Raw genomic sequence first — 72,089 nt, 5'->3', positions numbered from 1 at the left:
CAATAGGTAGATGGGTATAAGAGCCACATTCCTAATCCTTGACCACTAAAAATTGGTGGAAATGCACGGCAGATTCAAAGAATGGACAAGGTATTCCAACTGTTTGAAATAATGCTTCTATGAAATAGACCTGCAACGAATGCCATTATCACACAATGAATGCGTATGTTTAACAGTTTGTGATGATATACAGATATCTCAGAGGCCAAATGATTGACAAAGGCGATTGTAGATAAAATAATTTTTGGCAAACCCCTCCTTGTCCACGGGTTTCTATGAAAATAATAACAACACACCTCAAGTTCTATGGGAATGCCCGATGGGGTTGAAACTTTTGTGTGATTAAATGGAATTGTGTGACAGAATGCTACATTGAACCACCAAAATGGCGAAGGTAGACATAAAATACATTCAAAGTATGGAAACATAGAATTGACATGAAACTAATTCAGGACAATATGTATAGAAGAGACATCACTTTACAAAGCACTCATAGACAACACATTCAACCTTCATCTCACAGGTGGCACCTGAATTAAACAATGCATGGAATCATAAAAGGTATGCAATAATTGCATGAAGCGTGAAGTCTTTGTAAACTTCCATCAAATATTTGTGTAGGTGTGTATGCAAGCACAGATCAAGTACGTGAATTGTTTGACAGAATGCCTGTGAGGTTTCATCTCAAGGGATTAAAAGAAAATTTCATTAGGATCAGGAAGACTCATTGGTTGCTTCATCAACATGAATTATCTAGCTTTTGACTCAGAAGATGCAAGTTTCAAGTCATATGTTGTAAATCATGACTTTGGTCATATTTGGTTAATTATGCAAAGGTTAATTAACCAATTCTTTTTGTGCAAAATCCTGAGGTTAATGAACCTATCTCAAAATGTGTAAAGGGAATTAGTTATTATCAGGGAGAAGTAGTTATTTTGAAAAGTCTACATATACGAGACTATTTGTAAAGTAAATGTGGGAAAGAAATTTTGCAAAGAGGAAACTCTACTGAAATATAGAGGAACTTTCAAAAAACTTCACTTTCATGTTATGTGTAATAGTTTTTGAGTTTGTATATTCTCAAAAAATAATGAAGACTGCATTTTGGTTTGTATGTTGAAAATGTACTTCTAAGTTATGATCATGAATTTATCGTATGTTAAACTAGTGATTTTTTCACGCATTAATGTGGATCATTCAGTTTGGTGTAAAGAAACACGTTCATTTCATGGTATCTTGATTTGGATGTATTTCTATGGCTTATCACTTCACAAATTGGTATTTGTCATACTTCTTGCACCATCATTATATTTGTATGCTAAAACCCCTTTGTGAATTGTCACATTTTGTGAATCTCATTTAGTAGTCAGATGTCTATTATTGGAGTTCATATTCATACCTTCTTTTAGTTTCATGTTCTATCCTTTCATGATAGTGATTACAAGTTGATAGTGATTGATTGCAGCCTATCCAAAGGCACAACAGGGTGAACAGGGACATTTTAAAGAAAATCTTCGTAGTCACAAATCTTTTTACCAACAAGTATATAATATCTCAAATATTAAAGCATTGATTAACTATGATTAGTAATTCTTATTATTCTTTCTGAATTTTTTTCAATATACTATCTCAATTAAAACATTGATTCACTACCATTAGTCATTTTTCTTAAATTGAAGATTTTTTATAATGAAAACTTGTAAATTGGAGAAATGGGCTCATAAGGTTTTACTTTCCATTTCTTATTGTACATTTTATATTTATGTATGATTTATTAGACTATTCCTACACTCATATCCATACATATAGTCATTTTCTTGGAGTTAAAAGTTCTTTATCATGAGTCAATCTAAAATGTCTTGGTATCTATTTTAAGAGGTTCAAGATTTATACTACAATTTAATATTTAATTCAAATTATTTGTCTCATTTGCTAAAAGTCATAAATATAAACCAACAATGGGCTTACTTTAGAGAACATCATTGTAATGATTAACAATCTTCCCCCACCTATTTTTATAAATCACTTTCAACAATATCAAATATAATTATGAAAAAAAATGAAGTCATTAATGCTAGAATGTCCTATGCATCCAAACTTTCTTGCAATGCTTGTGTTCAATCTTGATGGACTTGGATTCAACTCTATAATACATCGAAGAATTTATGGAATCCAAGATATTTATTAGATCATATGCCATAACTTTTATAATACTTGAATGAATAAATTTTATTCAAGATCAATTAATTTTTCATAATATTTTAAAATCAAAAAATATATATTGATATTTAATTATAATATTTTTATTCCGCTTATTAAATCACAAACACAAAATAAATTTTCAAAAATAATTATTTAACTTTAGTTGAACAATTGGGGAGGGTGTAAAGGTAAGTCTCAAAGTTGAATTTAGGAGGTTCCAACTCTTAAAGGCATCTCTCCAAAACATACAATCTTAGTATTATCTTTATTTAAAATTGATATATTTGTGGTGGAAAGTATAGACAAAATAAGGAAGAAAAATAAAAATTTCTTTACTTAAATGAGATACTATTTAAAATTAAAGGAGTATGGGAGAGTTATAAAATTATATTATGTCAATAGTGGCCTTTAAGCTAATACTGATTGGAAATTCTTGCAATGGAAAATGGATGGACTAAGACTTATTAAGCCAAATATTTGGATTGAGAAGACATATTCTCTCACTCTATCCTTAAGGGGTACATGATTTGGAATAACATAAAAATAAATTCAAGAAAGCCCTAAACAAAGGAAACAAATGACATGTATAAAATAGGAGAAGGATTAGTTTCTAGAATGATAATGAATCTATAATGAAGTTTTAGACTTCAAAGAATAAACAAAGAAAGATATATTCTATGAGAGAATGTTACAACATGAGCTTGCATGAATAGTGAGATTGATATTATTCAATGACATACAATTAATATGAATGTGATATGTCTCAATGAACATGAAATGTATGATGATGTAAGGAAATTTTTTTTCCTAATCTAAATAATAAATGCTCAATGCGATGTAATAAATGGCTAAATAAAATATTATTTAACCTAAGTGTCTAAAAGTAAATAATGAGACATGGACTATATGGCAGTGTAGGATAACTAACATGATCATATGAACCATATGAAATAAAAATTTGCATGAAGCAACTTTATAAAAGATAACTTGTGCTAGATTACATTCTCTCCTGGCCATGAGAGGAAACTCCCAAGCACAACACTATCAAAATGGCTATGATAGGAGTGCAAGTGAATGTTAGCCTAGACCTAAAAGAAATACTATTGATGCTACTAGAGATTATGTAGTATCAAGCTTGCTAGACGAGGGAAACACATTCTTTGGCCGTTACAATAACCTTCTCATGTCTAGACTAGGATCAACATGTTGATAAGGTTCTTAAGCTCCTTATTTATCTTTAATTCTACTTGTCCTAAATTCCCCAATCGATATCTTATGAAAAGTTCAATGTTGTTACTACCTCCATAGATCAAAAGACAACATTACTTTCTTGTCCCCGTAGATCACAAGATATCATAACTTGCTTTAAGTTTCACTTAATGTGGTTGGCTCAATGTACAAAAGTTGTCAGCACAAAAAAGGTAAAGCGACCACAACACCTCTAGGCCATAATGGAGGGATGATAGCACATTGAACAAAACTACAATCTTGACACTCAGAGTGGCAGTCACAAATCAATGATAATGCAATATAATTAGCTATGAATAGCATTGTGATACAATACTGATAAGTTTACTAATCAACCACGATCTTGGTACTTAGGCGGAGGCCACAATCTTGTAAGGAAGCAGAGGTGTGCAAAATCACTTCCTACACTAATCTTGAGAGGATGATCATGCAAATTCAACTAACTATTGTAGAGATCTCAAGAAATGCATAATAAAATAACCAAAATAATGATGAATGCACATGTGACAAAGTGATTGTCATGGGGAAACTCTTCCAGAAGAAAAACCCCACCATCCAAAACTTGCATAATGTATTCTTAAATCAAAAAGATTAAAATACACTTGCAATGCAAGTTCTTATAAGAGCACGTCACCATAGCTCAAACTTGGACTTGGACTTAGACAAACTCCTTCTAGCATCTAGTCTTGCAAAAAAAACTCAATGATATAAACACCTCCCCAAGCACTCCTTTTATAGTGATTTACAACTTGGAAACTATTTGTGTTTTTACAAAATCATGGGATAAACAACCATGCCATAGGTTGCCCACTTATCATTGGTAACTCCAAGAATAACATTTTCGTCCATAATTTTGCCCTCTAGTTTACATCCTCATAAAAGTCATATAATAAGTTGTTTATACTCTAAAAATAGCCCTCCTATAATGTACTAGGGACAAGACACATTTTTAACAACTCATACACCTTTTTCCAACTCAAAAACATGTGAAAAACTACCATAAACAAATTCTAGAATTTTTTAGAAAAAGCTTGCAAGGTTGAGAAACAATTACCAACATTCTCCCATTTGTCAAGCACCTTGCAAGAGTCAGGGGATCCAAAGTGTCATGGACTTAATTTCTATGGGATGAGAGGCCCATAGAATTTGAACACCATCTAAATTTTTTTGTATTCACGAACTTAGTTAATGCATCAGCAACATTCACCAAAGTCTCTATTAGTTTGTGGTGACTAATTAGGGAAGTACTTTACACACTTCATAAATTCTTTGGGGTTTGGGAAGTACTTTACATACTTAAAAACTATTGGGCTAATATTCACCAATGGCTAATATTTTGCCAATTTATGGCCAAATGTTGTAACTAATTTTAACCCAAAAGTGGCAAAAATACTTGTATAAAAGGTCTTAGGGTTAGACATTGTTTCATAAGGTGTGATGTGAAAATTAGTTCATGTAGTGATATTAAACTATAAGGGGTTGTAATCACTAGATCGTAATAATATTAGACTTGTTGTTTGGTGGGCATAGCCTAGGTATTGAGTCAACAACATTAAATCCTACTGTCTTGTGTTATTTTTTGTGTGATATATTATTTTTGGATTTTTTTTGTATTTGCATGTAATTGTTATTTCTATCTGAGGTTTAATCCTAACAAGTGGTATTAAAGCGAGGTTGTTTTTCAGTTATCCTTTGCAGGAAAGTCTCACAGTTGAGCAGGAGTCTCATGGTTGAGTGGGAGTGATGGCAGATGAGGGTAAGCCAAGGGTTGACAAGTTTAATGGGTAGAACTTTCAATTATGGAAAATGAAAATGAAGGACTATCTCTATCAATAGGATTTATTGAAGTTGTTGGAAGGAAAAACTAAGAGCCAGGGAACTGTGACAAATGAGGACTAAGAGATTTTAGGCAGAAAGGCACTTGGAAGAATTTATGGAATCCAAGATATTTATTAGATCATATGCAATAACTTTTATAATACTTGAATGAATAAATTTTATTCAAGATCAATTAATTTTTCATAATATTTTAAAATTATATATATATATATATATATATATATATATATATATATATATATATATATATATATATATATATATATATATATATATATATATATATATATATATAGATATTTAATTAAAATACTTTTATTCCACTTATTAAATCACAAACACAAAATAAATTTTCAAAAATAATTATTTAACTTTAGTTGAACACTTGGGGAGGGCGTAAATGTAAGTCTCAAAGTTGAACTCAAGAGGTTCCAACTCTTAAAGGCTTATCTCCAAAACATACAATCTTAGTATTTATCTTTATTTAAAATTGATATATTTGTGGTGGAAAGTATAGACACAATAATGGAGAAAAAAAAATTCTTTATTTAAATGATATACTATTTAAAATTAAAGGAGTATGGGAGAGTTATAAAATTATATTATGTCAACAGTGGCCTTTAAGCTAATACTAGTTGGAAATTCTTGCGATGGAAAATGGATGGACTGAGATTTATTAAGCCAAATATTTGGATTGAGAAGACAAATTCTCTCATTCTATCCTTAAGGGGTACATGATTTGGAATAACATAAAAATAAATTCAAGAAAGCCCTAAACAAAGGAAACAAATGACATGTATAAATTGGAGAAGGATTAGTTACTAGAATGATAATGAATCTATAATGAAGTTTTATACTCCAAAGAATAAACAAAGAAAGATATCTTCTACGAGAGAATGTTACAACATGAGCTTGCATGAACAGGGAGATTGATATTATTTAATGACATACAATTAATATGAATGTGATATGTCTCGATGAACATGAAATGTATGATGATATAAGGAATTTTTCCCCCTAATCTAAATAATAAATGCTCAATGCAATGTAATAAATAGCTAAATAAAATATTATTTAACCTAAGTGTCTAGAGTAAATAATGAGACATGAACTACATGGCAGTGTAGGATAACTAACATGATCATATGAACCATATTAAATAAAAATTTGCATGAAGCAACTTTATAAAAGATAATTTGTGCTAGATTATATTCTCCCTTGGCCATGAGAGGAAACTCCTAAGGACAACAACACTGTCAAAATGGATACGATAGGAGTGCAAGTGAATGTAAGCCCAGATTTGAAAAAAACACTACTGATGCTACTAGATATTATGTAGTATCAAGCTTGCTAGATGAGAGTAACACATTTTCTGGCCAGTACAATAACCTTTTCATCTCCAAACTAGGATCAACATGTTGACAAGTTTCTTAAGCTCCTTATTTATCTTTAATTCTACTTGCCCTAAATTCCCTAATCAATATCTTATGAAAAGTTCAATGTTGTTACTAGCTCTATAGATTGAAAGAAAACATTACTTTCTTGCTCCCATAGATTGCAAGACATCATAACTTGCTTTAAGTTTCACTAAATGTGGTTGGCTGAATGTACAAAAGGTGTGACCATAACAAAGGTAAAGTGTCCACATCACCTCTAAGCCATAATAGATGGATGATAGCACATTAAATGTGTTGTGATGCAATGCCTAATCAGACTTAGAGGTTTATTCAATGCGGTTTAACTCTCGATTATTTCTATGGGGGTTTGGGGGTAGTGCTCCCAAGATACACCCCAGGTGCCACCCGAAGCCAAAAATGACCTTATATTATAAAAGGTGGCGGCTACTATTTTTCTATTATTCTAGCCCTAATTTTGTAAGTGGAAAAAACCTTGTATAAAAGGGCTTAGGGTTAGGGATTTTGATAATGTGTGATGCAAAAATTGGTTTTTGTGGCAATATTGAGCTATAAGGGATTATGGATTATAATTAGGCTATAATCACTAGATCATAATAATATTAGAATTTCTATTGGTGGACATAGCCCAAAGATTGTGTGAACCACGTTAAATCTTGTTGTCTTGTATTCTCTTATGTGCGATCTACTATTTTCTAATAGTGGTTATATTTGCATGTAACTATTATTTCTATCTGGGGTTAATCCTAACAAGCAGTATAAAAGCTAGATGATCCTCATTTTTTTGTTTTTTTTTTTTTAGTGATCGTCTATAGGAAGGTCTCATGATTGAGTGGGAGCTATGGTAGATGAGGGGAAGCTAAAGCTGGAGAAGTTTAATGGGCAGAACTTTTAGTTATGGAAGATGCAAATGGAAGACTATCTTTATTAGAAAGATTTATGGAAGCCATTGGAAGGAAAATCCAAGAAATAAGGAACTATGTTAAATGAGAACTATGAGATCTTAGATAGAAAGGCATTTGGAAGCATTCAATTATGCTTGGTAGCATCAATGACATTTAACATTACAAAAGAAAAGATGATAGAAGAGTTGATGGAAACCCTAGAGAAATTGTATGAAAAGCACTCCACTTCAAATAAGGTATTTCTCATGAAGCGTTTACTTAATATGAAAATGATAGAAGATAGATTTGTTGTAGATCATTTAAATGAGTTTAATGCTATTAGTAGTCAATTATTTCATATGGATATTAATTTTGATGAAGAAATTAGGTCTCTCTTGATTTTGTGTTCTTTGCTTGAAAGTTGGAATGGCTTGGTAATGGTTGTGAGTAATTATGTTTATGGATCTAATACCCTAAAATTTGATGATGTGATTAGTATTATTTTGAGTGAGGAAACTTGTAGGAAATCCTTAGGTGGATCTACATCAGGAATTGCTTTGAATGCACAAAGTAGAGGCAGAATGACTTAGAGAGGAAATAATTTTGGAAATCATGGGAAATCAAGAGGAAAGTCAAAGGGGAAGAGGTCTCAATCCAAAGGACCAAGAGATTGCTGGTACTATGGTAAAATAGCCCAGCATACAAACAAATATTGTTGGACTCAAAAGAACAATGAAGAAGATAAACTAGAAGGGAACAAGAAGGAAAATGTGGTAAGTAACAAATCTGAAGAGGATGCTTTGCTTCTATTTTTAGAAAGTGTTGATGATTCATTGGTTTTAGATTTTGGTGCTTCAATTCATGCTACACTTCATAGAGTTTATTTTATTGATTATGTCCAAGGGGATTTTGGGTTTGTTTATTTGAGGGATAATGAAACCTTGCAGATTGTTGGAAAAGGAAAAGTTAAGATTAAGTTGAAGAATGGGAATCATTGGCTATTACATGAGGTAAGACATGTTCCAAGGCTAAGAAAAAATTTAATTTTAGCAGGACAACATGGTGATGAGGATTGTGTAGTTACTTTTAATGATAAAAATTGGAAGGTTTCAAAAGGTTCCCTTGTAGTAGCAAAAGGTGTTCAAGTAGGCAGCTTATATCTTTATCTAGGTTATATTGTTCCTTCTACTTTAATAGTTTCAAAGATAAATGAATATTTAGCAATAGTTGTTGCAGTTTAGCAGGGAGAACAAATAGCTGCTATAGATTTTGATACAATGTTGTAGCACGATAGACTTGGACACATGAGTGAGAAAGGTATAAAAGTACTTTATTCAAAGGAAGTTTTACTAGGTCTAAAATGTGGCAATATGAATTTCTATGAAAGTTGTGTGTATGGAAAATAAAAGAGAGTGAGATTTGTGAAGACTAAGAAGGAAAAGGGAAGTGAAAGACTAGAGCTCGTGTATATAGATATATGGGCACTGGCTTAGGTATCTTCACTTGGTGGCTCTTATTATTATGTTACATTCATTGATGATGCAACTAGAAAATTATGTGTTTATTTCCTTAGAAATATGATGTATTTAAAACTTTTAAGAAATAGAAATAATTGGATGACAATGAGACTAGAAAGAAATTAAAATGTTTCAAATTCGATAATGGTTGTGAGTATTGCAGTCATGAATTTGAAGATTATTGTTCTGCTAATTGTATTTGTAGACAAAAAATTATTCCAAGGACTCCACAAGAAAATGGAGTGGCTAAACACATGAACATGACTATAATGGAGCATTTAAGAAGAATGAGGTTGCATGTAGGGTTGCCCTTAAACATGTGGGTAGAGGCTATCAGTACTACTATATATTTGATTAATAGAGGTCCCTCTACTCCTTTGGATTCTGGTATTCCAGAGGAAGCATGGATTGGTAAGAAGGTGAGTTATTCTTTTATCAAAATATTTAATTGTGAAGCATTTGCTCATATAGTTTTTGAAAATAGAATCGAGCTAGAAGCTAAGTCAAAAAAATGTGTATTTGTTGGATATGACATTAATGAATTTGGTTATAGGCTTTGCAATTTTGAAAATCATAAAATTGTAAGAAGCAGGGATGTCATATTCAATGAGAAAGTGTTGTACAAAGATTTGTTGCAGCAACATGAGAAGAAATAAAATGATTATGTGGTGCTAGATGATACTCCAAAAGCCAATGTTCCAACAATTCCTCACAATGTGCAAAAACTACAACAACAAATACCACACACCCCAGTGAATGTTAGATGGTCAACAAGGCCAAGTAGACCTCTAGAAAGTTTTTCTCCTTCCATGTATTTTATTTTACTTACTAATGGTAGTGAACTTGAATGTTATGATGAAGTTGTGCAAGTGGATACCAAGATTCAGTGGGAGTCTAGAACGAAAGATGAAATGGACTCTTTGCAAAAAATTAAGACATGGGATTTATGCAAGTTGCATGCAGGTAAACAGTCTTTGTAGAATAAATGGGTTTACTAGTTAAAAGAAGAGGATGGAGGTAAGAAATGATTTAAAGCTAGGTTAGTTGTAAAAGGATTTGCATAGAAAAAAGGAATTGATTTTGATGAGATATTCTCTCCTATTTTTAAAATGACTTCTATTCACACTATTTTAAGTATTGTGGGTATTGAAGATTTGCATTTAGAGTAGCTTGATGTTAAAAAAGCCTTTCTTCATGGTGATTTGGACAAAGAGATATATATGGCTCAACCACAAGCATTTGAGGTCAAAGGTAAGGAAACTTAGTGTTCATATTAAAGAAAAGTTTATATGGCATGAGACAAGTACCTCAACAATAGTATCTAAAATTTGACAGGTTTATGCACAAGCATGGATACAGTATGTGTCATTCAGATCATTGTGTTTATTTTAAAAGGTTGGATGATGCTAGCTACAATATTTTATGTTTATATTTTAATGATATGCTTGTAGCTGGGTCTAACATGGATCATATTATGGGATTGAAATGCCGGTTAGCATATGCATTTATTATGAAGGATTTGGGGACTATAAAACAAATCATTGGTATGAATATTTGAAGAGATAGGAAGAACAAGAAATTAACATTATCTTAGGTTGATTATATTGAGAGGGTGTTGCAACGTTTCTCTATGGAGAATGCTAGAGTTATCAGCACACCTTTACCTGATCATTAGAAGTTGACTAAGGAGATGTGTCCCAAGACACAAGAAGATGAGGACAAGTTTTCTAAGGTACCCTATGTAGGAAGCTTGATGTATGCTATGGTATGTGCAAGACCAAATTTTGCACATGTAGGGGGAGTTGTTAGCAAGTATATGAGTCATCTAGGGCTTGAGAATTGGAGTGCAATTAAATGGATTCTTAGATATTTGAGAGGAACAACTCATAAGTGTTTACATTTTGGGGGCTCTACTACTGATTTATAGGGCTATGTTGACTCTTATTTGGCAAGGGATATTGATACTAGGAGGGTTATGTATTTATCATTCGTGGGGCAACAATGAGTTGGGTTTCTCAATTATAGCAGGTTAATTCTTTATCCACTACAGAGGCAAATTATGTTGCTGCTACTGAGGTAGCCAAGGAGATGATATGGCTTTAGAATTCATGAAAGAATTAGGACACCCATAGAGGGATAATTATTTGTTCATAGATAGCCAAATTACCATTCATCTTGCAAAGAATTCAGCTCTACATTCAAAGACAAAACACATATAGTTGTAGTACCATTTCATTCAGTTAATTTTGTATGGTGGACAATTAAAGTTGGAGAAGATACATACAAATGACAATCCAAAAGATATGTTTACAAAGGTAGTGACAAGGGAGAAGCTGAAGTCCTCTTTAGCATTAGTTGGTCTTCTAGATTGAATAGACTAAAAGAACAATAAAGTCTAGAATGGTTTTATATTCTAGTGGGAGCTACAAGTTTAGTAGTTCTATGATCAGTCTCCAAATGGGAAGTTATTATTGTGGAGTCTGATCACTCTCCAAGTGGGAGATTTTTGTGATGTGGAGTGTAACCAGACTTAAAGGTTTATTCAGTGTGGTTTACCTCCATATTATTCCTATTGGGGTTTGGGGTCAGCACCCCAGGTGCGCTCCCTATCGTAGTATAGGGTGGGGTCAAGGGGCAATACCCCTATAAGGGTTTCTGGGGGTAGCACCCCTTAAGCCAAAAATGACCTTATATTGTAAAAGGCATCAGCTACTATTTTTCTATTATTCTAGCCCTAATTTTGTAAGCACCAAAAAGCTTCAATAAAAGGGCTTAGGGTTAGGGATTTTCATAATGTGTGATGTGAAAATTGGTTCTTGCAGAAATATTGAACTATAAGGGATCACATATTGTAATTAGGTTGTAATCACTGGATAATAATAATATTAGACTTGCTATTGGTGGATGTTCTTAGAATTTACAAATGGGAAGATTTACTTCTGAGGAGGGGGGGGGGGGGGGCGTGAATCAGAAGTAACTAGCTTTAACCTTTAAAAATTTTGACTGAGATCATTCACATGCATCTAACACATATACTTAACATGAAAGATAAATACATGCATGAAAATAGATAACACAAGATTTGGTCACCCATAAACCCTCCAAAATGAGAAGGTAAAACTAGGGTGGGGATGACAGCCACAAATTATCATTGCAACAATGTGTAACTGATTAAGGTTATAAAGTTTGACCACTTCCAATGGTCTACCCTGTTAAAGGCTTTACACCCTATTAAAAGTGACTTGGTTAAAGGATTTACAATCACTCACTTGGAATATTACCCCGCCAAAGGATTTATCACCTTGTTAAAGGTTTACAACATGGCTATTAAACCAACCTATCATCATAGGATTTTTATTCCTAATACAATGGCTAGAAAGTATTAGAATGTGTTGACTTAATGACTTACAATCTTTAATTATTGATTCCAGATCCTTGTTCTACTCGATCTAATCTGATCCTTCCTAATCTGATAATTCTCTACTTGTATTATTGATACTCTGTTCTAAGAAACTTGATTTTGTAGTGTTGTTCTTTCTATAAGTCTTTACACCCTTCTGAACTTCACTAGCATTCTCCCATATAACACCCACTCATCATCGAATTATGAGGTATCGACCTCCTTATAAAGGTTTTGAAGACTTAGGGTTAGGTATGAATCTATGAATGATATTCATCCATCCTATTATCCTCATCTCAAAAATGTATTTCTCCCCCTTTTTGACACTTATGTCAAAGGGTCCTAAGAATGAATTGAATACTTAGCCAAAAATGCTTTATTTTCCTCCATTATTATCTTAAGAGCAACATCCCAATTGTCTAATGCAATTTCCAGTGCTTTAAGTTGGATGGTTGTCTCTTTTGCAAGGTGTACCAGACCTTCTAATGTAGAAAGATTAGGATATTTCTTCAAAACATTCTCTACATAGGCCATTTCTTTATGCAATACTTCCATAGGTGGGGTGACTGTAGACTAGATCTGTATTAATTTGGCCTTAACGTTAACCTCATCTACTATGAGTACAACTAATTCTTTTTGGGTGTGAAGAATTGTGGCAAAATGCTTCTCACTTTGAGTTGGATCCTTTGGTAGTTGTGTGCTTGATACCTTAAGGTTCCTCTCCAAGCTCAATATCCTCTGGCTAGTCTCTTGTGCAAAAAAGAGGAATCACACAATTTGGAGTACAATGAGAATATATTCTCAATTACTTCTTTCACTTTCTCTACCTTCTTAGCTAGTTCAACTTAAGACAATGCTATTTCACCAGATATTTCCTCATTGACCTTCATCTAGAATTTCTTCTCAAACCATTCAATTAATTTGACATTGGTATCAAGGTCTTCATTTTGTACCCGGTCCACTATGTTGGATAGTTGCTCCATGATGGTCTTTGTTTCATCAGGTACTAGCAGGCTAAAAGCATCAAGAAAGATGTCTTTGATTTCTATCAATGCTTTCTTTTGTCTATGCTCATTCCTAAGTATCTCTTTCTTTCTCTTCTTCTCCAATGCCTCTTGCACTTCATTGATCTATGATAGATTCATTGTTTTATAGTCATAACTTGGTATGACTATTTCCTCATCAAGTGAAGGGTCTCCATAGTGAAGTACCCTTTCTACCTTGGTAAAGCTTGAGCCTGGTGCTGATATTTGCAATGGTACTACATCAATGCTCAACTGCTTAGTAGGAGTCCCTGTAGTAGGAAAATTTAGTAATATTTGTATTGCCTCTTGTTCTCTCCTTAGGGGTCTTCTCCTCTTCCTTTTCTTGTTTAGTTCCACCTTGATCAATTATAGTGATCCTAAGAGGTGCACTTGGATTCTGTGTTGTAGGATCAGAGGCATCCTTCTATCCTATTTTCTCTTTAGTTGTCTCCTTAGCAATTGCTGTGACTATAGTGTCAACCTTAGTAGATGTGTCTTGTGTTGTCTGCTCTTGTGATTGACCACTTATACTTGTAGGATTTTGTGAGGGTGGTTCTTGTGTATTCACCTTCTCCTTGGTAATTTCAACTGCAACCTTTTGAAGTTCCTCTACACTCACCGGAGCTAGATTAGTGCACAATTATGCTTGCAAAGTAGTATGGTGAAGGATCCTTTTGAGATCCTTTGCAATCAATGGATTAATGTTCTAACTAGAGGTGTTAGTAACATCCTTCACAATAATTATTTCTGTAGATGTAGGTGTGGCATGTGGAGGACTAGGTGGTGGCAATTGTGTGTCTTGGACACTCTGTTCCTATTATTGTTCCTCGGCTATTGCCTCATCACCTTCCTGTGTCTCCTTCTCCACTATGACTTCTTCTTTTTCTTTCTCTCCTTCTTACTCCCTTTCATTTTCTTCTTCTTCCTCATCATTATTTCTTCCCTCAAAGGGATCTTCTTGACCTTCTTTTACTGTAGTCAACTCATAAATCAATTTCCACATTTGTGTGGACTTTTTCACAACATCCACAATCTTATTTTGTAGAATGTTGAAGGCTCTATATTTGGGTACAAATTTTCTTTCATGTTTCTTGCTAGCCTTGCTTATTTGACCTTTAGTGAGGTTAGGTATTACACAAGCCAATGTTGACTCTCTTATTTCTTTCTCCATGTTTAGGCAATAGTGCCATTTATTTTCAACAATGGAATATAGCTCCTTAGGCATAGTATGATCAAGTTTAAGTGGAGTAGTCTTGAAGTTGGCCATCATAGTGTAGATTGATTCTTCCACTATGTTCTACTCCTCTCTTGTTAGCTTATTAAAATCAATATCTTTTAGCCCTATCAAATCTGCATTATCCCTAATATTATCACAAATGTTTTCTAAGTTAGATTTAGTGGTGTGTCTTACCACTCTGAATTGTTCATTGTCAAATTTTGTCCTCTCCTCATGTGACTCTAGAGGTGCCACATATTTTCTTCTCTTCTTCTTTGCTAGCCCTCCCTATTCTATAGCTATCTTTTTCTCTTGTTCCTTGGCTACCTTTTTTGTAGCCCTTGTATCTACCCTGGTGGTAGGTTTGGCTGGCCTTGGCTTAGCCATTTTTTTCTTGCCATTAGGCTATGTACTGGCTACCTTTGTGCTTTCCTCTTTTTGGGCTCTACCTTTGGTGCTTCTTTCTTGGCACCTTCTTCTTCTTCAGCATCCTCACCCATGCCTTGGGTTAATTCTAGTGGCCCTTGCCCTTGTTCATCTTCATCATCATTCACCTCTTCATCTTCTTCTACGTCCTCTGCCTCTGTTGTGCCTTCTCCAAATTTGGCCTTGAGCTTCTTTACTAGTTTGTCATTTTTCTTTAATGTAGAAGCTATTTTCAACTCCATATCTACCTTTGATATCATGACATCATAAGTACCAAAATGTGGTGCACTCTTATCCACTTCCTCTGCTAGTAAAGCTATTATGGCTGCAGATGCCCCATCTATGTAATTTCATAACCAAGAGGTCTAAGCCATCTAGCCCTTGGTATGGTTGATTGAATGTAAGTATAATCAATATCTGCAAGAAGAAAAACATCATTTACGTGCTACTCAACTAATGAAATAGGTATCCTCGGTCTTTGTTTCATGGATTCCTTGCAATCTTCAAAATAACTTGTCATAAGTGTCTCAAATTTGCCCCCATTTGTTCAATGTACTCATTCACTTGGGCTACAATGGACTTTTTTTTCTTCTAGCTAACTTTACCAAAAGATGGAAATTCATTCTATACATAGAAAAATATACAAATCAAAATTGCACCAAATTTGCATTGGGCTCTCTTGGTTCTCCTTGTAGCTCCTAAGTTCTTATTAATTTTTTGTAGTTACAATTCTACTAGGTCATAGCTATGATCCTTTTTAACAAGTATGTAGCCGACATCTACTACAATGCATGGAACACTGTTGAGTCTGTTAGATTGATAAAACTTGTGGTTAATGACTCTAACAACAAAATCAACAAGAGGATCCTGGATGGTATCTATGGTCATGCCTCTCTTGTTCTATTTGGCTCCTATATTCTCCTCAATAGCTTCCTTAGAGTCACTTATGAGGGTTTTGGGCTGATCTAGGGTTGGATACCCTGTTACTCTATGAACAGTCCTCTTTGATATTTTAATTGGGCCATCTTCTAACCATAAACTTCCATCATGATTCCTACTCAAAAATATTCTGGAAGGAAAAACTAAGAACTAGGGAACTATGAAAAATGAGGAATGGAAGATTTTAGATAGAAAGGTACTTGGAAGCATTCAGTTATGCCTAGAACCATCAGTGACATTTAACATTACAAAAACAAAGATGATACAATAGTTGATAGAAACCCTAGCAAAATTGTATAAAAGCCCTTTGCTTTAAATAAGGTATTTCGCACAAAGAATTTATTTAATATGAAAATGGAAAAAGGTGCATCTATTCAATATCATTTAAATAAGTTTAACATTGTTACTAGTCAGTTATCTTCTATGGTTATTAATTTTGATGAAGAAATTAGGGCTCTCTTGATTTTGTGTACTTTTCCTGAAAGCTAGAATGGCTTGGTAGTGGTTGTGAATAATTCTATTTCTAGATCTAATACCCTAAAATTTGATAATGTGATCAGTGTTATTTTGAATGAGGAAACTCGTAGGAAATCCTCAAGTGTATCTAAATCAGAAAGTGCTTTGAACACATAAAGCAGAGGTAGAATGACTAAGAGAGGAAATAATTTTGGAAATCATGGGAAATAGAGGAAAGTCAAAGGGGAAGAGGCCTCAATCCAGAGGACCAAAAGATAGCTAGTACTATGGTAATATAGGGCATAAGAAGAAAGATTGTTGGACTCCAGAGAAAAATGAAGGAGTTAAACTAGAAGGAAACAAGGAGACAAATGTGGTAAGTAACAAATATGAAGAGGCTACTTTGCTTCAGTCTTTAGAAAGTATTGATGATTCATTGGTTTTAGATTCTAATGCTTCATTTCATTCAAAGAGAGATCCCTTCACCTCTCTTTGTTTTTTAATTATAGTTTAGATTCATATTAACCTAGCTCTAACTTAGCTCTGTACTAGTTATTACTCAGTTAAGCTTTGTGAATTCATAAGATGTGTGGATTCATAAACTTGTTTAGAAATTTAGAAATTTAAAATTTCCCGAGTCAGATTCTATTTAGGTCTAGTTTGGTTCTACCTCTTCTGTTCTTAGGTCAAGAACATACCCCAAGTTAGTTTAGGAGAAAAACATCATTCATTTCAAATCAATTCTAGGGAGTTGTACCTACCAATTCAAAGAAAAGGCAATTCATCCATAAGTGGCTTTCCAACTATTCATAACCAGATATTGTTCCAAGTTTGGGTTTTAAGAGTTATAATTAAAAAGAAAAAAATTGTTTACCAACAGATTTTTGGTGACTTTGTTGGGGATACAAATAGTCGCTTGAGTAAAAAGCCTATGCCATGAGGAAAAATGGTACTACCTCATGAAAGCATTATTCCAATGATCCAACCTAATTTTGGTTTTCAAGATGATCAAGAAGACATAATTTCATCCCTAAATACATTTTTTTGGAGACATAGGAGGAATGCCTAACATTACAGGAACACTATTCAAATATTGGAAGAGGAGGAAAGAAGAGTTGAAGCTTTGGAAAGAGTCATTCAAAGGAGAGACATCTGAAGAACAGAAAGACAATTAAGACAAGCAGCCCAGAGATAAAATTAACTTAGCATCCTAGAACAAGCAAGGTTCCTCCGAAGTACCAAGGAACAGGGTGGGCAAGACCCTATTTTTGATAAAATTACAGAGCTTGGTTTTCCCATCTTAGATGTTCCAAAGTGGAAAGGTGAAAAGAAAAGTTGAACTAGACCACCTTCTCCTATTAGGAATCAAGACACTAGCACTTCACATTCTACCTATTAGGTATTGGTCCTGCATGAAATTGTTGCTCCCCCAGTTGTTAATTTCCCACGATATACTACTTGAACAATCATGGTTGCTCCATGGGCTCCAACAATAGGACCATTAGCACTAATAGCTTACCATCCCCTCTTAGCTGGTTCAAGGAACAATTTCCCAAAATTATCAAGAGATGGGAAGGTTACTACAAATGAACATATTAAAGCTTTCTTCTTAGCTACTCAATCTTAGGTGTCAGGCATGAGGATGTTGCCATAAGTTTATTTATGGAAACCTTGGTAGATGGTGTGAGAGGCTAGTTCTATCATCTAGATGATGGCTTAGTAACTAATTGGGATAAAATGAGAATAAATTTTGAGACAAGGTTCAAAATTGTGAAAGATGAACACACCTTGTTAACATAGCTAACTTCAATTAGAAAGCAATCAAACATGAGTATGAGAGATTGTGTTGCCAAGTTCAATAAAATTAATAGTAGAATTCCAATTTCTAATAGACCTATAGCCAAAATTTGAAAACCTTCTTTATCAATGCAATGCCTCTAGATGTCAATTATGATTTGAGAAGAGCACATCCCATGGATTTAGTAGGCACACAAAAGAAGGATATTTTATTTCAAGATGATTTGATTTCTATAGGAAAATGGAAGCAAGAACTTCAAACTAAAGGAAGTTCTAGTAATACTACATCTTTTGATGAGATGATTCAAAAAATTTCTAATGAATTGATAGCAATAAAAAGACAATTACCTAGGTTCAGTAATTCTTATCAACAAAATTTTCGGTTCAGTAATTCTTATCAACAAAATTTTTGAGATTTTCCAGGAAAGAACAATGATGGAAAATATTTGTAGCTCACAGGCTCACAACCTAGGTTATAGATTGAAGTAGCACCAAAGAAAGGAAACATGTGCATCTTTCACTTGACCACAGATCATGATAGTGAGAGTTGTCCAGAGACTGCTCATATGATGCAGTTATTATCTACCAATGAATTGAACACTACAACTCCCTATTCAAAGTCTAATTTGTATTCAAATGGCAACTCTAGAAATTTATTTTTAGAATACGAATTAGATTTCAAACCAAAAGGAAAATATTATGCAACCATTGATGGAACTTTATATTTAGTGCATACTCGGGGTCAAAGGCTAAAGAATCAATCCTCTAGTCATGTTCACAAGAATGATTCTAGTCCTTCGGCAAGTAATGTGCATACTGATCAAGGAATATACACTTCACAAATGGGTAAGGAAAAAGTGTTAGAAATATTCAAGATATGACAAGTTATTGAGAGGGGAGGGGTGAATCAGTAACTTTAAAACTTCAATACTATAGCATAAAGTTGGCTTGTTAAGGCTTACATTGACCACTTCTAGTGATCTTCCCTGTTAGGAGCACAAAGGACTACTAGGTCCACCTTGTTAGAGGATTTACAAACATACAATGAAGTATGCACTTGGTTTGGAGATTTATACAAAGATTGTTAAGTCTACCTTGTTAGAGGATTTAGAAAATTGATTCACCTGTTAAGATGAAGTAGTGGATCTACTTATGAATAATTGCTGATAAGATCCTTTATGCACTGATCACCTTATGTGATGAATATAATGTTTTTGCCTCTGTATTGACCTTGTTATATTCCTTGAACTACTATTGAAAATCCTTCACAGATACTTTTCAAAATTACTTCACATTACTTTGCTTTTCCTTGATATATTTGATATCTTACAATACATCTTACATATATACCTTTCAAATTTACAAAATTGCAAGGTCGGCCAAAATACAAGTGAACAAATACATTACAAAGTTGGCCCTACAGTAAATAACTTAGGTTCATTGAACTAGCTCGATGACCTTCTGATACACGACATCCACTACATTACTCAACATCATCATGCACTTGGTAGAAGTGAAGGCTCGGTCCATACTAATCACTTGATGTAGTTCTAAACTCGGTAACCAATGGTGACTTGGTAGATACTGCATACTGAGTTTACCTTGCTTCACTCAGTAAACATGCTTCTTTCAACGCTTGGTTTACACTGAATCTCCATGACACAAAATTACTACTTGGTAGACACTGTGAAGCATGGTAGACATTGAGAAAACTTGGTAGACACTACTGGTCTTTTCATTGCCTATATTTACTTGATAGCTTCAGGAATGCTCAGTGTAAACTGCATAACTACTAAGCTTACAAAGTAACCACTAAATTCTTAGTAAGCATTCCAAATTGAGTAAGTGTTGTCACTAATGGAAAATATAACATAATGCAAAAAATCTCCCCCTTTGGCATTAGTGACAAAAGCACTTATGAACCAAAACTTATGTTAACTGACATTCTAATTTTGATTTACCAAAATTGCTCTTTGTAAATCTACTATATATACATATCTTACATGTCTCCCCCATACACATGGCATACATAGATTTTATCTTTACATATGTCAATTTATTTTTATTTCTTCACAAGTCTCTTTTACTCCCCTTGCTCTCTTTTCTTGTTCATCTCATACTCCCCTTTTTTGACAATAATGCCAAAGAATAAATTCAAATTGAGACACTAAAATGTGAGAGAAATTTGGAGTGTACCTTGATAATAAGAGACAATGTCTTATCCCAATTATCTTGCAAAATTTTGTAGGTGGAGAGAGACACTTGAAATTTTGTAGAAAGTTCAATCATATGATCTGCTATAGAAAAATTGTTGTCATGAATCAATGTTTTTGAATAGGCAATATGTTTTTGCATTTGGTCCATGACTAGAAGGATCATATTCTGGATGTCAATCAGTGTAGATCTGATCTTGGCTTCTTCTCTAAGTAACTCTGCCTACATTTCTCACAAAAATTTCACCTTCATGTGATGTGAAGAGCTTGAACTATGGTCAAGCTATAACTTTTGAGCACTAACCTTCATTTCCACATCTATCTTATTTAATTTTTCTTTAACATCCTTGGTGTACTCAATAACATCACAGAGCTTTCCCAAAAGTAATGTTACATTTGTAAAAGATTGCTCAAGGTTGCTCAAAATTATGGATAATTCTACTTGCTTTATTGCAATATGTTGAGTAATGTGCTCAAGCACCTTATTGTCAAATTTCTTCTCTACATTTTCAATGAGCTTCTCTTCACTAGAGGTGTCCTCATTGAACTTATTTATAGCCTCTTCTAATTGTAACAAAATGTGTTGAGATGGATCAACATCAACACCAATAGCTTCAATAATTATATTTTTGGCATTCTCGATTATTGTATATTCTCTATCCCTCTCTTCTCTTAGCTGCTTCTGCCTTGCCTTTAGCTCTAAAAGCTAACTAACCATTCTCATTTCGTTGGCTGAGGCAATGTGCAAATCTATCATGGGAATAATAATTTCTTTATTCAAGTCTAAATCTTCATCAATTTCCTTACCAGTAAGCAGAAGTTTTAGAGGAGTCTTAGGTTTTACTTCAGTGCTTACTTCCTTGGATTTAGAAATAGAAATAATAGTTGATATAGATGGACTAGTAGAAAAAACTTGAATTGGTCCAACTGGAGGAAAATTGAAAGAAGTACCAACTATATCCAAAATTGATGTGCTTCCCAAAATAATGTACCAATAGGTAATGTATAGGCTGGAATATTTATAATTGAAGTACTAATAGAGATTGGTGTAGTTAGAGTTATGGTAGACAAAATTGTAGAATGGATTGGTGAACTTATTGTACATGGAGCAGAAGAAGTTGGCACAGTTGATGATGTTGTGATTGATTGCTTGGGTGTTGATGAAGAGGGTTGTAACTTGGTAGATAAGGTAACTGATACTTCCATAGAAGATGCTTAGAGCTGTGGGGTGTTAGGAGCAGATGATATTTTTGATGTAGATGCAATCAATCTTGCTAAAGTTGTCTCCAACCCTGATGATGTTGCCGGCTTAGGTGGAGAGTGAGGAAGGGAAGCAATGACTTTTGCTGCAATCTTCATTGGGTCATCTTCTTCATCCACTTCCTCCTTGTCTTCCCCTTCAGCTTCTTCCCCTTTCTCTTCATCATCAGCCCTTAGTGCTTGATAATCTTCAATATCAACAGTAGCACATGGAGTGTTTTCATCTTCTTCATCATCACTATCACTATCATCATCCTTGATCACAATTGTATCATCACTAGGATTATGAAAATGATAGATATTCTTCCACATGTTTGTTGAATCTCTTACAACATGCTCAATGTCCTTAATTAGAATCAAACATGTGTGAAATCTAATCATCATTTTACCTTCATTATTCTTCATGCCTGCCTTTACTTCTACCTTAGTGAGATTTGGTAATAGATTCTTCAAGGATTGTTCATACATGTCTTTTGCTGTCTATGTGGCTAATTCCCACCTTGGTTGCAATCTTACTAATAATTCTTTTGAGATCTGAGGAGCAATCTGGTTTGGGGAATACTTCCACTTTCCCATTTTGGTGAGTACTAGCTCCTCAATCTGCATCTTCTCTACATCAATTCTAGTTTCAAACTTTAAAGCTTTGAAGTTTGTGATGCTAGCTCCTTCTTCCATCTATTTCAACCTTTCTTGGAAGGTAAGTTGGGGCTTGTTGAATACTACTTCACCTTTATTTTTTCCTTGCCCTCTCCTAGTGAAAATAGCTATGGAGGCCTTTGGAAGTTTACTAATGATAACCCTCCCTTTCTTCTTTGTTGGCTCTACCTCTTTTTTTTATTCTTTCTCTTCATCTTCTTGTTCTTGATCCTCTTCTTGATCCTCTCCTTTTCCCTCAATAAGCATTAAGGGACCAGTGACATTTTTCATCTTAGCAATCTTTCTCTTACCTTTGTTGATTGCTTGAGGTAGCTTAATTTCTAATTCAATTTAGGCTTTTGCCTCATCATAAGTACAAAAAATGATTGCTTGGGATCTACAAGCTCATTTACCAGTGCTTCAATGATGTCCCTAGTTTCATCAATTTTGACCTCATAAGGGAGAGGTTTCACCCATGCAACTCGGGGCCTGAGTACCTGAATGTATACTCTATTGCAGTCTACCATGAAACATACATCATCTTTATAGTCCTCAAAAAGTCTAGGAGGAATCCTGAACCTATTGTTCATTTTTTCTTTGAAGTCTTCAAAATAATTATCCATTATACTGTCAAAGTTTACACCCATTCCTGCTATAAACTCATTTATCTGATACAAAATGGGAACATCCTTTCTCCATACGACAAAAACTTTTGGCGGAAATAATTTTTGCACATAAAAGAAGAGACATGTTAACAAAGAACCAAATTTTTAGGAATTTTTCTTTGATGACCTGATGCTATCCATATTCTTGTTTAGTTGCCTTAGTAGTAGCTCTGATAGGTCAAATTCCAAGTTTTTCTTCAAAACTTTGAATGCTAAGTCTACTACCTCACATGGCACACTATTCAAATGACTGGAATTGTAAATCTTGTGAGCAATTACATGAATTTTGAACCTCATCTCTATGTTAGTAATGGTGCTAATTTTCAAGCCTCTACCATCCCACTCGGCTAGGGTTTTCTTTTGGAGTTCATCCCGACCTAGGGTTTTGGTGGATTTAGCTTTGCTCAGAATGGGAAGGCCAGTAATCTTGTGAATCATCTTTTTGGTGATCAATATGGGCTACTCCAACCATAACTGACCATTTTGAACATGGCTAAGAATATACCTAATCCATTTTATCTAAAAACTTCTCGGCGGGTGTGTTATGTGTGTCAACCCTTTTGTTTCCAAATGCTTGTGCTCTAATTTCAATGAGCCATCAACATGAATTTCTTCTAAAGAACTATCCATTTCTAGGGTTCCTATCTCTTGAATTGAACATTTAAAATGAGTGTGGATATCATTAATCAAAAGTATCTTTGGTGGAATTTGTGATTGCTCACCATTAGGGTTGAGTGCCTCTGCCACTACAGGAACTAACTTGAAATTTGGTGCTTTCCATTCTACACCCTTGACCAACATCTTTGATCCTCTTTTCACCTTGCTATTACTGGTGCTTCTAGATGCCATTGCTACTCAATAAGTGATGGAAATCTTTGAACAAATTTTCTAACTGCAAATTCACTCATAATCGTTTGGAATTGCTTGAAATGCACTTGGAGATCTCTTTGCTCTAAGGATACAATGAAAATTGAAGTTGAATTTTGCCTGTTTTGATGAAAAGTTTGCCATTAATGCTAGGTACCATAATATCATAGTGCGTGACAGACTATCATCCACTAACCTAACTCGGCAAGAGTATCAACTTGAAAAATGAACCAAATTCATTTTACTCCCAACCTTGCTTGGTAAGGTCTTTAACCACTTTCCTTGGTGGAGTCTGATGCAACTCGATGAAAGATAACCTTTTTGTGATCCTAGTGTATCTGGAAGACTGATTGGACTATTTGCATTCCTCATATTTCTTGGAACTACTTATGATTTTCTTGCTGAGTATAGCTCCAATGCATTCTTAGGAATTTAGTTTGAGGGGATGGAGTCACCCACTTCTTGAGTGACTTCACTTTCATGATTTGAGCTTGTGTCTTTAGTGTATTTAGGGATCTATTGCTGCTTCATTTGTTTCCTTATGTTGTCAGCCCTTGCTTTCTTTTCATCTTCAATTTTGCCTATATTCATGTATTTTTTAGCTATATGACCAAGTTCAGTGCATGTGTAACATCTATCCTTCTTCCTTAGGTGATGCCTTGCACAATTTATACTAGTGTGTCCATATTCTCCACAATAATGACATCTGCACCAAGTATTGTAGTTCCATCCAAATATTGCCTTTACAAGTTGTTTAGCTGGATTGAATGATTTGGATATGCATTGAGATGCCTTGTGACCATGCTTTTTGTATTTGTGACAATTACCTTCAAATTTTGGTTTCTCCTTGCATTCATTGGCTTTGTGACCATGTTGATTACAACTATAACATTTTCCATCAAATTTTCCTTTTCCATTGCTCCAACATTTGTTTGATGTATGACCAATTTTCTCACAATGATTGCATGAGGGTTTTAGATTCCTTTTTGCACCTTTCTTGGAAGATTCACCTTGTTCTTCATTGTATCCAATGCCTACTTTACCTTTTTTCTTATGAATATTCTACTCATTTTGTTGAATCAATTAATTCATGTCTTCTTGTGATTTCAACGTTCTTTCATTGATTTTTTTTTTAGTATTTAGGTCATTCTTTAATTTTTCAAAAATTTTCTTTTCACATCTCAGTTCTCTCAATATTCTTTCATTAATTTCCCTTTCATAATTTAGATCACTTCTTATTCTTTCATTCTATGCTTCGAGAATCCTAATTTCTTCATTTGCTCTAGTGATTTGATCAATGAGGTCTTCATGCTGATTGGATTGATTCTGTTCTTCATTGTTTCTTGCCTCCAAGTCTTCATTTGCCTTATTTCTTTGTTCCAAAATTTCACATAGTCTAATTGATTGGATTTCTTGTTCTCTTTTGAGTTTTCTTACTTCTTCTTGTAGAGAGTCATTCTTTGCTAGGAGTTCCTTGATTGCCTCATGAGCTTCATCTAAGTTTCTTGATGGTAAAAGGTCTTCAATCTTTTCTTCAACATATTGATGATCATTCATTTTTCTTGCAAGTTCCTTCCTTCTTTTCAAGGATTGGGAAAGATGCTCCTTTGCTTCTTTGAGTTGAGCTATGCCCATCTCTAGATCTAGCTTTTTATTTTTGATTTCCTTGTCAAGTCTAAATAGCTCCATTTGTCTTTTAGATCTTTGCTCAAGCTGCCAAACTTTTATCCTAAGAACCAAAGAGCTTTGATACCAATTATTGGAAATAGTCAAGATATGATAAGTTAATGAGAGGGGAGGAGTGAATCGGTAACTTTAAAACTTTCCTTTAAATTTACCACACATCCATCTATGCTACTGCATACATTAGTTCTAAAATATAAAACATTCATTACACAAAAGAACACAATATTTTGGTGACCCAGAAACCTTCCAAATAGAAAGTAAAACTAGGGTGGGGATGATACCCACAAAACTTCAATACTATAGCATAAAGTTGGTTTGTTAAGGCTTACATTGAACACTTCTGGTGATCTACCCTATTAGGAGCACCAAGGACTACTAGGTCCACCTTGTTAGAGGATTTACAAATGTACAATGAAGTATGCACTCGGTTAAGTCTACCTTGTTAGAGGATTTAGAAAACTGATTCACCTATTAAGATGAAGTAGTGGATCTACTTACAAGTGATTACTGATAAGATCCTTTATGCACTAATCACCTTATGTGATCAATATAAATTTTTTTCCTTTGTATTGACCTTACTGTATTCCTTGAACTAATGTTGAAAATCCTTCACAACTACTTTTCAAAATTACTTCACATTACTTTGCTTTTCCTTGATATATTTGATATCTTACAATACATCTTACATATATACCTTTTAAATTTACAAAATTGCAAGGTTGGTCAAAATACAAGTGAACAAATATATTACAAAGTCGACCCAATAGTAATAACTTGGGTTCACTGAACTGACTTGGTGACCTTCTGATACACAACATCCACTACATTACTCAATATCATCATGCACTCAATAGAAGTGAAGGCTTGGTCCATATCAATCACTCAATGTAGTTTTGAACTCATTAACACTAGTGACTAAGTAGATGTAGTGTCACTCAATAGATACTGCACATTAAGTTTACCTTGCTTCACTCAGTAAACACTACTTCTTCCAACACTTGGTTTACACTGAATCTCCATGACAAAAACTTACTGCTTGGTAGACACTAAAAAAAATCAATAGACACTACTGGTCTTCACATTGTCTGTATTTACTCAATAGCTTCAGGAATGCTTGGTGTAAGTTGCATAACTACTAAGCTTACAAGGTAACGACTGGATGCTCGATAAGGATTCAGAATTGAGTAAGTGTTGTCACTAATGAAAAATATAACATAATTCCAACACAAAGAACCTTTTGATTTCATTCAATTCTGTGAGGAATCAAAAATTCAAATTTCCCCTATAGATTATTTGAAGTTTCACACTTCTGAGTTGAAGATACTGGTAGACCAGTGTCAAGGGAACACATCAGATTTGAATCATAGTGTGACTATTGAAAAAGGAGATGAAACCTTAATATCTGGCCTATTTAATCAAGAAGATTCTATTATTTTAGCAACATGTCCTAGGCAAAAACCTAGCCCATTTTATATCTTATTGTATATTAATGAGTGCAAACTCAACAATTACATTATAGATTTGGGTGCATCAGATAATGTTATGCCATATTCTATAGCTAAAGCCTTGGGTCTCAATCTTACTAAAGTGCATGGGAGGTGTTATTCTATGGATTCCAAACAAGTCCCTTTGCTTGGGCAAATCAAAGATGCTCAAGTAGCCTTGGCCTCACATCCAGAGAAGAAACTCTTATTGACTATCCTAGTAGAAGATATTCCAGTGAGTTATGGAATTCTTTTAAGTAGGAGTTTCTATCGAGACTTAGGAGGAGAAATTAAATTGGACTTGTCCCAAGTATTCATACCTATCGAGAATAAGAAATTTAAGCTAGAACTCGAAGAAAAAGAAAAATTCACAGTTCTAAGATTGGATGATCCTAAAGCCCAGATCCTCTAACAATAACTAGAATTTGGTAATTACATGTTATTTATTAAAGATGCTCTAGATGAACAAAGAGATGAATATCAAAGGAAAGGAATTTTGAATGGGCTCCAACTGGGTCATTTTTATAGGAAACTTCAAGAATAGGCTAAAAATCAAGTTGCTTAACTTCATTCAACACAAGTTGAACTTTAAATGGTTCTTTCTCCTAAGGTTTCCTAGAATTGGAGGCCATTTCTTCAAACTAAGTTTAAACACAAAGAAATTTAAAACTGCGTTGCTCAACACTAGTATAAATACCTTGGAATTGATGAAACTATGTTGAATCTACATAGAAATCTACTCAAATTCTTGGAATACTACTTGTAAGTCATTTAGCTCTCTTCTTTATCTTTGCTCTTTGTTTGCGATGAAGGAAAATGATTCAAAATGTGATCATATACCCTTATTTCATAACATTTAATGCTTAGTGCATTTGCAACTATCCACTTGGCTTCTTAAGCTTTTCTACATTATTCTATTTCCATTGATTTCCAATTACTCGACATACACTAGATTATCTCTTACTTAGCTTCCACTACCAACTCGGCTGCAACTAACTACTCGACTTCACTAATTTTGGTAGATAACTTGACATGTACTAGCATCTAAAGGCAACTTGGCAACACTTGTGAAAACTTGATTTTTCAAACTTTGCATCTCTATTCATGCTAATCTATCCTCTTCAGTATTTACTTGTCTTGGAACTAATGTATGATAAAGCTTTGTATATAAGTCTCACATACCTTCTTTTTCTTAGTTAGATGAAGTGTGACCACTTGACCTTTTGGGTGAAGTGATCCCTTCATTGGATGTGCTACCTCCACCTTTCTTCTTCCATGTCTTATTCATTTCTCCTTTTATGTGTTCAACATCGACCTTTCCTTTTCCTTTGTTGAACTCTAAGTTGGGTGCCTTTGACCTTGTTGGGCAATTTCTACTAATATGACTAGTCTTCAAACAACTGAACCATGTAGTTTGGCTTAACCATCTACTGCAGTTTCCACTTAAATGTGTTCTTATGCAATTTTTAGAGATGTGTCCATACTCTTGACAGTAGTGACAACTATGCCTGGTGTTGTAGTCCCAATTGTAGTGATATTCATGATTGTTTGATCTTGCTAGTTGATTAGGTGTCCACATAGGCTTTGATATACACTCAAAAGCTCTATGTCCATACTTCTTACAATTGTAGCAGTGACCTTCAAATCTTGGTGTTCTAATGGTTCTAGTTCTGCAATCATGTGCTTGATGTCCTTGCTTGTTGCACTTGTGATAGTGATCCATGTTCTTAGTTTTTTCATATTGATGGGCATTCTTACTCCTACAAACATTAGAGGTATGTCCCTTTTTACCACAAAAATGACAAGTAGGTTTAGTGTTCTTACCTTTGTCACTTCTTTCTTCTGCAATCTTGGATGATTCTCATTTTTTAGTGCTGGTGTATCATAGTCCTAAAGTGTTATTGTTGGATCTTGGTGATTTTAGTAGTTGTTCAAAGTACTCGATGGCCTCATTAGGTTTTTTGAAGATCTCTACAATTTCCTTCTCTCTTTTTAGGTCATTTTGTAGTTTTTCATTTTGCATCTTTAGTGTGGAGATCTCAATGTCCTTGACATTTAGTTCATGATGTACATTCATCATCTGACTTAGGGTATCTAGCTGCATGTTAGAAATTCTGGCAAGCTCAAATGACTTTTCTTCCAACCTGTTAGCAAAGTTTCTCTTGTCCTCTTCTAGAATAACCTTATCTTTAATGGCTCTTTTCTTCTATTCAATCACTTCACAAAGCATCATGGCTTGTGATTCTTGTTCAAGCTTGAGAGTTTTGATTTCTTTTGTTTGAGCTCTTTTCTTCTCCATCAGATCTACTATTGCTACATCAAACTCCTTGGAATCTCCATTTGCAAACACTTTTGAGGTGTTAATTTCCTTGTATTGTGTATCATTCCCAGCTATGGAAATTTCTCTTCTCCTTTTTAAGGATTTCCTCAATTCTTCCCTAGCTTCTTCTAGAGTATGTAGAGTGAGTTGTATATCAATCACCTGGTTTTCTATGACCCTCCCAAGTTTGTAGACTTCCATTTTCAAATCTTTTTCTCTGAGTTGTAAGGCTTCTCCTTGTGAGAACATGGCTCTGATACCAATTGAGAGGGAGAGGGGGGCATGAACCAAAAGTAACTAACTTTAACCTTTAAAACTTTTGACTAAGATCATTTACATGCATCTAACACATCTACTTAACATGAAAGATAAAGACATACATCAATAGATAACACAAGATTCAGTCACCCAGAAACCCTCCAAAATGAGAAGGTAAAACTAGGGTGAGGATGACACCCAAAAATTATCACTGCAGAAATATGCAACTAATTAAAGTTATAAAGTTTGACCACTTCCAATGGTCTACCCTATGAAAGGCCTACCCTATTAAATGTTTTACACCCTATTAAACATGAACTGGTTAAAGGATTTACAAACACTCACTTGGAATGCTAGCTTGTTAAAGCTTTACAACATGGCTATTAAACCAACCTATCATCATAGGATTTTCATTCCTAATACAATGGCTAGAAAGTATTAGAATGTGTTGACCTGATGACTTACAATCTTTAATTGCTGATTCTAGTTCCTTGTTCTACTCAATCTAATCTGATCCTTTCTAATCTAATAAATCTCTACTCATATTACTAATACTCTATTCTAAACAACTTGATTTTGCAATGTTGTTCTTTCTATAAGTCTTTACACCCTTCTAGACTTCACTATCATTCTCCCATATAACTCCCACTCATCATCGAATTATGAGGTATTGACCTCCTTATAAAGGTTTTGAAGACTTAGGGTTAGGTATGTATCTATGAACAATATTCATCCATCTTTCTTGCTCAAATCTTTACATTTTTCTTATTGGTTGTATGCTTTCTCCATTTTTTTGATTGGTTGTATGTTGATTATATAGGGAATGAAAAATATTTGATCTTATCTTTTAGATCCTTCAAGATTCATATTGACTCAGCTCAAAAATGGTTTACATCTGAGTTTATGAAGGCACAAACTCATATCTTGATTTTGTGTTACTCGACACTTACTGATTGTCGATGCTCAATACATATAGGATTTCTATCTTGCTCAGCTTCTATAGTAACTCTATCTCACTCGACATCTATACTTTTCTCGACACCTATAGTGACTCAGCACTTGAAACTTACTTGGCACCTGAAGTTTACTCTACACCTATTAAATCTTTAGCTCAACACATACTATAGCTCGACATCTATATCATACTCAACATCAACTTAGAAATTGGTTAAGTGTGTTAACACTCAATTGTCAAAACTAATATGAGACTAACAGATGTAGCCCAGGGATTGGGTGAACCATGTTAAATCTTGGTGTCTTGTGTTCTTTTATGTGCGATCTACTATTTTCTAATATTGGATATATTTTCATGTAATTGTTATTTCTATCTGAGGTTAATCCTAACAGAATGACACTATGATATTAACACTTAGAGTGGAAGTTACAAACCAATGATAATGCAATATAAATAGCTATGAATAGCATTGTCACACCATTTCAATAAGTTTACTCATCAGCCATAATCTTGTAAGGAAACAAAGGTGAATAGAATCACTTCCTACACTAATCTTGAGAGGATGATTATGCAAATTCAACTAACTATTGCAGAGATCTCAAGAAATGCATAATAACATAATCAAAATAATAATGAATGCATGATACAATGATTATTGTTGGGGAACCCTTCGGGGAGAGCAACCCCACCCTTCAAAACCCACATAATGTATTCTCAAACCAAGAAGATTACAATACACTTACAATGCAAGTTCTTATAGGAGCACATCACCACAACTCAAACTTAGATTCAAACTCAGATAAACTCCTTCTAGCATCCAATCTTGCAAACAAAGCTAAATGATGTATAAACATCTCCCCAAGACCTCATTTTATACTAATTTACAACTTCAAAACCATTTGTGGTTTTACAAAACCATGGGCAAAAAAACTATGCCACATGTTACCCACTTATCATTTGTAACTCCAAGAATAGCATTTTCATCCATAATTTTGTTCTTTAGTTTAGAACCCCATAAAAGTCATTTAATGAAGTGTTCATACTCTAAAAATAGCTCTCCTATAATGTACTAGGGACAAGACAAATTTTTAACAACTCATAAACATGTAGAAAACTACCACAAAAAAATTCTAGATTTTTTAAGGAAAAGCTTGCAAGGTTGAGACACAATTTTCAACGTTCTCTCATTTTTCAGACACCTTACAAGAGTTAGGGTATCCAATGTGTCATGGAATTAATTGCTATGGGACTAGAGTCCTATAGGCTCTGAACACCATTTGAATTTTTTTGTGCTCATAGACTTAGTTAATGCATTAGCAACATTCACCAAGGTCTCTATTAGTTTGTGGCAACTGATCTAGGAAGTACTATACATACTTCATAAATTCTTTGGGGTTCAAAAAGTACTATACATAATTAAAAAAATTGGGCTAATATTCACCAATTGGCTATTATTTATTCACTAATTAATGGCCGACATGTTATAACTAATTATAACCCTAAAGCGGAAAAATTCTTGTATAAAAGGGCTTAGGGTTAGAGATTGTTTCATAAGATGTTATATAAAAATTGGTTCTTATAGCAGTATTGAGCTATAAGGGATTACAGATTGTAATCAAGTTGTAATCACTAGATCATAATAATATTGGATTTGTTGTTTTGTGGACATAGCCTAGGGATTGAGTGAACCACATTAAATCTTTGTGTGTTGTGTTCTTTTTTGTGTGATCTATTATTTTCTAATATTATTTATATTTGCATTTGATTTTTAGTTCTATCTCAGGTTTAATCCTAACAAGTGATATTAGAGCGAGGTTTTTTTTTAGTTATCCTCTACAGAAAAATTTGACAGTTGAGTGGGAGTCTCATGGTTGAGTAAGAGTGATGGAAGATGAAGGCAAGTTGAGGGTTGAAAAGTTTAATGGGTAGAACTTTTAGTTATGGAAAATGCAAGCGAAGGACTATCTCTATCAGAAGTATTTATGGAAGCTATTGGAAGGAAAAACTAAGAACTAGGGAACTATGACAAATCAGGACTGGGAGATTTTAGATAGAAAGGTACTTGGAAGCATTCAGTTATGCCTAGAACCACCAGTGACATTTAAAATTACAAAAATAAAGACGATAGAAAAGTTGATAGAAACCCTAGCGAAATTGTGTGAAAAGCCCTCTGCTTTAAATAAGGTATTTCGCACAAAGCATTTATTTAATATGAAAATGGAAAAAGGTGGGTCTATTCAATATCATTTAAATGAGTTTAACATTGTTACTAGCTAGTTATCTTCTACGGTTATTAATTTTGATGAAGAAATTAGGGTTCTCTTGATTTTTATTTCTTTTCCTGAAAGCTAGAATGACCTGGTAGTGGCTATGAGTAATTCTATTTATAGATCTAATACCCTAAAATATTATGATGTGATTAGTTTTTTTCTGAATGAGGGAACTTGTAGGAAATCCTCAAGTGTATCTAAATCAAAAAGTGCTTTGAACACATAAAGCAGAGGTAGAATGACTAAGAGAGGAAATAATTCTAGAAATCATGGGAAATCAAGAGGAAAGTCAAAGGGGAAGAGGTCTCAATCTAGAGGACCAAGAGATTTTTGGTACTATGGTAATATAGGGTATAAGAAGAAAGAATGTTGGACTTGAGAGAATAATGAATGAGACAAACCAGAAGGAAACAAGGAGGCAAATGTAGTAAGTAACAAATCTGAAGAGGATACTTTGCTTCAGTCTTTAGAAAGTATTGATGATTCATTGGTTTTAGATTATAATGCTTCGTTCAAAGAGATATTCCTTCACCACTCTTTATTTGTTAATTTTAGTTTAGATTCATATTAACCTAGCTCTAACTTAGCTCTGTACTAGTTATTACTTAGTTAAGCTTTGTAAATTCATAAGATGTGTGGATTCATAAACTTGCTTAGATATTTAGAAATTTAAATTTTCCTAAGTTAGATTCTATTTAGGTCTAGCTTGGTTCTACCTCTTCTGTTCTTAGGTCAAGAACATACCCCAAGTTAGTTTAGGAGAAAAAACTAATTCATTGGAAATCAATTCTAGGGAGTTGTACCTACCAATTCAAAGAAAAGCCAATTCATCCATAAGTGTCTTTTCAATTATTTGTAACCAGTTATTGTTCCAAGTTTGGGTTTTAATAGTTATAATTAAAAAGAACAAATCTATTGACCAACATATTTTTGGTGACTCTACTAGGGATACGAATAGTCACTTGACTAAAAAGCCAATGTCATGAGGAAAAATGGTACTACCTCATGAAAAAATTAATGCAATGCTCCAACCTAATCTTGGTTTTCAAGATGATCAAGAAGACATAATTTCATCCCTAAATAAATTATAGCAATAGTAGTCAAATATTGGAAGAGGAAGAAGAAGATTTAAAGCTTTGGAAAGAGTTGTTCAAAGGAGAGACATCCGAAGAGCAAAAAGACAATTAAGACAAGCAGCCTAGAGATAAAATTAATTTAGCCTCCTAGAACAAGCAAGGTTCCTCAAAAGTACCAAGGAATAGGGTGGGCAAGACCCTATTTTTGATAAACTTATAGAGCTTGGTTTTCCCATCTTAGATATTCCAAAGTGGAAAGGTGAAAAGAAAAGTCAGAGTAGACAACCTTCCCCTATTAGGAATCAAGATGCTAGCTCTTTGCATTCTACCTATTAGGTATTGGCCTTGCATGAAATTATTTCTCCCCCAGTTGTTAATTTCCCACCATATACTACTTGAAAAATCATGGTTGCTCCATGGGCTGCAACAATAGGACCATTAGCACTAACAACTTACCATCCCCTCTCGGTTGGTTCAAGGAACAATTTCCCAAAATTCTTAGGAGATGGGAAGGTTACTATATATGAACATATTAAAGCTTTCTTCATGGCTACTCAATCTTTGGTGTTAGGCATGAGGATGTTTCCATAGATTATTTCTGGAACCCTTGGTAGATGGTCTGCCAGACTAGTTCTATCATCTAGATGATAGCTCAATAACTAATTGGGATAAAATGAGAATAGCTTTTGAGACAAGGTTCAAAACTGCGAAGGATGAACGTGCCTTGTTAACACAGCTAGCTTCAATTAAAAATAAATCCACCATGAGTATGAGAGATTTTGTTGCCAAGTTCAATAAGATTAATAGTAGAATTCCAACTGCTGATAGACCTACAAACAAAATTTGAAAAAGTTCTTTATGAGTACGATGCCTCTAGATGTCAATTATGATTTGAGAAGAGCACATCCCATGGATTTAGTAGACGCACAAAAGAAGGCAATTTAATTTCAAGATGATTTGATTTCTGTGGGAAAATGGATGCAAGAACTTCAAACTAAAGGAAGTTCTAGTAATACTACATCATCTGATGGGATGATTCAAAAAAAAAAGAATGAATTGATAGCAGTAAAAAGACAATTACCTAGGTTTAGTAATTCTTATGAACAAATTTTTCAAAATTTACCAAAAAAGAACAATGATGGAAAATATTCACAGCTCACAAGCTCGCAACCTAGGTTATATATTGAAGCAACACCAAAGAAAGGAAACATGTGCATCTTTCACTTGACCACAGATCATGACAGTGAGAGTTGTCTAGAGACTACTCGTATGATGCAGTTATTATCTACCAATGTATTGAACACTACAACTCCTTGTTTAGAGTCTAATTTGTATTCAAATGGTAACTCCAAAAATTTATTTTTAGAATACAAATTAGATATTGAACCAAAAGGAAAATGTTATGCAACCATTGATGGAACTTCATATATCGTGCTTACTCAGGGCCACATGCTAAAGAATCAGTCCTCGAGTCATGCTCACAAGAATGATTCTAGTCTTTCGGCAAGTAATTTGCATACTGATCAAGGAATATACACTTCACAAATGGGTAAGGACAAAGAACCATTTGATTTCATTCAATTTTATGAGGAATCAAAAATTCAAAATTTTCCTATAGATTATTTAAAGTCTCTCCCTTTTGAGTTGAAGAGACTGGTAGACCAGTGTAAAGGGAACGCATCAGAATTGAATCATAGTGTGACTGTTGAAAAAGGAGATGAAACTTGATATCTAGCCTATTTAATCAAGAAGATTCTACTATTTCAGCAACATGTCCTAGGAAAAAACCTGTCCCATTTTATATCTCATTGTATATTAATGGGTGCAAACTCAGCAGTTGCATAATAGATTCTAGTGCATCAGATAATGTTATGCCATATTCTGTAGCTAAACTCCTAGGTCTCAATCTTACTAAAGTGCATGGGATGTGTTATTCTATGGATGCCAAACAAGTCACTTTTCTTTGGAAAATAAAAGATGCTCAAGTAGCCTTGGCCTCACATCTAGAGAAGAAAATCTTATTGACAATCTTAGTAGAAGATATTTTGGTGAGTTATGGACTTCTTTTAAGCAAGAGTTTCTACCAAGACTTAGGAGGAGAAATTAAGTTGGAATTTTCTTAAGCCGTCATACCTATCAGGAATAAGAAAGTTAAGCTAGAACATGAAGAAAAGGAAAAATTCATAGTTCTAAGATTGGATGATCCTAAAGTCCAGATCCTCTATCAAGAACTAGAATTTGGTAATTACATGTTATTTATTGAAGAGGCTCTAGATGAACAAAGAGATGAAGATCAAAGCAAAGGAATTCTGAATGGGGATAAAGATGTAATAGGCATATGGACACTTGAATTTGATGGAAGTTGTGCTTCCTTGGGGTTGCGCACAAGTGTAGTGTTGATACCCCCTAAGGGGGAACTTGAGCCCTTAGCTTTCAAATTAGAATTCAGGAATACGAATAATACTGCAAAATATGAGGCTTTGTTATTGGGGATAATATCAGCAAAAGAAAGAGGAATAAACATCTTGAGAGCTCGAGGTGATGTAGAACTCATTATCAAGAAAATTAAAGGACAATATTTAGTGAAAAATTACAAGTTAAAGAACTATAGAAATAGAGTTTTTTGATGAAATAGAAGGTCTAAATGCCTTTTCTATTGAAGCAATGCCAAGGGAGATGAACACGAAAGTTGATTCTCTAGCAGTTTTTTCTTCTTTGCTACTTCCTCGCTTAGAATTTAAGGATAAGAAATACTAGATTGAAATGGTGTATCGAGCTCCTGTTCCAGAAAATGTAGAGTCCTGACAAGTTTTTGGAGATGACAAAAGCTTAACGTTGTTCCTAGAAAATGACAAATCCAGTTCTGTACATGAATCCAAGAATCATAATCATGAAAGCTTTGATGTTGAGAAGAATCAAAATGGTAAAGTTCAATTGCAAGGTAATATCATTCCCCCATATTTTGTAGCCTTGGAAAAATTGTTTAATAGACATGATGCCTACATAAAGTAGAAGAGGGTAGAAAGGGGACCTACCATTGGAGAGTATGAAGGGGTAAATATCAAAGATAGTCATGATCCTTAAATGATCAACATTGGAAAATGTTGTCCACCTAAAGAAAAGGAAGCTGTGAAATGACTATTCATGGAATAGAGGGATGTTTTTTCTTGGAGTTACAAAGATCTAAAAAGTTATAAGGGTGGGGAGGTAAAACATCAAATTCCACTCAAACCTGATGCGGTTCCTTTCCAGCAAAAAAAAATGAATTATAATCCTAAGGTCGCAGATGCCATTTTTTGGGAGGTAGATAAAATGTTCAAAGCAAAAATCATCTATCTCATCCATCACTCCACCTAGATAGCTAACATAGTACCAGTCAAGAAGAAGAATGGAGAAATAAGGATCTACATTGATTGTCACAATTTGAACCAGGCATCTTTGAAGGATAATTTCACTCTTCCCAATATGGATTACTTATTACAAATAGTGGCTGGATCTAAAATGATGTTTATGCTTGATGGATTTTTAGGTTACAATAAAGTAGAGGTAGAAGAGAAAGACTAGCACAAGATAGCATTTACCACTGCTTGGGGTACATTTGTATATCACAGAATGCCCTTTAGACTTATTAATACTAGTACTACATTCCAAAGATGTGTGAGAAAAACATTTGCTGACCTAAAGGACCAAATTATAGTTATATATCTAGATGACCTTACCATACTTTCAAAAAGGAGAAAAGATCACATGGAGGATTTAAGGAAAGTCTTACAGAGATGCCGAGAACATTGAATCTCACTCAATCCAAATAAATTAGTTTTTTGTGTGACGGAGGGAAAGCTCCTTGGTCATATAGTATCTCAAGAGGGCATTAGAATTGATCCCAAATGAGTAAAGGCCATTCAAAGGTTAAGTCTTCCCTCAAACAAAATCGGGGTTAATTCATTCTTTGCGTAGGTGAATTTTCTCAGAAGGTTTGTGCCAGATTTTGCAGAAACCACTAAGCATATAGTGGAGATGATGAAGGGAAATTCAAATTTCAAATGGAATGAGATGGGAAAGTAGGCATTCCAAAACATAAAAACTACTATTGCTAATGCACCAATTTTATGTCATCCAAATTACAAGCAAGATTTCAACATCTATTGTTATGCTTTGAAACATACTTTATCTGCGATACTTATGCAAAATAATGATGAAGGGGTACAAGCCCCAATAGGTTTCATGAGCATATGCTTGAAAAATCATGAATTAAAGTATTCATAGATTCAGAAGCATGCTTATACAATAGTCAAAGCACTGATTTTTTTATTATTCTATATCTTGCATTCACATTCTGTTGTTTATAAACCAGATGTAGCTGTGAAAAGTGTATTGGCACAATAGGATGTAGGTTGCAATGCTAGAGGAGCATGGATAAAAAAGACACAAGAATATGATATAGAAATCAAGCCTACAAAGCTAGTAAGGGGAAATGCTCTTTGCAAAGTGATTGCAAAAATTAAGATCACTGAAGAATCAACAGAATTGGGAGAAAAGCAACTAGTGTTTGCTGTAGGTCTTCATGATTCATGGTTTGAAAATATTACTTATCTGCTAACATATGGAGAATGCCTAGAGGGCCTAAATGCAAGACAAAGAAGAGATCATAAGTTGAAAGCAACCAAGTATGTAATTTGGGATGAAAAATTATTTAAAAAGGCTATTGATGGAACTTTTCTCAGGTGTGTAGACAAACAATAGCAAGAAAAAATATTGAAAACATTTCATGACAAAGCTTGTGGAGGGCATTTTTCATCCTTAGTTACAACTTTCAAAATACTGAGACATTGCTATTACTGGTCTGGGATGTTCAAAGATGCCTATTCCTGGTTAGCAAAGTGTGAAAAATGTAAGATGTTCACCAGGCATCCTCATTTAGTTGTTCTACCATTAAGGCCTATCATCATTGAAGGACCCTTTCAACAATTGGGTCTTGATTTTATTGGTCCTGTAAGTCTGACATCTAGTGCCAACCACTAGTATGTGATAACTACAACTGATTACTTCACTAAGTGGGTGGAAGTCAAAGCAACCAATAAAACTACTTTTGAAGTAGTGTGTGAATTCATTAAGGAGAACATATTGGTTAGATTTGGCGTTCCTATTAGATTAGTGATGGATAATGCAACCTACTTTTCTTTAATTGAGATTACTAGTTTTTACTTTGAGTATGGAATTACTATTAGTCACTCATCTAATTATTTCCCACAAGGAAATGGTCAGGCTGAGTCTAGTAACAAGAATTTGATAAATATTTTTAAGAAGTTGGTGTTAGATAATCAAAAGACTTGGCACAAGAAGATTCATGAGGCATTGTGGGAAAATAGGGTGACACTTAAAAAAGCAATTGGCATATCTCCTTTTGAATCAATATATGAGATTGAAGATAATCTACCATTACCTTTAGAATTGGCTACAAACAAACTCAGAATAGTGATCAAAGATGATATTTATAAAAATGGTTTAGGGAAGAGAATTTTGTATCTAAGCAAGCTTGAAGAGGAAAGAAATGAAATGGTGGATCACATCACACAACACCAAATGTAGGTGAAGGACCTATTTGATAAGAAGGCTAGACCACAAAAATTCATCATAAGAGATAGTGTGTTACTCTGGGATAAGAAAAGTGCTCCAAAAGGTCTGCATAAAAAGTTTGATACCTTGTGGAAAGGTACATCTAGCATCCATCAGGCATTTGAGGATAATTATTTCAAATTGGCTTATGAAGATGGAAAAGTACTACCTCCAGCCTATAATGGTTAGGATTTGAAGCTTTATCAAATTAAAAATTGAGAATAGGTAACCCCTGTATTGTATTATAGTTAGGTATAGTTTCTTTCTGTGTTTTCCTAGCTAGTCTCCTTTCCTTGCCTTTGTTTTGCTATTCTTTTCCCCATTTTTGTTTTTTTGTGTTGCCACCTTTTATCATCTTTGCAAAACTAGAGATTTTGAATTCCTCACTTGGGTATGCTCAACCAAAGTCCCCAGTCAGAGCCAGCTATTGCCCCACTTTTGAACCTGTACTCATTTTGCAAAAATGGAAAAGATTTTGTCTTAGTTTGGTCTGGGTATGTCTAAGTCTAGTCATTCCTCCTTAGGTGGAAAGATTCTCCATTAGATTTCCCATCTTTCCCTTCTCTTGCATTTCATGGCCGAGTGGGTTTCTCCTTGATATCGTATACCTAATTTGATGGAGATTCTAGCATTTCATAAAGATGTTCACAAAGTTATTTTCAATGATGGATTTTTTTGTGGCTTATCATGGTTTACCCATGAAAAAAATGAAGCTTGCAGATAATCAAACATTGCATTCTCCTCGGTGGGTTTTCAACCCATGAAGGTGATTTTTTGTAGAGGTTAATAAATGTGGCTTATAGACTAAAGCAAGAAGAGAATGAGTTGTTCTATGGATAAGCTTTATTTTCACCATAGTATTTTTCCTTGGATAACATCCAAAATTCATCATGGTCCTCAAAGTCACCTTAAGTGGAAAACTCTAAAATGACTTTTCCACGACGGGCTTTCAACCCATGAAGTCAATTTTCTAATAAACACATTTGTAAATGAAAATAGTGAAGAAGTGGGCCCTCTTTTGATCTCCATAGTCCTTTTGTGGTTTTCTAAACTCAGAGAAAAGGTTAACTCAAGAGTTAGAAGGTAAATAAAGCTTGAGTGGAAAATTGAAGATCACCTTCTCCTCGGCGGTTTTCAACCCATGAGGGAAATTTTATGCATTCATAGAGAAATCAACTTTTTAAATAGATTGGGTTCACAAATTTCATGTAAGGCACCTTAAGATGACAATGGAAATAAGGTAATCACAGTTGGAAAAGTGTAGTGAGCAAAATCTGGCTAGACAGATATTTCCTTATAGAGTACTTCATTCTTAATTCTCTGGAACTAGGTGAAAAATGGGAAGGTAAGTATAAAATAAAGGAAATTTATCATTAGGCCAATGGAAATAGTGGAAAGACATGGAAGTTTCCATTAGAAACTCTCGTATTTACTAATCTGATAGATTTATCGTTTAATTCATTCGTGTGGCATGGATCTTGAAGATTAATGGGTGAATTGGAATTTCTATATAGATAGAAACATAATAGTTTTTCAAATTACTACTTTTTCTTGAACTATTATGCTATTGAATTGCATAGCATTTTCAAATCTCTTATACTTGAAAACTCTATCCTCTACACTTCCTTCAAGTTTAAAGTTTGAATTCACTTCTACCTCAGATAAAATGGCAACCAGTTTTGTTGGGTTTGATGGACTTAATGGGATCAAATCCACATTGCAGAGTTTCACAGATACCTCACTCCATTTCTATGACATGCAAGATTTTCAAAGGAGGCTAAGGTTAGAGCCAATTCACCATATAACCGAGAAGCTCTGAGGAAGTGGGTTAGTGGAAGTAGTTAGGTTTCTGGTGGTAGTTCCAACTCCTAAATTAATTGTTGAATGTATAAATCACAACAAACTAGATACTAGAAAAATTCTACTACCTAATCATATAGTTCTAATCTCTATTGATAGGAAAACTATAGTAAATTTCCTCCAAGTTCTAGAATGAGAGGAGTTTTCTGAGTTGATAGTAGGAGGAGCAATGTCTGGGTTCTCCTTGAAGAAAATGGTGTGGAGAAAATAAATTATGAGGTTCTGGTTCCAAAAGTCATGGTGTGCCAAGAGTAAGGTTCCTAAAACTCTACTTGACACTGATCTCAAGCCTAAAATTGTAAACATTTTGGTTCTCTTGTATAGATTGAAAGGTGAGGTAGAAGCACTTAATTTTGTTGAATAATATTTCTTTCTAGTACAAATTATCTGTTCAGATACATAGTAGTTGATTGGGCCTCTGAGGTAAGTGAGCATCTATTCAGAGCCCTTTGTGTTGCAAAGTTTTACAACACCTTTTATGTGTCTTCTTTCCTGATTTATATGTTAGCTTCTCTACAATTGTGGCCAGGCATTCCTATAATAGAGAACTTTCCTAATGATGTGAAAAGCTATGAGTTCTATCCATGTTTGAAATTGCAGAATAGTTATACAAAATATTTCAAAGTTAATAATGCATTTATGATGAGAATTTTTAGGGAACTCCAAGGATGCCCAAAGAGGAGGTTCATCCCAGAGGTAATGGCAACTATCAGTTAGTTTGGTAGCAATTTTATCTAGTTCTCATCATTCTCATATTTGCATCTTGCAACTTTCGATGGATTTCCTTTGAAGCTACCTAGGTATCCAAGCGATATGATCATGCTGATAGAGATCATGAGGTAGGAAAGCTAGGTGAACATGTTGAGTGCAAGCTTGAAGAAGAAAGAGTATGAATTTCGTATGAAGGTTGGAGCTTATAGTTGTGAGTTTGGCTATGATGCAAAAAATATGCTCAAAGAATTTGAGACTAAATATCAATTAGACGCATATGAGGTTCTGAGACCTATGTTTGACCCAAATGGGTATGCAAGAGATGTGTTTTAGTTCGGGAGCATGATCAAACATGTTACTACAGTCAAAGATTATTTGGCAGACTATAGAGATGAGCTCAAAAGTAGAGATCGTGCTTTCACTAGGATCACAATAGAGTAAATCAAAACATATGGTATCAACTTTGATATATAAGGCTTGGAAGCTGATGGCCAAAATATGTATAGTAATACATATTTATCAAAGTTAAGGGGGATTATTATCAATTCAGAGCCATATGTAGATGTTGAGGAGAATTTTGATATCATGAGGGATAGAATCATCAAGAGAATGGGGAAATGAGTTGAATGGACAACCAAGAGGAGCTAGAGTAAAGGTGCAGGCACTCAAGCTTCTCTAGCAACTATAACACCTTCCTCATCTTAGAGTGCTACACTAGGCATAAAAATAGCTGCCACTCAAGGCTAGCTCAACCATTAGGTGGAGGTGATCAACCTTTGGACAAGAATGTCCCCATAACTAAGACCTATCATGATGGTTCCCTCCCAATCATTGGAACCCAAACTAGTACTACAAAAAAGAAGGTGGAGGAGCTGAAGGATGGCATGGCCACCTCAAATCCATCCACCCATGTTACACCAATTCCACGGCCTCATATTTCTCCAATCCCTTCTCCCCTTACTACTCAAGTTCCCTCTCCTCGTCATAGTCTCATTCCACTAGCAAGTGCTACTCTTCTGCAACCTAATGGCTCCTCAATATAGATAGTAGACTTAGAGGATGGAAAAAGTAGTAGTAGTGAGTCTATTGAGTCTGAAAAAGCAACAAATAAAACTCCCAAAGTGGATAAAGGTTAGAGTTCTTCTAAACTTGTCTCCAAGGATCTGAAGAATCCTTTCTATTCGACTACTATGAAAACCACTCTAGCTAAGAGGAAGATGTTTAATATAAAATCACTTGAGATGACCTCCAAGGTGATAGGCACTAACTCTTGGTTGGAGGATACTCTAGAGAGAAGAAGGAAAAGGAAAGATGAGAGCACTTCTGTTAAAGTATTGTATCTCTTGCAATCTACTCTAGATCCACATTGACAAAAGTAAATATACAAAAAGCCTTGTCCATACTTGGGCAGGATCTAGAAACAAGACACATGAAAATGGAGATTGCCAAGCCCAATAAAGGAGGGAGGATTGAGGACATGACTATGGATGATTTTACATTGCACTATGTGGATCTTGGGCAAGCTAGGCATGCCACCAAATTTGTCTTATGGACATCAACCAACGAGGTGATCGAGGGGCAACTAGAAAGTCTAAAGTTGTCTAAGACCAAAATGAAGGCTGAGCTAGAAGAATTGAATAAATTCATTAGATAGCTAGTCACTCCATTGGCAGCCATCTCTGGAGTACCAATGACTAAAAATCCTACTACTGCTAAAGTTCAGACCCTCATCTCTAAACTCCAAGAAGATAGGCATTTTGGTCAAACTGGCAACACATGGATTGAGAAGATCAAATTAGAAGGAGCCACTATTGTGGAACAAATTGGTAATGTTATCTTAAGATTGGAAATAAGAAAGGATAACATTATACCAAATAGCAATACTCTAGCTAGAGAAAGGGTGAAGTGTGATGATTGCATATCCCTCTTGAAAATGATCATCCAGATGAAGCCCAAGTAAGTGGTAGAAGAAAAAATATTACCAAAGGGAGATGAACCTCTATTTGAGTGGCTTCAAAGCATGTAGTTTAAGACTGAGGTGATCCAGTCCATAGAAAAAGGGCTTAAAGAAATAGAGGATAAAGTGAAGAAGACACAAGACAAAGGATTTGAACTTATGAAGGGATTACATATAGATTCCCATACTAGTGGCCAAGGAAAAGTACTTATTGGAATCAATGTCATGAAGGAAAATTTTTCTAGCTTTCTAGATAGTTTGTCTGATATATCTTCCTGTAGTGAAAATAGGGTTGCTAAACTCTAGGAACTTAGCAGATGCATACATGTAGCCACAAAGGAACTACCAAATCAACTAAGTGTTGTAAAGGAGTTAGCCAGAGAACATGCCAAATGGCTCTTAAGGTATACCAATATCCACGTGCCTAGGCATGAAGAGTTCATCCCAATCATAGTTCCACCAAGGCCTACAAAGAAAAAGCAAAAAAGGGCAAGAAGTTGAAGTGATTCACATTTTGCCTTTTCTTTCGTAATTAATTGAAATGTGAAAGATTGGTGCCTTTCCATTTGTCAATCTTGAGAAGATGAACCAATTGAACTTCCATTGTAACGATCATCTCAAACTTGTATATGTATAAGATTAAAAGATTAATAAATAGGTTGGAAAATTTTTGTTGCAGAGACAACTGAATGGTATTTTATATCAATTATTTTCTATTCCAATTTCTATTAGATTTAGTCTTATGTTTTCTCTTTTGTTTGAGTTGAAATGCGAAAAGAACAGAGTTTCATTCCCCTACTTTTAAACAACGAATGAATGTGATAAGTAGTATCACAATTTATTCAAAGAGAGATCCCTTCAAAACTCTCTATTTGTTAATCATAGTTTAGATTCATATTAACCTAGCTCTAACTTAGCTTCATACTAGTTATTACTCAGTTAAGCTTTGTGAATTCATAAGATGTGTGGATTCATAAACTTTTTTAGAAATTCAAAAATTTAAATTTTCTTGAGTTAGATTCTATTTAGGTCTAGCTTGGTTCTACCTCTTCTATTCTCAGGTCAAGAACATACCCCGAGTTAGTTTAGGAGAAAAATATAATTAATTGCAAATCAATTCTAAGGAGCTGTACCTACCAATTTAGAGAAAAACCAATTCATCCATAAGTGGTTTTTCAATTGTTCATAACCAGATATTGTTCCAGGTTTGGGTTTTAAGAGTTATAATTAAAAAGAACAAATCTATTTACCTGTTAGAATTCTTTAGAATAACTGAGAGGGGGGAGTGAATCAGTTATCCAATCTCCAAATGTCCTAATAATACTTTTTCACTACTTTTAATGAATCCATACACTTTTCATCCATCCAAACTTAGATCAACCATATTAGAAAGTTACAGTAAATCAACATGCAACAATAAAACATGCAATGTTAACACATGACACAATGATTTACGTGGAAACCCAATTTGGGAAAAACTACCAGTAACATGCTACTTGATTCTCACTCTTCTAAAGTGATGCCCTGTTAAAAGCCTACCCTATTAAAGGCTTACAACACGCTGTTAAATGTGACCTTGTTACAGGATTTCACCAAACTGTTAGGAATGGGCTTGATCAAAGGACTTTAGAACATTCACTTGGAATGTCACCCTGTTAAAGGATTTATCTGATGGCTATTAAACCAACCTAAGTCCATAGGATTTAAACTAACTGCTACAATTGCTATAGAGTAACAATAATGGAATGTTGATCTGATACAACTTACAACATACTTTGCAAATTTTAGATAACTCTTCAGTTCTATCCTTTTGCTTGGCTTTACTCACTTTAGCTCTGACAGCTTGTCTTCCTCTCAAGCTTCATCTCCTTGAGTCATCTTACTCATCATGCCAATGCAATCATATCTGGGGTCTTCCTATTGAAACAGAGTAACTGTGCTTTCTTTCTCCTTAGCACCTCCTTCAGCACTTCATGCTTTTATGCTCAACCACCTTCTCCTCTATTTTCTTCATGACCTTATGACTTCTTAAATAGAAATCTAGTTTTCCTTTGCCACTTGATTCTCCCTTTCCAACTTTAGGGTTTCAAAATAGATTAGGTAGGATACAATGTATCTACCCTATATCTTGCTCTTATCTAGAAACTTTTTCTAGACTCTAGTTGTAATCTCCAAAAATGTTCTACATGGTGTTCTGTGCCACAAGCTCATCATTCTTATCTTCCATTTAATTTACAGATTTCTAGATAATAACCTTGTTAGCTTGGATCAAGTGAATCTTTGATTTTCAAAATAATGTAGCAACTCAGCATTATTGATTTATTGATGCTCGACATCTATTTCTACTCAGCACTTGTATCTACTCGGTACTTGATTTTACTTGGCACCTGAAGTTCACTCGACATCTGAAGTTCACTTGGCATCTGATGTTTACTCGGCATCTAAAGTTTACTCGGCATCTGAAGTTCACTCGGCATCTAAAGTTTACTTGACATCTGAAGTTTACTCGGCATCTGAAGTTTACTCGACGCTTGAAGTTTATTCGGCACTTGAAGTTCACTCGCTCGGCTTTAACTGGGAATCTTTTTGGCACCTACTAGCTTGCTCAACTCCCTCTCTCTAATGAACTTTAGTTAGGCTTTATAGATGTCTTAGCTAAAACCTTACATCTTTGATATGTTTCAATGTGCCTATTCTCTGTGTCTATCATCAATACACTTTTTCATCAATGGCTTAGCTGATCCTTCTACTTCATTTCAACATCATAACTTCAACCTTTCTCTAGGTGCTCTAGTTATAGCTTATTGATTGCTTCCTCCTTGTCAATCAACCACTTGATAGTATTTGAATCACTAAAGCAATTTTCATTCCTGCAAGTAGCAAGTTTGACATCAATGACAAAACAATGATTGAGAACATTCTTTACCAGTTCCTTATGATCATTTCAACAATTTTCCTCATGATCTTTTCAATCATTTCCAACAATCTCCCTCTTTGGCATTGATGGCAAAATCAAACTGATCAATTGATCAATTTAGTTACCACCAAGATTATATACGTTGTTTTCTATTTTCTGCTACTTTTTCTAGCTGCTACATCTTTACTATTGATCTCATATATATCTTTCAGTTTCTTCATTAATCTCCCTCTTTCTTTGTATTGATCAGGTTTCTACATACTTCTCCCTCTTTGACATAAATGCCAAAGATGTAGAATTTTTATCAGGCAAAATATAAGCTTTGGCTTCTTGATGTCTTCTCCCTTTGTCACCATGCTTATGACTGATTTGGAGTTTCTACTCTTGCTATCATCCTCTGCATCATTCTATTGATATTTCAATGATTTGTTCATGTTGATGTAGGGCAGCATCCTTGTTGCTTTAAATTTCTTGAGTTAGGGGTATTACCTCCAACTTACCTCTAATATATTCATAAGTATCCTTGGGCAATGGTTTAGTGAAGATATCTGCAGTTTGTTCCTTTGTGTGAATGTATTCCAACTTCACTTATTTGTCTTCTACCAATTCTCTGACATAATGATACTTGATTGCAATATGCTTGGTTTTTGCATGCATTACTAGATTTTTTGATATGTTTATAACACTTGTATTATCACAATGCAATATCACAAGTTTTGTTACCTCTTCTTTCATTCCTCTTAATAGATGTGTGAGCCACACAATGTTTGTGCAATTGACTGCAGTTGCTACATATTCTGATTCTGCAGTGGACTGGGATGTGCATGCTTGTTTCTTGCTAGTCCAAGTAACTAGCCTTTTACCTAGAAATAATGCACCTCCATTTGCGCTTTTTCTGACACCAATTTTGCCTCCCCAATCTGCATCTGTATATGCATTAAGTTCAAACTTTCCATTCTTTTTGTAGTATAGACCAAAGTTATTAGTTCCTTTAAGATATCTCATTATTCTTTTTACTGCTAGGAGATGATTTTCTTTGGGATTAGCAGAGAATCTAGCCACTATTCCAACTGCTAATGCTATGTTTGGTCTACTATGTACAACATATTGTAGTTTTCCAATCATGGATCTGTACATTGTTTGATTGACTTCAGCTAATTCATCATTTTTGGATAGTTTATTTCCTATCGCCATTGGTGTGCTGACTAGTTTGGACTCCTCCAATCCAAACGTTTTGAGTATTTCTTTGATATACTTTGATTGTGTCACAAATATACCATGTTTTAGTTGATGTACTTGCAATCCAAAAAAAATTGATCTCTCCAAACATAGACATTTCAAACTCATGTTTCATTTTGTCAGCAAAGCCTTTGCAATGCACTTCCTTTCCTCCAAACATTATGTCATCCACAAAGATTTCAGATACAATAATATCCTTACTTTCTTCTACTTTGATGTACATGTTCCTATTATCATCTATTCTTTCAAATTCTATTTGCACTAGATACTTGTGAAGTCTCTCATACCATGCTCTAGGTGCTTGTTTCAAACCATAGAGTGCTTTATGTAATTTACAAACCATATCCATGTTGTTATCATCAACAAATCCATCTAGTTGTTCAATGTAGACTTCTTCTTCTAGTATACCATTTAGAAAAGCAGACTTTACATCCATCTGATAAACTTTGAAATCTTTATATCTAGCATATGCAAGTAAAGTTCTTACTCCTTCCATTCTAGCAATGGGGGCAAATGTTTCCCCATAGTCTAGTCCTTCTTGAGCATAACCCTTGCATACTAGTCTAGCTTTGTTTCTAGTAATCTCACCATTCTCATCTCGCTTGTTCTTGAATACCCACTTGGTGCCAATCACATTTTTGTTAACTATTCTGGGAACTAAACTCCAGGTTTTGTTCTTCTTTATTTGATCAATCTCTTCTTCCATAGCTTTATACTAGTCATCATCTTGTAATGCACCATATATTGTTTTAGGTTTAGATTTTCTAATCAGACATGATTCATTTCTTAGTCTATTCCTAGTCATCGGTCTTGCATCTTTGTCACCAATTATCTGTTCAACAAGGTGATCTCTTTTTACATATTTGGATAATCTTGGTTCTGTCCTTGTTTCCATGTTTGATCTTTCTGATTCAGGGTCACTATGTACTGAGTTGTCAGGTTTTTCTTCATCTATTTCATGTGTACTAACTTCTAAATTGGATTGTGCATTTCCTTCATTCTGCAACTCGACTTCTGAATGCAGCTTGACATTCACTGGTTGTGACTCGGCTGAAACTAAAATTTTTTGTTGAGTTTCAATTTGATTGACAACATCCTCATCAACAGGCATTCTTTCATAAGAATACACAAAGGTTCTGTATTCATTCATTCTCTTTGGTTCTTCAACTTGGACTTATGTATGCTCATCAAAGTTTACATTTGCACTTTCCACAATTTTGTTAGTGTTAGTATTCAAACACTTGTATGCCTTACTTCTAGTGGAGTAACCAAGAAATATGCCTTCATCACTTTTTACATCAAATTTTCCATTTCTAGCATCTTTAAGGATAAAGCACTTGCAACCAAACACTTTGAAATGTTTTACATTGGGTGAGTGACCATACCATAATTCAAAAGGTGTTGTATTTGTACCTTTCTTGACTTGTACTTGGTTCAGTGTATGAATAGCTACACTTACAGCTTCTGTCCAATATTTTAGAGTAATAGTATTTTCCATCATTAATGTTTTGGCACAGTCAATCATAGATCTATTTCTTCTTTCAGCAATTCCATTCTATGGGGAAGTTCTGGGAGTTGATGTTTGTCTTTTGATTCCTTTGTCATTACAAAATATCTCAAATTCTTTTGATGTGAATTCACCACCTCTGTTTAATCTCAAGCATTTCAAGCTCTTTCCTGTTTCCTTTTCAACTCTAGCCATATACCACTTAAACATTTGAAAGGCATCAGATTTTTGTCTTAAGAACATAACAGTCATCATTTTGGAATAGTCATCAAAAAATAACATTATGTATTTATCTCCTCTATAGCTTTGTACTTCCATTGAACCACATAAGTCAGTATGAACTAACTCAAGTACTTCTTTAGATGTATAGTTTTTGCTTTTGAAACTTGACTTTGTCATCTTTCCTAGCTGACATTGTTTGCACATGTTATTATCAGGCTTCTTCAATTTTGATAAACCTCTGAATTTCTTCATTTTACTAATATTGACCAGATTGTCAAAGTTGACATGACATAGCCTTTTGTGCCATAACCATTCATCATCAAATTTTGCAACAAAACAAGAGACATCATCCATATCAAGGTAAAAAAGATTACTTCTTATTTGATCTCCTTTTCCTATCAGTTTACCATCAGTATCATAGATTTTGCAGTTTTGTTTCCAAACTCTACTTTGCATCCTATATTGCCTAACTGTGAGACAATCAGAAAATTGTAGTTTAATCATTCAACGTAGTATGCATTATCACATGAAATTTGTTCTGTAAACTTAATGGAACCTTTTCCTTTTATTTGACATGGAGCATCATTACCAAATCTAACACTATTTCCATCATACTAAGTAAAGTTAACAAACTTACTTTTTTCTCCTTTCATGTGATGTGAGCATCCACTATCTATGATCCATCAATCATTCTTGTTCATACATGTTACTAGTTTTGTAGGCTCTTCTTCATCAGATTGGTCCTTCATGGCTACATAAACAACTTCATCATCATTATCATCAGAATTTTCTTCAACAATATAACACTTCTTGCCTTTGTCTTTGTAATCTCTCTTATTGTCTTCTCTTCCATATTTGTATTTGTTTCCTTACTTGTAATCCTTTTTCTATGTACATCTAGCAACAATATGACCTACTTCATTGTAGTTAAAACAAATGATAGGCATCTTACCTTTGAATTTTCCTTTACCTCTGTGAAGTCTTCTAGCAAGTAGTGCTTCCAATTGTTCCACATCTTCCTCATCAGTGCTTCTTTCACTAGATACATATTTCATCTTTCTTCCCTTTTTTGATTTTATTTGTTCAGCATCTTTTAGTGATAGCTTGGCCTTGAAAGTAGATTCAACATTCTTAGGTTTGTAGTTGTCAAAGTTAGATAACTCAAATGCAGTGAGTCTACCCACTATACCTTCAAAACTTAAATTGTTTCCTAGTACACATCTTAGTTCTTGTATTGCAGATACTCTAATAGCATAGATAAGGAGCAAGGTTCTTAAGAATTTACTATTGATAGTATCTTCATCCAATTGACCATTCAAACATCTTATTGCACTTACCACTTCCTTTATTCTTGTGCCATACTGAGCAGCATTCTCATTTTCCTCCATTTTCATATCATCAAACTTTCCTTTGAGAATTTCTCTTTTTGCTCTTTGGACATTCTGATCTCCTCCATAGATGTCTGATAGGGCTTTCCACATTTTGAATGTAGTGTCACATCCTTTGATATCATAAAATTCAGCATTATCTAATTGTGTTCCTATTTGTCTTTCATATCTTCTACAGTAAGAGTACCAGTTGGATCAACATGTTCAGTAATAATTGAATTTTGGGCATAATCTCCTATAGATCCAAGATGTAGCTTCATAAAACTTTGCCATGCAAAAAATTTTTCTTTGTACATTTTGATCTTTCCTGCTTATAGTCCCTTTAAACTCAAACATTAGTTAAGCTCTAATACCAATTGTTAGAATTCTTTAGAATAACTAAGAGGGGGGGGGGGGGGGGTGAATCAATTATCCAAGGTCCAAATGTCCTAATAATACTTTTTCACTACTTTTAATGAATCCATACATTTTTCATCCATCCAAACTTAGATCAACCATATTAGCAAGTTACAATAAATCAACATGCAACAATAAAACATGCAAGATTAACACATGACACAATGATTTACGTGGAAACCCAATTTGGGAAAAACTACCAGTAACATGCTACTTGATTCTCACTCTTCTAAAGTGATGCCCTATTAAAAGCCTGCCCTGTTAAAGACTTACAACACACTATTAAATGTGACCTTGTTACAAGATTTCACCAAACTGTTAGGAATGGGCCTGATCAAAGGACTTTAGAACATTCACTTGGAATGTCACCCTGTTAAAGGATTTATCTGATGGCTATTAAACCAACCTAAGTCCATAGGATTTAAACTAACTGTTACAATTGCTATAGAGTAACAATAATGGAAAGTTGATCTGATACAACTTACAACATACTTTGCAGATTTCATATCACTCTTCAATTCTATCTTTTTGCTTGGCTTTAATCACTTCAGCTCTAATAGCTTGTCTTCCTCTCAAGCTTCATCTCCTTGAGTCTTCTTACTCATCATGCCAATGCAATCATATCTAGGGTCTTCCTATCGAAATAGAGTAATTGTGCTTTCTTTCTCCTTAGCACCTCCTTCAGCACTTCATGCTTTTATGCTTGACCACCTTCTCCTCTATTTGCTTCATGACCTTATGACTTCTTAAATAGAAATCTAGTTTGCCTTTGCCACTCGATTCTCCCTTTCCAACTTTAGGGTTTCAAAATGGATTAGGTAGGATACAATGTATCTACCCTATATCTTGCTCTTATCTAGAAACTTCATCTAGACTCCAGTTGTAATCTCCAAAAATGTTCTACATGGTGTTCTGTGCCACCAGCTCATCATTCTTATCTTCCATTTAATTCACAAATTTCTAGATAACAGCCTTGTCAGCTTGGAACTGGTGAATCTTTGATTTTCAAAATAATGCAGCAACTCGACATTATTGATTTACTAATGCTCGACATTTGTTTCTGCTCAGCACTTGTATCTGCTTGGTACTTGATTTTACTTGGCACCTGAAGTTCACTCGGCATCTGAAGTTCACTCGGCATTTGATGTTTACTTAGCATTTGAAATTTACTCAGCATCTGAAGTTCACTTGGCATCTGAAGTTTACTTGGCATCTGAAGTTTACTCGGCACTTGAAGTTCACTTGCTCGGCTTTAACTAGGAATCTGTTCGGCACCTACTAGCTTGCTTGGCTCCCTCTCTCTAATGAACTTTAGTTATGCTTTATAGATGTCTTAGCTAAAACCTTACATCTTTGATATGTTTCAATGTGCCTATTCTCTGTGTCTGTCATCAATACACTTTTTCATCAATGGCTTAGCTGATCCTTCTACTTCATTTCAACATCATAACTTCAACCTTTCTCTAGGTGTTCTAGTTACAACTTATTGATTGCCTCCTCCTTGTCAATCAACCACTTGATAGTATTTGGATCACAAAAGCAATTGTCATTCCTGCAAGTAGCAAGTTTGACATCAATGACAAAATAATGATTGAGAACATTCTTTACCAGTTCCTTATGATCATTTCAACAATTTTCCTCATGATCTTTTCAATCATTTCCAACAATTACCAATAGATTTTTGGAAACTCTACTTGGGATACGAATAGTTTCTTGACTAAAAAGCCTATGTCATGAGGAAAAATGGTACTACCTCATGAAAACATTATTTTAGAGCTCCAACCTAAACTTGGTTTTCAAGACGATCAAGAAGACATAATTTCATCCCTAAATACGTTTGTTTAGAGACATAGGAGGAATGTTGAACATTGGAAGAGGAAGAAAGAAGAGCTAAAGCTTTGGAAAGAGCTATTCAAAGTAGAGACACCCAAAGAGTAGAAAGATAATTAAGACAAGCAACTTAGAGATAAAATTAACTTAGCATCCTAGGAAAAGAAAGGTTCCTTAGAAGTACTAAGGAATAGGGTGGGCAAGACCCTAATTTTAATAAATTTACAAAGCTTGGTTTTCCCATCTTAGATGTTCCAAAGCGAAAAGCTGAAAAGAAAAGTCAGAGTAGACCACCTTCCCCTATTAGGAATCAAGATGCTAGCACTTCACATTCAACCTATCAAGTATTTTCCCTACACGAAATAAATGCTCCGCTAGTTATTAATTTCTCACCATACACTAGCAGAAAAATCATGGCTACTCCATGGGCTGCAACAACAGAACCATTAGCACTAATAGCTTACCATCTCCTCCCAACTGGTTCAAGAAAGAATTTTCCAAAATTCTCAAGAGATGGGAAGGTTACTATAGATGAACATATTAAAGATTTCTTTGTAGCTACTCACATCTTAGGTGTCGGGCATTGAGGATGTTGTTGTAAGATTATTGTGGAAACCTTTGTAGATGGTGTGGCAGGTTGGTTTTATCATGTAGATGATGGCTCAATAACTAATTGGGATACAATGAGAATGACGTTTAAGACAAGGTTCAAAACTGTGAAGGATGAACATGCCTTGTTAACACAACTAACTTCAATTAAAAAGAAATCCACCACGAGTATGAGAGATTTTGTTTCCAAGTTCAATAAGATTATTAGCAGAATTCCAACTGTTGATAGACCTACAACCAAAAATTTTAAGACCTTCTTTATCAATGCAATGCCTCGAGATGTCAATTATGATTTGAGAAGAGCACATCCCACAGATTTAGTAGGTGCACAAAAGAAGGCAATTGAATTTGAAGATGATTTGATTTTTGTGGGAAAATGGAAGCAAGAACTTCAAACTAAAGGATCTTCTAGTAATACTATATCATCTGATGAGATGATTCAAAAATTGTCAAATTAATTGATAGCAGTAAAAAGACAATTACCTAGGCTCAGTAATTCTTATCAGGAAAATCATCAAAATTTTCCAAGAAAGAACAATGATGGAAAATATTCGCAGCTCACAGGCTTGCAACCTAGGTTGTAGATTGAAGCAGTTGCAAAGAAAGGAAACATGTGCATCTTTCACTTGACCACAAATCATAATAGTGAGAGTTGTCCAAAGACTGCTTGTATGATGTAGTTATTATCTACCAATGAATTAAACATTGCAACTCCTTTCTTAGAGTCTAATTTGTATTCAAATGGTGACTTTGGAAATTTATTTTTAGAATATGAATCACATTCTAAACCAAAAGGAAAATGTTATGCAACCATTGATGGAACTTCATATACAGTGCTTACTGGGGGCTAAAGGTTGAAGAATCAGTCCTCTAATCATGCTCACAAGAATGATTCTAGTCCTTCAAAAAGTAATGTGCATACTGATCAAGGAATATACACTTCACAAAAGGGTAAGGACCAAGTACCTTCTGATTTCATTCGATTCTATGAAGAATAAAAAATTCAAGTTTCTCCTATAGATTATTTGAAGTCTCACCCTTCTGAGTTAAAAAGGCGGGTAGACTAATGTAAAGGGAACACATCAGATTTGAATCGTAGTGTGACTGTTGAAAAAGGAGATGAAACCTTGACATCTAGCCTATTTAATCAAGAAGATTCTATTATTTTAACAACATCTCCTAGGAAAAAATGCTACCCATTTTATATCTCATTGTATATTAATGGTTGCAAACTCAGCAATTGCATAATAGATTTGGGTGCATCAGATAATGTTATGCCATATTCTATAGCTAAATCCTTGGGTCTCAATCTTACTAAATTGCATTGGAGGTGTTATTCTATGGATTCCAAACAAGTCCCTTTGCTTAGGAAAATCAAAGATGCTCAAGTAGCCTTGGGATCACATCCAAAGAAGAAACTCTTATTGACTATCCTAGTAGTGGATATTCTGATGAGTTATGGACTTCTTTTAAGTAGGAATTTTTGCCAAGACTTGGGAGGAGAAATTAAGTTGGACTTGTCTAAAGTAGTCATATCTAACATGAATAAGAAAGTTAAGCTAGAACCCAAAGAAAAGGAAAAATTCACGGTTCTAAAATTGAATGATCTAAAAGCGTAGATCTTGTATCAAGAACTAGAATTTGGTAATTACATGTTATTTACTAAAGAGGTTCTAGATGAACAAAGAGATGAAGATTAAAGGAAAGGAATTCTAAATAGGGACAAAGATGTAATAGGCATATGGACACTTGAATTTGATGGAAGTTGTGCTTCATCAATGTCTGGCATAGGTGCACTGTTGATACCTCCTAAGCGAGAACATGAGTCCTTGGCTTTCAAATAAGAATTCAAGAATACAAATAATACTATAGAATATGAGGCTTTGTTATTGGGGATAATATTAGCAAAAAAATGAGGAGTAAAGATCCTTAGAGCTTGGGGTGATGCAAAACTCATTGTTAGGCCAATTAAAGGACAATATTCTGTGAAAAATTACAAGTTAAAGAACTATAGAAACAATGTTTGGGATGAAATAGAAGGTCTAGATGCCTTTTCTATTGAAGCAGTGTCAATGGAGATGAACATGAAAGCTGATTCTCTAGTAGTTTCTACTTCTTTGCTACTTCACCATCTAGAATTTAAGGATAAGAAATACCAGATTGAAATTCTGTATTGAGCTTCTATTCCAGACAATGTGAAGTCCTGACAAGTTTTTTAAGATGACTAAAGGTTACAACTGTTCCTAGAAAATGACAAATCTAGTTTTTCACACAAATCCAAGAATGATAATCATGAAATCTCTAAAGTTGAGAAGAATAAAAATGATAAAGTTCAATTGTGAGGTAATATCATTCCCCCATACTTTTTAGCCTTTGAAAATTTATTTAATAGACATGATGCCTACAAAAAGTAGAAGACGACAGAAAGGGACCTACCATTGGAGAGTATGAAGGGGAAAATATCAGAGACACTCATGATCCTAAAATGATCAACATTGGAAAATGCTATGTGCTTGAAGAAAAGGAAGCTACAAAACAACTCTTCATGGAATATAGGGATGTTTTTTCTTGGAGTTACAAAGATCTAAAAAGTTATCGAGGTGGGGAGGTAAAACATCAAATTTCACTTAAACCTGATGTGGTTCCTTTTTGGAAAAAACAAAGTAATTATAATCCTAAGGTCACAGATGCCATTTTTTGGGAGGTAGATAAAATTTTGAAAGCAAGAATCATTTATCCCATCCATCACTCCACCTAGATAGCTAACATAGTACCAGCTAGGAAGAAGAATGGAGAAATAAGAATCTACATTGATTTCCACAATTTGAACCAGGTGTCTCTGAAGGATAATTTCACTCTTCCCAATATAGATTACTTATTAAAAATAGTGGCTAGATCTAAAATGATGTCTATGCTTGATGGATTTTCAAGCTACAATCAAGTAGACGTAGAAGAGATAGACCAGCATAAGACATCATTTACCACCCCTTGGGGTATGTTTTCATATCACAAAATTCCCTTTGGACGTATCAATGTTGGTGCCACATTCCAAAGATGTATGAGAAAAACATTTGCTAATCTAAAGGACCATATCATAGTTATATATCTAGATGACCTTACTGTGTTTTCAAAAAAGAGAAAAGATCACATAGAGGATTTAAGGAAAGTGTTATAGAGATGCTGAGAACATCGAATCTCACTCAATCCAAAGAGATCAATTTTTTATGTTACGGAGGGAAAGCTCCTTGGTCATATAGTGTCTCAAGAGGGCATTAGAATTTATCCAAAATGAGTAAAGGCCATTCAAAGGTTAAGCCTTCCCTAAAAAAAGGGGGGGTTAAGTCATTCTTTGGGAAGGTTAATTTCCTCAGAAGGTTTGTGCCAGATTTTGTAGAAACCACTAAGCATATAGTGGACATGATGAAGGGAAATTCAAATTTCAAATGGAGTGAGGTGACAAAGTAGGCATTCAAAAACATAAAAATTTCTATTGCTAATGCTCTTGTTTTATGTCATCCAAATTACAAGTGAGATTTCAACATCTATTGTTATGCTTCGGAACATACTTTATCTGCAATACTTATACAAAATAATGATGAAGGGGTACAACCCCCAATAGATTTCATGAGCATACCCTTGAAAAATAATGAATTGAAGTATTCATAGAATGAGAAGCACACTTATGCAGTGGTCAAAGCACTCAAATTTTTTTTTTTCTATATCTTGCATTCACATTCTGTCATGTATGTCCCAGATGTAGCTGTGAAAAGTTTATTGACACAACAAGATGTAGTTTCCAATGCCAGAGGAGCATGGATAGAAAAGACACAAGAATATGATATAGAAATCAAGCCTACCAAGCTAGTAAGGGGAAATTCTTTATGCAAGGCGATTGAAGAAAACAAGATCGCTCAAGAATCAACAAAATTTTGAGAAAAGCAACTAGTGTTGGCAATAGGTCTTCATGATTCATGGTTTGAACATATCACTTGTCTACTAACATATGTAGAATGCTTGGAGGGCCTAAATGCAAGACATAGAAGAGATCTTAAGTTGAAAGTAGCTAAGTATGAAATTTGGGATGGAAAATTGTTGAAAAAAGCTATTGATGGCACTTTTCTTAGGTGTGTAGACAAAAAACAGCAAGAAAAACTATTGAAAACATTTCATGATGAAGATTGTGGAGGGCATTTTTCATCCTCACTTATAGCTTTCAAAATATTGAGACATTGCTATTATTGGCCTAGGATGTTCAAGGATGCCTATTCTTGGGTAGCAAAGTTTGAAAAAAGTAAGATGTTCCCCAGACATCCTCATTTAGTTGCTCTACCATTAAGGCCTATCATCATTGAAGGACCCTTTCAACAATGGGGTCTTGATTTTAATGGTCCTATTAGTCTAACATCTAGTGTTGGCCACTAGTATGTGATAACTACAACTTATTACTTCACTAAGTGGGTGGAAGCCAAAGTGACCAAGAAAACTACTTCTAAAGTAGTGTGTGAATTCATTAAGGAGAACATACTAGTCAAATTTGGTGTTCCTATCAAATTAGTGATGGATAATGCAACCTACTTTTCTTCAATTGAAATTAGTAATTTTTTCTGTGAGTATGGAATTACTTTTAGTCACTCATCTAATTATTTCCCATAAGGAAATGGTCAAGCCAAGTCTAGTAACAAGAATTTGATAAATATTGTTAAGAAGCTAGGCTCGGATAATCAAAATACTTGGCACAAGAAAATTCATGAGGCACTATGGGTAGACAGGGTGACACCTAAAAGAGAAATTGGCATATCTCATTTTGAATTAGCATATGCGATTGAATTTAATCTACCATTACCTTTATAAAATGCTACAAACAAACTTAGAATAGTGATCGAAGATGATATTTATAAAGATAGTTTAGAGAAGAGAATTTTGTATTTGAGCAAGCTTGAAGAGGAAAGAAAAGAAATGGTTGATCACATCACACAACACTAGATGTGGATGAAGGAACTATTTGATAAGAAGGCCAGACCATGGAAATTCATGGTAGGAGATAGTGTGTTACTCTGGGATAAGAAAAGTTCCCTAAAAGGTATGCATAAAAAGTTTGACACCTTTCGGAAAGGTCCATTCAGAATTCATCAGGCATTTGAGAATAATTATTTCAAATTGGCTTATGAAGATGGAAAAGTACTACCTTTGGTCTATAATTCTTAGGATCTAAAGCTTTATCAAATTACAAATTGAGAACAAGTAACCCTTGTATTGTGTTATAGTTAGGTTTAGTTTCTTTCCATGTTTTCCTAGTTAGTCTCCTTTCCTTGCTTTTTTTTTTCCTATTCTTTTCCCTCTTTTTTTTTTGTTGTGTTGCCACCTTTTATCTTCTTTTCAAAACCAAATATTTTGAGTTCCTCACTTCGCTATGCTCTACCCAAGTCGCCAATCAGAACCAGTTGTTGCCCCACTTTTCACCCTATACTCATTTTGCAAAAGTGGAAAAGATTTTGTGTCTTAGTTTGGTCTATGTATGTCTAAGTCTAGTCTTTTCTCCTTAGGTGAAAAGATTCTCTATTGAATTTCCCATCTTTCCCTTCTCTCACATTTCATGGGCGGGTTGGTTTCTCCTTGATGTTGTATGGGTAACTTAGTACCTAATTTGATTGAGATTATTGCATTTCATAAATATGTTCACAAAGTTATTTTCAATGATGGACTTGTTTGTGGCCTATCATGATTTACCCATTAAAAAAATGAAGCTTGCGGAGAATCAAACATTGCCTTCTCCTTGGTGGGTTTTCAACCCATCAAGGTGATTTTTCACAGAGGTTAAATAATGTGGCTTGTGGACTAAAGAGAGAAGAGAATTAGTTTTTGAATTGATAATCCTTATTTTCATCATATTATTCTACCTTAGATAACATGTAGGATTCATCATGGTGCTCAAAATCACCTTAAGCAAAAAACTCTAAAATGACTTCTCCACAATGGGCTTTCGACCCATGAAGTCAATTTTCAACTAAAGGCATTTGTAAAAGAAAAAAGAAAAGAAGTAGGCCCTCTTTTGATCTCCATAGTCCTTTTGTGATTTTCTAAACTCAAACAAAAGGCTAACTCAAGAGTTAGAAGGTAAGTAAAGCTTGAGAAAAAAACTAAAGATCGCCTTCTCCTTGGTGGGTTTTCAACCCATGAGGGCAATTTTCCACATTCAGAGAGAAATTAACTTTTTAAATAGATCAAGTTCACAAATTTCATGTAAGGCACCTTAAGATGATAATCGAAACAAGCCAATCACAGTTGGAAAAGTGTAGTTAGCAGAATCTAGTTGGGCAAATATTTCCTTACAGAGTACTCTATTCTTAATTCTCAAAAAGCAGGTGAAAAATGGGAAGGTAAGTATAAAATAAAGGAAAGTTACTATTAGGCTAATAGAGATAGTGAAAAGACATGGAAATTTCTATTAGAAACTCTCACATTTACTAATCTAATGGATTTATCCTTTAATTCATTTGTGTGGTGCAGACCTTGAAGATTAATGGGGGAATTGGGATTTCTATATAGAAAGAAACACAACAGTTTTTCAAATTACTACTTTTTCTTTAACTTGTTGGTGTTTGAAAATGCTAAAGGTTTCCAAAAACCTCGATGAGAATATGGTACATCTAGGGGTAGCTAACTCCCATCTTCAACATACTATTTTAGACACTAGGCCAACTATAAGGCTTGACCCTTCTTCACTACAGACTCTAAAAAAGCTAGGTGGGTGGACCTCAGATTCAATCGATATGGTACCAGTGAAAAAACCATATTGATGAATCTAAAAAAGTAGATAAAAGCCTTTATATCTCCTAATGACTTATGAAATTACATAAATTTGCAGTAGCTAAATGCAAAACCATGGAGTTCATAAGCTGAGTGAGGGCATCACATTTAGGTTCTTCAACATGAAAGGGAAATAACGTTTCATTAATAATGTTGAATTTAGAAAAACCTCAAATATGCAGCAGTAAGAACTAATTATCTTATAGCTAACAAGCTGCCTAATCAATTGGGCAAATCCATGAATCAAATGCATACAAATGGATATTGGATACTTATTTGTATATTCATATATACAATCTATCTATTCACCTTGTAAATAGACATCTATGTTCAATCTAGATCTCATTCTTACATGATATCCCCATTAGTAAACTTCCAACCCTATTGATTCCCTTGAAGCATTTACATAACCCCTTGAGTTATAAGAAACAATGAAATAACATACAGCCTTAAGGGACTGAAACTACAACCTAAGCTCTTTGTTCAAAGATTTTATGACATTGAAGATCACTAATAAAGGAGACAAGATTCAAGATGAAACTCAACCTACTATTCTTTGTATTAATTTCCTTGAAATAATACATTCATATGCATGAAATGAAAACATAGAAAAACTTAATAAATCTAAACTATCTATATTATCCTTCTTAATGATATTCATACAAGAGAATTATACTCAAAGAATGGTGTCATAGTATTGGGAATACATCAAGACTAGAACCAAATCCTAGTATCACAACTATGAGCAATTTTTCTCCAACAAACTGGAACTCATACAAATGAGAAAGAATGAGAAAGATACAGGATGAAGGAATTCTTGGATCTGCTCTGCATCTAACATGTGTCCACTTGAAATTCCCTCTCTTTACCATGAAAAGACTTTCTCCAATATCTCTCTTCCATGGGTGAATCAAATATTTTTCATTTTGGCTCTTAGGGGCATAAAATATCTCAAAACATGATGATGAAAGAACATAATTGATTCTTGATATCAAATACACTCAAGGTAAAAAGTAAAAACTAGTTAAAATGCCTCTAGAAGACAACAAAACCTCTTAGAATTGATTTTCTTCACCATCAAGTTCCAACAAACTCTTATATCTACCTCCTAGCCAATTTTGATGATCCATGATGAAAAACATCCATTCTAATGAGAATTCGCTAGAGTTTACAAATTGTTTTATAGTATGAACCGGTGAATAGATGTGTAGAAACGAACCTCAGATTCCAAAAAATTAGATCATTTCAGTTTTGGTGGTATATTGGAGTGTGTATTTTGAGCAAAAAGTGCCCCTATTATGGCCATTTGAAAATTGGGCTCCCATTCATGGTAGAGTCATTAAAAAGATCAATTTAAAAAAAAAATTATATCCTATAGTCAGAACTATAGAAAATTATAATTTTAAATCAAATTTTCAAATTTGATTTGGAGGTCTGCACTTGAGTTTATAAAAATTAATTTTGGGACTTTGATTTTTTCATCATTTTTCCAGCTGGGTCAAACTTGGCTTGACCATCCCTACCATGTGTCAACACATGATTAGCTCAAGCATGTATAGTTGGGTGCCACATGTCACCACATTATTGGTTCTGCTCACTACCAAGTAAGCATGCCATGTGGATGCCATGTCATACTCTCTATGTCACTATAGTAATCATTATGCATCTTTCCCTTAGCGACATAGCGAGAACCACATGATCCACCACATGTCATGATCTCGTACACCATCATTTGAACTTGCCACATTATCACATGCATTGGTTTGTGCCAAATGGCACCTTGCTATTGGTTTGAAGCTTTGCATCATTTTGTAGCCATTCTATATGCACTGCCAACTACCGCTTGTCAATTTTTGGTTCATTGACTACATTTAGAACCAGGGCCCATATTGCATTTTACCTTAGATTTTACCTTGGCCAAATTTTCAAGTTTTTTGGCAATTTTCTATGTCGCTACCATAAAACCTGGGATTTTCTAACAAGTGACATAGCAACTTGCCAGATTCTTCAACTTTTTGACAACCTCAATCCTACTGAAATCATCCCTTCATTATACATGTTCATTCAAAATTTATAATCTATCACCATCTGGTCATCTATACTAGGCCCCTCCACATTAAGTGGCTTCCAAAAGCCTTTGTCTTTGGACATTATGCATTGTGTGAAGAATAGTATATAAAAGCCAAAAGGCACCCCCTCCTACTCCATGTGGGATAAAAGTTTATGCATAGGGTGTTTCCTGTGCATTGAGAGCTTTGAATTCATATATGTCTACTATTGCTGCCCCTTTCTCCTTCTTGGTGACTTGCTTCTTAGTTTTAGACATCTTTCAAAGTTGACATGGACCTGCTCCTTTGACGTGGGGCTTTGCTTAATGCAAACATCAATCAAACAAAAACAAAACAAAAAATTCCCCTTTTCCTATTTGCATGGGCTGCCCCGTAGACTTCCTACCTCTTAACTTGCGTGGACTGCCTTTCTTAGTCTACTCACACAACTCTCTCTTTCTTATAAATTCCTCCAAAGTATAATACCAATAGATACCAAAGAGACTATACACAGGTTTTTCCAGCCTGGAAAATCATTTCCTCCCTTTTAAAAGTTTCAATGAGATCTTGAAACATTTTTTCAAATGTAAAATGTCTCCACAAGTGCCTTCTCTTGTTTAATCGTGGAGGCTTCCTTTTCCTATGGCTGCATTTTTTGTTTTTTGTTTTTTTTGTTATTGCTTTGCTCCAATCACCTGTGCTCTCATCTTTCAATGCTCCTACTGTATGGCTGCAGATTCTCCTTCCTAACATGGGCTTCTGATGTTACACGCTGACTTCCAATTGCTCGGTTGTTGTTACTTTTTCTTTTTTGCATGAAATTTCTAAATATTTATTCATCGATTTTCAATTTCAAAGCAAAGGTCTCCCTTACTGATTCTCCATGTAGAAGCTCTTTATCTCTATAATAGCATTAATTACTATGGATTGCTCCTTGATTTGTGAATTTAGAATGTAATGAAAAGGCAAAGTTGGCAACCCTACATCCACTTTAGATCCACACCATTGCAAAATGCACTTCAAACCTTATAAAAGGTCATGCTAGAAAACTGGTGCCATTATAAAATGGTTGAAGTATTACATTTTCTCTTATGAGTTAGTGCATAGATTGGGAATAGAAGACACTAATGTGAGGGATTTTCATTTTACCTTTATTCCAAAGCCTTTATTTTAAAACAAATTCCCCAAAATCATAAACAACTTCCATTTAAATAAACTTGACACCCAATTTTTCATGCAAAAAAGAAAATTCTTTACTTCTATACATTTGTGGATCTACTCAAAACATTACCATTCTCCTCTTTAAAACACCTTCAGTTTTCTTAATTTTATCAATCTGACAAAATCAATCAGACACCAAAGCGATCTGGCTATTTAATTTTATTTTATTTTTGTTTCAAACAATTCATCAATCAAATTGACCCATTTGGATATCTCAGACTGACAGGATTCAAATTCAATCATTAGTTAATTATTTAAAACTCACTTTTAATCAATTCTGCAAATTTTGATTTTGTGTCTTGAGGCCTGCCTATTGGCCTTAGAAACTGATTCAATAGAGTAACCATGCCACAAAAATTGGCATGAGCATTCAATCCTACACACTCTATCCTACTGAAAATTCTCAGCCCATGACGAATTCCCCATCAAAATATTTTAATTGCCACACATCCATACTTCAATTATCCTGCAAGCAAATAGTAAAAAAAAACACAAACTGGGCTAGGGTTCAACATTAAAAACTGGGTTATTGATCGCTTAGGGTTCTGAAAACCAAGATATAGGTTCTTTTTCATTCAAAGGAAAAGAATCAATAATTAGGGCTTATGAAAAATCATGGGACAAATTTGGAAAATTTCTAAAAATAGGCACTTGGAAATTTTTAACTGGGAAATGTGCCAAAAAGTAATTTTTGGTAAACAAACAGACATAAGAAAATATGCAAATGGATTCGTCATGACTTGGGAATCAGCATACTTCAAGGATTTTTAGGACACAACATGATGGTACAATCAATTTAGGCTTACCAATGATAGGATCAAAGTTATAACATGTCGAACATGGGTACAGATCAATCAGGATACCTTAGCCATAACAAAACAATGTAAACTGGGTTTTTAATCATGTTAGCAAACTACTCAAATGGATTCGTCATGATCTCAAAATTGGAACATATGAAGTGTTTGACCCCTGGAACATAATGTGAAAATAATTTCTTCATTTGGGTCAACTAGGTCAAAGATATCATTGGTCGAACAGGGCTTCCCAGAATTGTGAATAACTACACAAATGCACGAAATAGTAAATGACCAACTTTGAGGGGTTCAAAACCTATTCAAATGGATTCAAAATAGGCTGAAAATCAGAAAATGTGTTCTTTGATATGCAAAAATCCCCAAAGTGGCAGGTCATGACACATTCATGGGCAAAAGATATTCAAAGACAAACTGGGCCTCCTGTCACTATTTGACATAGGTAGAATTGCAAATTTTGACACTAGCTCAAAATTGAACTTCACTGAATGATTTAGGATGGAAAAATAACATTGTGGATCACATGTCTATGTCAAATGAAATATGTTAAGCCACTCAAACATCATCTAGGCCTCGAACTGACAATTGGCTACATATGCATAAAAAGCACTTTAGGGCATTGATTCTTTAAAATTTTCAATATGTGACTGAAAATTGACCATGCAATTTTCAGTACCAACAGTGGCTCTATCTGGGGATGCATGTCCCTTATAGGCATGGAAAGGATTCAAATCTCTAGAATAAGTAGACCACACACTTGAACTTCAAAAACTTCTCTCGAATAGCTTTATTGAAAACAGGAAACAACTACTCCTACTATGTACACATGATGACCCCAGGCCACCGAACTTTAACAAAATTGTTTACCTCTATCATAAATCTAATTCTCATCGAAACTTTCATGAGGTAAACTAGAAATACTTCCCTTATTAGCTTCACCAGTTAGATTATCATTTTGAATCAACTCACTTAGCAAAACTGAATCTAAACCTTGACTTTCACAATGCATATAAAAATTTGATTCTCTTTCTTCAACAACTAGCTCATTATGAAAGTTCTGATCAGCATGCTTAAAAATATCAAACTAAAACTAAAAATTCTCTTCATTTAATGACTCATGCATGCTATCATTCTCGAATATGAAGGCTTCGTATTCAACATGGGGAAAGGGATCACACATACCTTGAAAATGTGTATCCTTATGCATAACTAGATGGTACTCAAATGAACACTCTGACTTGTACTCACATATACCATCAATGTCAAAATTTGAAACTAATCCAAGATCTTCAAATGGTTCTTCACAATCAGCAAATAGATTAGTCTTTGCATTAGAGTGTCCATCATAAAATTCATTACAAGGTGTAGGAAAATTTTCAATAGCCATCTCATCAAACGCCTTGTCCTCATAATCACAATTGATATGCTGATTAGTATATTCACTATCACATCCGAGAGAAGAATAAACTGATTTCTCATAGTAGTATGAAAATTCATCATCATTTATACCCAGCTCTACCAAATCTCAAAGCTCAAAGTTCTCCTCAAACAATGAATTGATAATTCCATGCAATGGTCCTCTTTGGACGTTATGACAAAACATAGGCTAATCTTCATTGAGATCTTCATCATGTAAAAGGTTATACAACACCTTAAAATTGCTGCCCAAAGTATTGTCACAAACACTTGCAGCATATGATGAAAAATCATAATCATATGAAGACTTTCTTTCTTCTACATTTGCCACACATATAGTATCAATGACTACATCACCTTCATTACCATGTTTAGGATGACTTATATGGATAGAGCATGACTCATCACTAAAACCATTACCATACGTTTCAACCTCATTGTCTAACATAAAACCTTTTAATGATCTTTCACTCAAAACTTCATGTTTGCACCCATTAGCCTTAATTTGGTCGACTATTTCTTTATCTTCAAACTTCGAGGAAAAATCCCTCTCAAGCTCTTCATATCCTAGTTGATTTGTATAATGCAAACATTGAGATGCACTTTCCTTTTTAGATTCAGAACAAGAAATCATACCTTCATCTTCATGAGAAACTACACTCTCATCATTGCTCTCTTCTTCCCAATCAGCATCTGATTTATGTGAAGACAAATATGCACTATCACTTTCCTCTTCTTGACTAGAGTAGAAACCCTCATCATTTTCTTCACATGATGCTTCTTCACAATACATTGGATCAACAACTTTATTATCATCACTTGTGGTGGTCTGATTTTTCACAATGTAGAGGTTAAGGGAAAATCTTGTGAAAAATCATTTAAGTCTTGAAATTTTGAAAATTAGGGTTTTATTCCTTGTATTTTTTCAAATCATTAGATTGCCCTAGTTTTAGAATACCCTCAAAATTATTTTCAAAAAAATGATTTCAATGATATATTTTTTCCCTAAGGGAGGGCTTGCATAAGAATGAGGTCATTATAATTTTGTTTAATCTTACGTGACCATGCTTAGCATACAAATTGATTAATCATTCTGTTAGCAATTACCTCTGATGATGCAAAGTCTTTTTAATCGTTGATCCTATTTAGATCAACAAGTATCACATGCCCACAATTTGAAGATGTGAGGTATTTAAATAATGAGGGCATGCGACTTGGTGACACATAGCCTTTACATTCCTAAATTCTGGTGAATCATAAATTGTCAGGAACTTTTGCAGGTTTTTCAGGACTTTTGCACACATCCTAATTTTCCTGTGATATCATTGGTGGATTTGCCAATAGAGATATGCAATTTATCACCAAGAAGCGTCAGCCATTGATTTTATCTCAATCAGGGCTAGCACTTTCCTGCAAGAAGGAGATGCTTGATAGATAAGTAATGCAAGGAAGTGAAAATTGGACAAGTGGCACGATCTGATGAGATGGGCCTGCTGTTAAAAAATAATGGTGAGATGTCCTTCGTGGTGTGTGTCAGATGAGTTGGAACAGGTGGAGGAACATCATTCGTCACTATTAGCCAATATGCTACTCAAATGGAAAAATTTCTATGACCATTGATCTATCAGAGATCAAAGGCCAGCACATACCAGCAATTTGAAACTGCACAGGAAATAAGTAATGCGGGCAAGCAGATTTTTGACATGTGGCAAGGTGGGGTTGAGTATTTGTAATGTAGTGTGCCACTCTGTAAATGATTAATGACGTGTACTACTAGATGTGTCACTGAAGAAGTTTGACTGCTGAATGGAAATGAAGTCTTATCAACCATAGATCTTTTGAAGATCTATGGTTAGCGCAATCTTGCATTATGAAGCTGTAAGTCAGATAAAAAAAGTGAGAATGCACCTTTGTGACGCGTGTCACAGTGGGGCCAAACTATGGAAAAATACAAAAGTTACACCATAGGATCTGCCAATTGTGCTTATCTGGAGCTACTTATGATGTGGGCCAGAAAGGTGTCAGAAATAAATACAATAGTCAGAACACACGGGTTAAAAGTAGTCATGTCATTGGCCCAAGTGGATAATGCGAGCATGAAATGAAGAGTTGTTTCTAGTCATTGATCCTTATCCTGATCAACGAAAGGTGCTTCCCCGCATTTTGAATTTGAGAAAAGTTTAAACAAAGCAGGAATGCGCCCTATAGACACGTATTCGTGGTGACATCAAAACTTTTACTTAGATGCCCTGTAGGGTAGAATTAGTATCATTGTTGATCTTTTGAAGATCGACGACTGGCGCAAGCCTGCAATTTCAAGATGCTTGTTAGATAAGGAAAGCGGGAATGCACCAACACAACACATGGACTAAATGATGCCAAGTACTTGATTTCTTAGAAGAAGATATCAAATTTGCTAGTGTGGAATTTTTTCAAATGGTATGAGCTCATATGGTGGTTTCTTATTGGTCAGTATAGCTGACTGGTTGTTATTAGAAAGTGGATTAGTCTAATTTTCAGTCTTGTCTTGATCAACGAAAGGCGCTTCCCCGCAATTCTAAGATGCAAGGAATTCAAATAATGTGGGGAAGCAGATTTGTGACACGTAGCATTGTTTTAAAAGCCATAAAGCTTGTTACTTTTTAAATCAGAACCATCCAATTTGATAAAATCTATAGATGGGATTCAAACTTTGGTGCAAATTGTGGGCAACGGTTACTGAGAGTAAATATGATTAAGACCGTATGCATGAAATTTTAATTTATGAAAAGAGCCCACAATTTCACCATTAATGAACCACCAAAGTGTAGAGAGAACATCAGGGCATACAAAATTTTAAGAGCCAGGGCACAGAAATTCTTGGTTAACACTCCAGTAAAATTGCAGAAGACATCACATAGTGCAGAAGTGTGAGTTTTGGTAGGTAAGTACTCTGTGACTTTCTAAGTAAATTTAAAGTATTTTCTATTGTGAAATTCCTAGGGTTCACTCAAAATGCCTCCCCAAAAAGAGTTTACTAGGCAAATAGATTATTTGAAACATTCTGTGCATGGTGACTTTCTTGAACAATTCCCCTTATTAGTGCATGAAATAACTAAGGGGAGGGAAGTCATTCAAAAACATCCCAGAATAGTTGTAGCAGAAGGTTTTTATGATAGAGCTAATTGGGAAAGAGATGCCCAGGTTTCCATGGGAAGTCTGGAGTTGTTTAAGAAATGGTTTTCAAAGCAAAAATTGGACACTCCTATGAGAAATGTTTGGGAGTTTGATATTGGTAAATTAACAGTCCCCACTATTTTCTTTGATAGTGATTTATTGATGGACCTGGCAAAGAAATATGATCCTATTACGGGATGGGTAAAAAATCATTCTGGAGTCAATCTTTTTAGGGTTTGCCCTAAGTTGTTCAGTGAGGTTTTCAACCTTAACCCTAACCATGTTGTGCATGAAATCATTGATATGGATGATTTACAAGCTAGATATGATGCACAATGAATTTACCTAAGAATAGGGTTACTGCAAGAGCATGCTGCTAAAATTGACACTTCGCCTGTGATTACAACCAGTACCCCAGAGCCATTGTTGAGAAGACATTTCAACTTGAGAGCTCAAGCACTATATTTTTCTCTTTGCAAGATTTTTGGGACAGATGAAGATCAAATTCTAGGTTCTATTATCCTTATAATGGCTAAAACCCTTCAATTTGGAATGAGTACCATTCTAGATTTTGCCACTTTTTTAGCAAAAGAGATTCACAATGGTTTGGTTGGAATAGCAAGGGGAAAAGTAAACAAACCATTCTTTTGGTATTCATTGATGATGCATGTATTCTTATACAAGGGATACACTTTCTTCTCCAAGGGTATGGAGTTGGAAACAACCAAGGATGGAGAGAGGAATCCAGTGCAGTTGTGGAGTGTGGATATGACTTCAGAAGCCACAGATGCTAGTTATGTAAGATTTGACATATATTTCACATCTAGGTTGAGATTGCTTTTGAGAGGTGACAACCCTAGAATTCCACAAGCATTGTTGGAATTGGTTAGACCTAAAGACCATGCACAAGGATTTTTGGTTAGTCATAATTGGGGGGATATAATCCCTTATAATGTTTCAACTATGATAAGGGTATATGGTTTTGTAGGAAAGTCATATGTGTTGACTTTTCATGTGCCCTTGAAGATAGGGATTGCTGAGCTCATATGGCAGATAGGCACTATAGATGAGAGGGAATTGTTTAAGAAGGGCACTTTCTTTCTAATTGTTACTATAGTGCATGATTTTGTCTTTGTCAAAAAAGGGTGGAAGCACCTGAATTTGTTTTTGGACAGATATAACATGGCAGAGTCTTAGGCTAGATTCATTGACCCTGAAGGATTCTATGACCTTTTAAAAGAAAGGGTGAGAGCTTCTCATATGGTACATCAAGTTTACTATCCAAAATATATAATCATAAATATCTTCACATTGCAAGAACAAGAATTGAGGAAAGAGAAATGGATAGTTTTCAGTAAGACCCTAGAATTCATTAATGCTTTTGACCCCTAGTATGACCCATTGAAAGATAAGAAATACCTGGGAGCTAAAATTAAAGCATTAATGAATAATTTTTCCATAATAATTCAAAAAATGAATGAAAGAAAGCTATGTATGTTGAGACACATCCAAAAAAGGCTGTAAAAGTACAAAGAAGAATAAGTAGTAGAAATGTGGTAGCTCTTGGCCAATATAGATTGCAAAAAAGGGCAGGTTATGTCATGATTCAAAATGTGCAACAAGCACCCCCTCATAAGAAGCCAAGGTCAAGAAGTCCATCTGTAGCCAGCTCTCCAAAAAGGAAAAAATTAGAAAAGGGGTCTTCTTCTTCTCAAAAAGAACAATACTCCCCAAGGAAGTCCCCAATCCATATAGATGATGAAGCATCTCTAAGGGAATAGCTTAGACAAATGGGTGGAGAAGGGGATGTGATTGTCACTTCTACAGACCTGGATGTTGGAGAGCCACAAGAACCTCCTACACCTTCAATGGGCCTAACCATTATTGATTACCAAGGTAAGGAAATTGACCCAATAGTTGCCCAGGCTTCTAAAATATTTATTAATGATGAAAATTTTGTAAGATCTAGGGCTTTTGCTCAGTTTTTGTGGAGATTAAATATGGGAAATTTTGAGAAAGCCTGTGAGAAAATCAAGGCTGAGAAACCAAATAAACCTGACCTAGTTATTAAGGGAGAGGTGAAGTCAAAAATTTTGAATGATTTTTCTGAGTTTACTCCTGAAGCTAGGAGGCAAATAGTTAGATAGTCAAGAGTCCTCCTTCTGCCAGAATGGGATATAGAAAATGCTATTATTTTTGATTCAGTAAGGAAGCAGAAGGATGTTCAACTAACAACTGCTGAAGAAATATTATAGGATCATCGAGGTGTCAAATTTAGTGATGATCACCAAGCCCTTGTTATATGGTCCATGGAAAAGAGGGA

This window comes from Cupressus sempervirens, chromosome 8, assembly GCF_028749045.1.
Source record: "Cupressus sempervirens isolate cs-2001-9-10 chromosome 8, ASM2874904v1, whole genome shotgun sequence".
Taxonomy (NCBI): domain Eukaryota; kingdom Viridiplantae; phylum Streptophyta; class Pinopsida; order Cupressales; family Cupressaceae; genus Cupressus; species Cupressus sempervirens.
This window is presented reverse-complemented; position numbering follows the sequence as displayed.